Raw genomic sequence first — 72,089 nt, forward strand, 5'->3', positions numbered from 1 at the left:
TTCTCTAACACCTACAACCAATTATATCAATATAAATCACATTACTACTAGTCTGATGCAACCTATAAGAAACAATTATGAAAGAAAAATAAATAAAGTTTTAAAGGATATATCAAGCGGTTACATTTTCATTATAATAATTAAATATATTACATATACATAATCCAATGATTCAAACTTAGGTATTTTTCAGTAGTTTCCTTTTCATATACAAAATACGCTGCATATAATATCATTGCAATGTTTCGACTCCAATAATATGTTATGGGTAAGACTTCCTCAAAAATAACAAAAGCCTTGCACTTCCAAAAAAATTCTTGACTTCACAAAAAATACAAGGCATGAGATTTTAAACAGCTCCATGCTCAGAAATGAACAAAGTCTTTCAATTTTCTAGTTCATGCAGTCCTAAGTAAAGATTGTAGAGAATGAATTAGATATATAGTTGTGCAAAATCTGATTGCTTCAATAGTGTGCCTATTGTTTAGTAGTGAAATAAAAGGAGTGTTAAACCATTTTTACTAGAGCTTTACAAGCAAATCAATTAACTCCAAAGTGCTGATTGATTGATTTACTGATTTACTGATTGTTTAGTAGTGATTATTCACGCCGAAGAGTAATTGCATAATCAGTTTAAACTCCAAAGTTTAATTTGGGTATCCAAATAAGATCAACCGAAGGAAAACTGTAACATTTACTTAACTCTTGCTTCATCTCTACAATTTTTGTTATAACAAGTTTGCTATGATAATTCTAAGATGATTCAAGAGTTGCAATTCAGCTTGAATGAGGAAAGGAGGAAAGACTAAAAAGAGGAAGGATAGTTCAATCATACAGAACCGCAAAACAGAGCCACAAAAGTGACAAAACCAAGATTCACAGTTAAGGTTAAGCAAAATTATCACCATTTACACCAAATCAGACTAAGATAAAACAGCTCACACTCATACATTCTATAGAATCTTAACATTTTCTACCTACATTTTATTCCTACATAATGTTAAATGCTAATTTTTAAACACAATGCAAAACAAATCTATCAACTATTAATTAGTAGCATATCTCAAATGACAGCAAATTATAGAATGTCTCAATATTAAAATGATAAAGGGTGTGAATATACCTTGAGAATCTTGCTGCAAGTAACAATCTTAATCTACCAATTAGATATACCTTCTTCCAAAACTTAAGTAGTTTTCTCCACATAACCACAAATTTATTTACAAAAAAAAAGTCAAACATACCCAAAAAACATGCATGAATACATCAGGGGTTTTGTGAAATTTAAATTACAGAAGAAAGTGATTTAAACCATTCTTAACATTACAACTAAAGTGATTAAAACCATTGAAATTTGATGTTAAGAGGACAAAGGGACATACCAAAAAAATTCATTGACACAAGATCCCTTCTTGAAGCAGAGCACCATGAACAACATATGGTAGAAAACGACAATGTTAACTAATTAGCACTAATTATGTAAAAGAGCATAAATATATAGAATAAACACTTAAAAAAATTAAAAAAACTTACAATTTCCAAAACAAAACATATTTTCTCCTCTGGGTTCACTGTCAGAAATAAATCAATAACACAAAATGTAACAACAAGAAACAAAACTCAGTTTCTACCAATGCATCAAACAAAAGAAATAATAAAGTTTAGAATTTGATGTTGAGATATCAAAGGGGCTTACCAAAAAGAGGGTCATTAATGCAAAAAGCGCTTCTTACTTTCTAAGTCTTCGTCATCAATCAATTGAGGCACAACCTCCCTAACAACATCCAAATTGGAATCATCTATAGGTTCATCATAACCCTTTATCCAACTTTGAGTTGTTATCAAAACCTCAACATTTCTACTTAACAACCTTGACCTGAACTTGGACAAAATTTTGCCTCCCATACTAAAGGTAGATTCTGAGGCGACAGAAGTAATTGGAATGGCTAAGACATCCCTGGCCATACGAGCAAGAATGGGATACACAGAGGATTGACCTTTCCAATAATCAAGAACATCAAACTTTTGCCCATCTATGACTGGCACAAGAGGGGAATTGAGATATGAATCAATATCAAATTTGACCCCCCTGCTTGCGCCCATACTTGCAACATATCTCTGTTTTAAAAAAATTTAAAAATACAACATAGCAAACACGCACACACAGTCACAAACACAAAACAAATTAAGAACCTCCAGAATAATAAACTTTCAAATAACATAAATAGAATCACCTTTCTAGTGTTAGTCTTCTTATAGGGCCGAGAAAGAACACTTGAAGCACTTATAGTAGAAGATAAATCACTTTGATCAGAAAACGTAGAAGTAGTACTAACACCAGAATACGAGGTATAAAGCTCAGTAAAAGCATAATATGCCTCATCCACCTTTTTAGCACTCTCATCATGATGATACAATGTGTCATACATATCCTTCACAATTTGAGCTTTATAACGCGGATCAAGCATAACAGCGATAACAAGTATGGAAGTATAATTTTCCCAATACTTAGAAAATTTATCCAACATAGGAGCAACCATTTTTTTAATGCAATCATCAGGGTCAGCATGAGCAGAAACCAACAAGCTTTCAATATAAGCAATGTTTTCAAAATACAAATTAGATGTAGGGTACTCAGAACCAGAAAACAGAAATGTAACATCATAAAATACTTCAAGAAAATCACACACATTTTGTATGGTTTGCCATTCAGCAGCAGTTAGACAATATGGAAAACCAGATTCTAAAACACAAAACCTATCAATACCAACTTTAGCTTCCAAACACTTTCTGAGCATCAAATATGTCGAGTTCCATCGAGTTTTCACATCAAGTTTCAGCCTACCAGAAAAACCAGACTTTGATGACTTACATGCTTCTTCAAATCGAGTAAGTCTTGCATGAGACCAATCAATGTACTTTGCAATTGAGCGCAATTTAACAACACTTTCATCAACTATGTCAAGACCATCCCTTACAATTAAATTCAAAATATGAGCTGCACATCTAACATGAAGAAACTTGCCATCACATGGTAGAGAATGAGATTCTAGCAAATCTTTCCTAAGCTCATCAACCATAACATCATTTGCCGATGCATTATCAATAGTAATAGAAAAGACTTTCCCTTTAAGATTCCACTCATCAATCAATTTGACAGTAATATTATAAATATCCTTGCCATTATGTGGAGGAAGGAAATATCTAAAAGACAAGACTTTGGACCGAAGTGTCCAATTCTCATCAATAAAATGAGCAGTGAGGAAAATATATCCACGAGATGTGCAAGCAGACCAAACATCACAAGTAAAGCATATTCGGCCAGGTATTTTAGACAATTCATTAGACAATATAGCTTTGTGCGTGTCAAATAGATGGGTCATTGGTGCATTGGGGTAAGCAAGAGACAATTGATAGACCTTATAGTGCAGACCTTACTGAGCTAATATTCTAGTTCATCTTTCATCATTATTTGATTTTTTAAAAAAAATAAAAATAATATAGCAACGTTCCCATACATAAATATAGTGCAGACCTTAAATAAGGAAAATAAATTCCATAAAACAGAGGAAAAAGCAAAGAACAAACAAAAACAAAGCAACACCCAGAAACAAAAACAAATAAAAAACAAACTAAGCCAAGCTACTCCTGCTACCAAACTGAGGGGGAACCAGACGTGGTAGATCTACCCCTCTAGAATCCTCTTGTAAATCATAAATCATATATCAAAAACTTGCAATTAGTACAGAACTTATTAAATAATAAATCATAAATCAAAAACTTGCAATTAGTTTTATATCTTTGCAATTTAGTATAGATGTTGACCGTTTACAAATTTATTTTAATCTAATGAGCATACGATCCCCATGTATATTAAAATACTCGTATTAGTTGTATATAATAAGGGCATCTTTAAGGGTGAACTATTTAATTGTTCACAATGAATAAACAAATAAAGTGGTGGCTTAATGGCAAACCTTTAATGGTTCATGTTGAGTGGTCATGGGTTCGATTGCAGGAGCAAGCATTTCCATGAATTAATTCGCTGTGGGCCCCACCAATATTTTGGACTGGTATTATAGCAAAACGACGTCGTTTTGCTGTTTCATGGTGCAAAACGACGTCGTTTTGCTGTTGAAGCTCAGAAAAAAAAAATAGAAATCAGCGGCTGGGAGCGCGCCACTTGGCCCAGCCGCTGCTTGACACGTGTGCACTGTTTTAAATATATCCGTTGTAATTTTGCAACGGATATATTTTACAAAATACAAATCAAAAAAAAAATTACCAACAACTCTATTTTTTTCCCCTCTATAAATAGACACCCATATTGATATATTTTTTTCAACTTTCAAAATTCATTTTTTTCTACTATATTTTTCTCTTCAAAAATCCCCTCTATAATTACCAATATTATTATTATTATTTATACCAATATTAATATTATTATTGTTATTATTATTTTTAATTATTATCATTAATATTATTATTAATATTATTATTATTATTATTATTGTTTTTATTATTATCGTTATTATTATTATTATTATTTTTATTATTATCGTTATTATTATTATTATTATCGTTATTATTATTATTATTATCGTTGTTATTATTATTATTATTATCATTATTATTATCGTTATTATTATCGTTATTATTATTATTTCTATTATTATTATTGTTATTATTATTATTATTATTAAATTTTTATTATTATTGTTATTATTACTATTATTAAATTTTTATTATTATTGTTATTATTATTATTATTATTATTATTATTATTAAATTTTTAGTACGGGTGTGCTTCAGACGCTTGTGATGAGTATGTCCGTATAAGTGAGGCTACTTCACGATTGGCACTCCAAAAGTTTACAGAAGGTGTCATCAACCTGTTCGGTGATCAATACCTACGCCGTCCAAACATCGCAGATATGGAAAGATTGCTACGTATTGGGGAAGAACGTGGATTTCCTGGCATGATAGGTAGCATTGATTGTATGCACTGGGAGTGGAAGAACTGTCCACACGCATGGAAGGGGCAGTATCAAGGAAGAGAAGGAGTTGCAACTCTCATACTGGAGGCAGTTGCGGACAGAGATCTATGGATATGGCATTCGTTTTTTGGGATGCCAGGTAGCTACAACGATATTAATGTGCTTCATCGATCCCCTGTGTTCGAAGACGTCTTAGAGGGTCGGACACCTCCTGTCAACTTCGTAGTCAATGGTCATCATTATACGAATGGGTATTATCTTACTGATGGAATCTACCCTAGATGGGCTTCTTTTGTGAAATCCATTACGAGTCCACAAACTCATAAGGATCGTTTATTCGCAAAACACCAGGAAGCTGCAAGAAAAGACGTTGAACGTGCATTTGGGGTCCTTCAAGCTCGTTTTGCCATTATTAAAAAGCCGTCTTTGGCGTGGGATACCGACATACTCCACAATATCATGCTCGCCTGCATCATAATACATAATATGATCGTTGAAGATGAACGAGAGACGTATCAAAATAACGTTAATACCAATGAGTTTATGAATGCTGAAGGGAACGCTAATGAGGACACTACCGAGTACCGTACTGATCGTATTGTGGATATCGGCTTATACTTGTCTCGTAGAACAGAGATTGAGGATCAACAGACTCATTTGCAGCTAAAAAACGACTTGGTCGAACATATATGGAATAAATTTGGTAACAACGAAAACTTAGGCAACTAGGTTTACAACAAATGGTTATCCCTAAGGACATCTTACAAAACGATGTGTAGTTGTGTTTTTTTTTTAAAATAAAATGTACTAGATTATAGTTGTAGAACTGTAATCACGATTTGTACCTCCTTTTTTTTATGTTAATTAAAATTAGCTGCGTTGTTGTTTAAAAAATATTAATCACAAGAATTAATTTTTTAAAAAGCTGATAAAAAAACGCGATAATTTCTTAATTAGTAATCACGATTAAAATATTAAATACGTCAATTAATTACATTGACATCGGTTAATAAATTATAATTATGAAACAAAAAGATTATATTTACAAAAATAAAATAAGGTGGGGTAGGGAGTATTGATGATGAACCATTGTTTAGTGTTTATTGTTAAGAGTGAATATTGTAAATGGTTTGTTGGGTTGATGTGGATGAGAGAGAAATGGTGATAGTGACCCATGAACCATTTTTTTTTTGTTCACCAATAATGGTGCTCCAACAATTCATCTGAATAAAATAATTTGGGTAGCCTAAAAAGTCAGATCTATATGTATACTTTACTAATTTAAAAACAAAAAAAAATATCTAGCAATAACAAGATAATTTAGTTTTATATAATGGTGGGACTATTAGAAATTAAGATAGGGAGGTAAATTACATACCTACAAATGAAATGGAATTGCCAACGAATTGAAATATACGTATGAAACAGAGAAGTTACCCAGAATTTCGATGCTTGCCTTCAAATAAAATAAAATAAAAAAGGAAAGAGAATGAAGAGGAGGAAGGAGCAGCTATAGAGAGAACTAGGGTTAGGTTAGAGTTCATAATGGGGTTTTTATACTACCTTTTCTTTTTTCTTTTTTTAACTTTTTACCGTTTATTTTTTTTTACATAATTCTTTTTATTACTTCATTTTTAGTAGAATTTTTTTCCCACAAGATCATTATTATTACTCCCTCCATCATAGCCACTATTAGGGGTGTACACCGGTCCAAAACCGGACCGGACCTGTTTGGACCGGGGACCTGAATTGGGTAATTATGAGGACCGGGGACCGGACCTGAATTAACAGGTCCGGTCCGGGTTTGGACCTGAATGGACCTGTTTTGTGTCTTTTTCGTTTTTTTTTTTTTTAATACAAAACCTGTTGGACCTGCATATGGACCTGCATATGGACCTGTTTTGTAATTTTTAGACCTGTTGCATAATTTAATAATTACATACAAACCAAAATTATCAATTACAAAACTACATAAAGTCTATAAAGTCCCGATTCTCAAACACCAAAAATACAAATGAGTCCACCGAAAATACAAATAAGTCCACGAAAACTCAGTTTCAATTTTTCAGAGTTTGGTTTTCTTCTTTTTTTTTTTTTTTTTTAATTACGATTTTCCCGGGTTTCAGGTCCGGACCTGAAAACCCCGGGTTTGGACCGGGTCCGGACCGGGAACCTGGATTTTTAAGAACCGGGACCGGACCTGAATCAACAGGTCCGGGTCAGGTCCGGTCCGGTTTCAGGTCCGGGCCAATTTTTGTACACCCCTAGTCACTATTGGTAGAAAATTATGGGAATTGATAAACATAAATAAGAGGTAGAAAAAGTATTATTATTACCAATTAAAAAAAAATCTGTAATTACACTCCCTATTTTTTCACTATCAACATAGATTGTATATTTGTGCTTTACTTTCGTGCCAACTGAACTCGTGATAAAGTTTCATTTCATATACTACATATTTTGTATATATATTGTCATAACTTAGGGTCTATTTTGTTCACCTTATTTTCACTTACGATTTCAGGTGTGATAAGTTCAAATAAGTTCACTTCATATTTAATAAGTTCTAATAAGGTTATCCAAGTACAAATTAAGACTTAAATAATAAGTTTTAATAAGGTCTAGTAAGTTCATATAAGTTCAGGTAAGTTAAGATAAGTCAGGTTAGTGAAAATCAGATGAATAGAACACACCCTTATAGACTTAATTATTGTATATTATAGATTATTTAATGTTTAGTTTGATAACTCATATGATTCGTAATATACTAATTAATATTACTTTAAACTTGTTGGAAATATGTTATATTGATAAAACTGAAGTTATTGGTTAAAAGTGCGGAGTACAATTGTGTGTTATTGTAGAATTATAGGCGTTATACATCGCACGGTTATATACTCACTACATACATATGCAATAATTTATGCTTAAATAAAAAGAATTTACATAGTAACAATTAACTATCAATATGTATAATGTCAAGTTTTTAATATACAAATTGAATTAGTAATAAAGTAATTCTAACAACTCTAACAAATATCTTTCAAAAATTGAATTAGTAATAAACTAAACTAATAGTACAAAACTCATAGCCTCATATGATTGTACAATTGATGAAGAGTTGTAAACTTGTAATAACCTAAAAAAATGACTTACTTTTTTTGTATATATCACCATATGTAACTATTTTTCGTCAATATATCACTAGCTCGGTCTCACTTCTCACTTATATAGGTATGATAAGTCATCGATAATTATTCAATCTCAATATTCCTCAAAGATAAAAATTACACATAACTTGATCAAATGAGAAAACTAAAACTTCGTGCTTCGTAATTAATAATCATATTGACCCAATAATAAGGTAAAAACTAAACAATATCTCTAGTTTAAAAATAACCTTATTTGGATATGAATTTGGTCAACTCGACCAAAATCCAGCCAAACACAAAAAGGAATTGAACCGAAATTGACCGAAACGAAATCAACACGACCCAAATTCATCCGACCCGAAGTTACCTGGCTAAACCCGTTTTAAACCCGATCCAAATATATCCAAACCGAAAGTGAATCAATCTTAAGTTAACCCGACCCGTATCCGACTCAAACTCGATAGACCATGACCCGAATTTGACCTGATCCGAGTTAAAAAGATAATTTTGATCCGAACAGACCCGACCCGAATAGACCTGACCCAAACTCCATCTGTTTATCCGAATTGACACCTCTACTTGTGATTAGTGGAGAATGGAAAGCTCTAAAAATAGTGCACTTGGTGGATACTATCAACGTGTTTAAAAAACCTTGGAAAACCACAGCGATAACAAAATACCTCGACAATATGCATTGATAACTTGGGGAACCGTGTGCAATTCAACAAGAAACATTAAAATTTAAACAAAAAGAGACGCACCATTTTAGATTTAGTAAGCATCATATACTATTAACAAAAAACGCATGTCTATAAATTTATAACATTACTAACCAAAACCAAAATAAAAGTCATACAATTAGCTTAACAAATTAAGTTCTTATTGATTCTAAATAACAACATCAAAAATCAGCACTCAATTGCAAATAAACATAAAAAAATAATATGATTGCCTCGACTAAGCTTGAACACAACACCTTCATCTATTTGCACATCATACTCATTGATCAATTCATGAACTTCTTTCTTAATAAAAAAACACTTCACAATTTTATTTCCAGAAGTGTGTATCTTCAATTCGGATTCAAATTCTGAATCATAAAGGCGCAACAGTATTTTCGTTGTTTCTCCAAGGTTTTGAAAATGGTCTCGAGAATAATCTACTGGAACATTCTACATCCAACAAAAGAAAAAACAGAAAAAAAAAAAAAAAGGAAACCATACATGTATAAACACCACAATATCCAATATAATATGACTTTAAAAATATCAACATTATAGACATAAATAAACCAAAACAAAAACACATACTATAATTCCTTGTGAATGATACGATTTAGAAAACACAAATTGGAAATAACGACCCCTTTAATCTAGTTGACATACTATTTGCCCAACTATTTGCCTAAATCATCCTAGATGAACATCCTTGAATCAAAAGCTTACAACCACGCTTGTTAGCACCATTACCACCTATATTTGCCATTTGTATAAAAATAATTTTAAAAACAAGGACAAAAAAATCACAATAATGATGCTTTTATAGGGCAAAAAATAAAACAACTGAAATATGCAGTCCACACTTAAGTGAAACAAATACTTAATAGTAATAAGTTTCACATTAATCTTTAACTTTAATATGCATGAAACTGATTCCCTACAAAAATCAAGCAACATAATGTAATTACATTCACAACTTACAATTGCAAATTCCAACTCCACACCTAAGTCAAACATATACTTAATAATATATATAATGACACCTTCCACATAAATATCGCACTTTAATATTCATAAAAGTACCTCAATTAGAAAAAGTATGATTAAATGAACCTATACATTATTATGGTATATATCATTACCACATAAATCAAAACATAATAGGCTAATAAGAACTAAGAAAAAAATTAAGTTGAATAAAGTAAAAAGCAGTTTTGATTAGTAAAAATCAAGTTACTCGATAAAAACTTTGACAAATAGAAAATTAGATTTAACAAAAAAATAATTCTTAATATTTTGTGTTTGGGTCCAATTTAGTCCAATTGGGCCTGGTCACTGAATGATCCAATTAAAAGCCCAAGGTTAAGGTTCAACTCTCCAAATGTGCTAAAGTCAAAAATCAAACATCCTCAAAGCCATGTCAAGGTCAGTCAACGGCCCAATCAGCTTGGCCCAGCCCAACTGACTTCCGGGCCCAATCCGCCTCCTTCATTAGCCAAGGTATAAAAGCCAACAATTTGGTCAATTCTTGGTAAGACAACAAAGCCTCAAGCAACTAAACTCTTGCACAGCTTTCTCTCTCTAATATACTGACTTAAGCATCGGAGGGGCCTTCCTCGGCGTCCCCCCCGAGGCTAGTTTACGTGTATTTGTTGTGCAGGAAACCCTCGGCTCCTGCGTTGTTCGGACCGAGACCAAGTTCCCTCAAGATAAAAGGATCTTCCGAGATTCGATTATTTTCATCCGAAACAATTTGGCGCCGTCTGTGGGGAACGCTACTAAATTTCGCGTCAGTCATCAAACACTCCGGCAGTCGCCATGACTAAGAGTGGAAAGAGTTCCAAGAAGGCTAAGAAGGGAGGAGGCCGGATTACGGTGAGGGAACGCCAGCCGGTTTATCCCTCCCCGGAGCAAGCCTCTTCCGAATCGGAGGCCCCCATTTCTCCGGAAAGGGAAGCCTCAAGAGGTCCTAGCCTCCAGGAGGAGAACACCTCGCACCACACTCGGCAGCCGGGGCCATCCCCGAGACCGAGTGGCTCAGGTGCGAGGAACTCCCCGCCGCGCCATAGCGTGCAATCCAGGTCACATCCGCGGGAGACTCCTCCCTCCGGACCCTCCACCGAGGAAGTGGCCAGAGCAGTGGCCATCTGCATGGAGTTCCTTAAAGCTCAAGGGGCTCCAATCCAGATGCCTGATGATCACCAGCCGAGAAACCTGAAAAGGAGGATCGGTCAGGATGATGGTGGACAAGTTCCACCACATAGACAGCTCGGCCAGAGGTGGCGAGGGGACACCCGAAACTCCAGTAAGGAGAGGAGGAGGAACCCTCAACCCTCTGACCACTCTGAAGCTCAGAATTCCATGGGGCCCTCCAAGGACCCGGAATTCGCCCGCCAAAGCGTTCACGAATGCTTGGGTTCGAGGGAGGTGAGTGTGCATAGCCGCCTCACCTTCCCAGAGGATACCGGACCCCACCCAACCTTGTCTCAGCCGGGGACGAAAACCACTTCCACCTCTGAGAGAGGAGGGAGCGAGGTCCCTGAGGCCGGGTACAAGGGGAAGGCGGTCATGGTTCCATCGAACTCGCCCTTCCAGAAGTGGATTCTGGAAGAGCATGTGCCAACGGTCAAAATCCCGGCACATATTACTTACGATGGTACCTCAGATCCTAAGGATCACATTGCCTCTTACGAGGGGCACATGTATCTGAACCCGAGGTCTGAGGCTACCTGGTGTAAATACTTTCCTACGACCCTCAAAGGTGTTGCCCAGTCCTGGATCACCAAAGGGCTCAAGGAAGGCTCCATAACCGGTTGGAACGACCTCTCCAACAAGTTCAAGAGCAAATTCTCTACGGCCAACCGCCGAGAGAAGACCACTGCAGAGCTAATGAGTCTGCAGCAGGCGGAGGACGAGAGCCTCCGCGACTATCTGACTCGCTTCAGCAACGAGTCATCCGGAATCACAAGCCTGGATCAAGGCCTGGCCGTGTTCGCGCTACGGAACGGCCTCCAAGCTGGAAAGTTCCTGGACTTCATGGTCATGCATCCCCCGCAGACCCTGGAGGAAGCCTTGGAAGCATCGGATAGGTTCATCCGAGCCGAGGAGTGGAACAGATCCAGGTCTTAGTCTCGTCCGAGAATTGACAAGCCGAAAGGGCAGCAGCCCGAAGTCTCGGCGCAGAGGAAAGGGAAGGCTAAGGCCTCAGAACCGTCCTCTGCTGCCGAGCCGAAGAAGGAAAGACACTTTCCCTACACGGGAAGGTACGATTCATACACTCCACTCTCCCTTCCCCGTGCTAAGATTTTCAGCACGACGAAGGACGAGGGGAGATTCAAAAAACCTCGTCCGTTGCCTCCCTGGCATCAGACGAGGGGAAAGGACCAGTGGTGCGAGTTCCATGACTCACCCGGACATCGCACCGAGGACTGCGTCCAGCTGAAGGACCAGATTGAGGATCTGGTCCGCAAGGGGTACCTGAGCCAATACCTCGCGGACAGGCGCGAGGAGAAAAAAGCTGAAAAAGATTCTCGGCAGGACCTCAACTTCGCTCGGAAGAAGGATAAGGGACCTCAGGGCAAGGAGTCCCTCGACATCCTAGTTATTTCCGGGGGAATCTCGCGAGGCACAGCCAAACGCCAACTGAGGGGTCTAACCCATCAGATTCATCAGGCTGAGCTTCGGCAGTCCCAGTCACCGGCGCCGAACATCCTGTTCACAGCCGAAGACTGTGAGGGGGTGGTATACCCCCACGATGACCCACTAGTAATCATTCTGGGCATCGCCAACCGCAACGTCTGGCGGACCCTCGTCGACGGCGGTAGCGGGGCGAACATCCTCTTCCGAGGAGCGTTCGACCAGCTGAGGATGGGAGCCGAGCACCTGGCCCCCGCACCCTACCCGGTGTCTGGATTCAACGGCTCTTCCTCGTATCCTGACGGGAAGATTACACTTCCTGTCACCATCGGCGAAGGCCGAGCAGCTAGGAATATCATGGCCGAATTTTTGGTCGTAGATGCTCCATCTGCATACAACGTGATCATGGGGAGACCCCTCATTCACGGCATTCAAGGAGTCGTCTCCACGTATCATCAAATCATGATATACGTTTCAGACGAGGGACGCTCCGAGAAAATAAAGGGCAGTCAAAAAGAAGCCCGCCGATGCAATCACCTCAAGCCATCCACGTCTCGCCGAGGCGACCGTGGCGATGGGGAGGAAAAGCACCGGGACCGAAACGCCAAAAAGCCGAGAGGCTCAGACGTTTCGGCTAATGAAGCCCCAGACAACGAGAAATCTGATGGGGGCCAAAAGGCTGACTCCGCCTCAGAGCCGAACGACTCTGATGGCCAGCCGCGGTCAGGAAAGTCTGCTAATATTGATAGCAGGCCGGAATTCGAGGAATCCAACTCTAAGAGCATGGAGACGGATGACCTGACCGAGTCAATAGAACTGACCGTAGGAGATCCGAACAGATGTGTTAGCATCGGGTCGTCACTGGAGCCAAACACCCGTGCGGCACTCGTCCAACTCCTACGGGCCAGTGGAGACGTGTTCGCCTTCTCAGCCGCAGAAATGCCCGGGATTGATCCGGACTTCGTCTCCCATAGGCTTAATGTCGACCCCTCCAGTCGACCCATTAAGCAGAAAAAGCGGAACTACTCCGCCGAAAAGAACCAGAACATCGCAGCTGAGGTCGATAAGCTCCTAGATGCTGGGTTCATTGAACCCTGTCAGTATCCGGAGTGGCTGGCCAATGTTGTAATGGTTCAGAAGGCAAATGGTAACTGGAGGATGTGCGTTGACTTCACGGACCTGAATAGGGCATGTCCCAAGGACTCCTATCCGCTGCCGAGGATCGACCAACTGGTCGACTCGACAAGCGGGCATGCTCTGCTCAGTTTCATGGACGCATTCTCGGGATACCATCAGATCTTCATGCACCCCGAGGACCGAGCTAAAACAGCGTTCATAACAAGTTCCGGGTTGTACAATTACAGAATGATGCCCTTCGGATTGAAAAATGCGGGGGCAACATATCAGAGGTTGGTTGATCAGGTTTTCGCCGAGCAAAAAGGCCGAAACATGGAGGTTTATGTTGACGACTCAATCGTCAAAAGCATAAAAGAAAAAGATCATGTCACGGACCTAGCCGAAACCTTCGCCACCCTCAGAAAATACAAAATGAAGCTGAATCCGAAGAAATGTGTCTTCGGCGTGAAGTCAGGCAAGTTCCTCGGCTTCATGGTCAGCAAGAGGGGGATTGATGCAAACCCCGCCAAAGTACAAGCTGCTTTAGACCTCCCCGAGCCGAAGACAAAAAGAGATATTCAGCGTCTAGCCGGGAGAATGGCTGCCTTGTCCAGGTTCATCTCACGAGCCTCAGACAAAGGGCTCCCTTTCTTCAAGGCGCTGAAGCTCCAAAATTCAAAAGGCATTGAATGGGGAGACGAACAAAAGTCAGCCTTTCAGCAGCTCCGTGAACACCTGGCTCAACTCCCAACACTGGCAAGGCCAGTCGTAGGAGACATCCTATACTTATACGTGGCGGTCAGTCCAGCCACGGTAAGCGCGGTGCTGCTAAGGGAAGAAGAAAAAGTTCAACAGCCGATCTATTTCGTCAGCCACACCCTGACGGATGCCGAGACGCGCTACCCATTGTTAGAAAAAGTGGCTTATGCAGTGGTGGTGGCTGCTCGGAAGTTGCGACCCTATTTTGATTCTCATCAAATAGCGGTTCTAACTGATCAGCCGTTAGAGAAAGTCCTCGGCAAGGTTGAAAAATCCGGTAGACTAGCAAAGTGGGCTTTCGAGCTCACCGAGTTCAGTATCGGTTATCAGCCGAGAACAGCCATCAAGGCGCAAGCCTTGGCAGACTTCTTGGCCGAGTGCTCCTATCAGGAGACTCTGGATGCAAGGAGGAAAATCTGGACCGTCTTCACGGATGGGTCCTCCACCGTGAACGGTTCGGGGGCAGGGGTCGTCATTACCTCTCCCGAAGGCAAAACCTTCGAGTATGCACTAAAATTTTCATTCAAAGCCTCTAACAACGAGGCCGAATATGAAGCAGCCATTGCTGGCTTAGACCTGTGCATATCGTTGGAAGCCGAGCATGTCTACCTCAAGACAGATTCTCAGCTGGTCGCCAATCAGATCCGGGGGGAGTATGAGGCTAAAGAGCCTTCAATGGCAGCTTACCTCACAAGGATCAAATCGACAATTGCGAAGCTGAGATCTTTCGAAGTAGAGCTGATCCCAAGGGGTCAAAATGCTCAAGCGGACGCACTCTCCAAACTTGCAAGCTCAACTCTGACTGAGTTAAGCCGTTCTGTCTATGTGGAGGTGCGCCGAGAAAAGAGTGTAGCCGAAGCAATACCAATCTGCTGCGCTGCACTCGAGCCGAGCTGGATGGATGACATCCTGGCTTATAAACTCAGGGACGAGCTCCCCGAGGATAGGAATTCGGCCTCCAAGATAAAGCGGATCAGTTCACGATTCCTCGTCTTCGGCGGCCAACTCCTCAGAAAATCCTTCTCCGCTCCATTGTTGAAATGCGTGGGTCCAACGGATGCCGACTATATTCTCCGAGAGATTCACCTCGGCATCTGCGGAAACCACATAGGAGGGAGAACCTTAGCCCACAAAGCTCTCAGGGCAGGGTATTTTTGGCCTACAATGATCTCGGATGCAAAGAACATGGTCAGAAAATGCGAGAAATGCCAAAAATTTGCACCGGTAATCCATCGGCCATGCCTAGATCTCCAGCCGATTCTTAATCCTCTTCCATTTGCACAATGGGGGTTGGATATTCTGGGACCCTTTCCCGAGGCCCCATACAAAAGAAAGTGGCTGATAGTCGGAATCGACTATTTCAGCAAATGGATTGAAGCGGAAGCTGCTTCAAGCATATCTGAGCAAACTGTCAGACAGTTCATCTGGCAGAACATAATAACTCGGTTCGGCATCCCAAAAGTTTTTGTGTTCGACCACGGCAGACAGTTTGACAACCTGCCCTTGCGCCGATACACTGATCAATTCGGGATAAAATTGGCTTACTCCGCGGTTTGCCACCCTCAGAGTAATGGCCAAGCCGAAGCCGCAAATAAACAGATCCTTAACGCTCTCAGAAAAAGAGTAGAGGATCAAAAGTCCAAGTGGGTAGAGGAACTTCCGGGAACCCTCTGGTCACTCCGGACAACCGAGAAGGAGGCAACGGGGCATTCACCTTTTCAGCTGGTGTATGGATCCGAAGCAGTGCTTCCAGTGGAAGTGGGCTCAGAAAGCCTACGAGTGAATCTCTTCTCAGCCGAGGAAAATGAGCAGCTCATGAAAGAGTCCCTCGACTTCCTTGACGAGATTAGAGATCTAGCCCGAGAAAGGATGGCTGCACACAAGCTCAGAATGAGCAAGTCCTACAACCGAAGAGTCTATCAACGACCTCTCAGAGTTGGGGATTTAGTTTTGAGGAATGCTGCAGCTGTTCAAAAAAGTCGCATTCATGGCAAACTCTCAGCATCTTGGGAGGGACCTTATGAAATTTATCAAGAGCTTCAGCCCGGTACCTTCAGACTCAAACAAATGGATGGCACCGAGCTGAAAAACCATTGGAATGCCGATGTGCTCAAAAAATACTATGTGTAAATCCTTCGGATAGTACAATCTATGTAAGTACACTGATTTTGTTTATAAAAAGGCCATCGAGCCAGTATTCATTCAGATTGCTTTCTACGGTTTTTCAAAAATTCAAGGTTTCATTCGGCGCTGTCCGGGGTATTGCATAATGATGCCTTGTACCTCGGCAAGCCGTAAAACCTGCCAAAAAAGGATACAAGCCCGAAGTATTGCATAGTGATGCCTTGTACTTCGGAGAAGCTGTTCCTTTGGGCAAAAAGGCCATAGACTTATCCGAAACATAGCCTAAAAAATAGGAACTGATAAAGCCCCGAAGTATTGCATAGTGATGCCTTGTACTTCGGATGAATCAGTTCCGGGTGGTAGTTGCAACTCTGAAGTATTGCATGATGATGCCTCGTACTTCAGATAAACTGCTGCCCCGGCATGGTGTTTCGGATAGTTGTTCCCTTGGATGAATTGAAGAAAGTGTCACAAGAGTACCATCTCTAGAGTGAAAACTCTCAGGTGGGAAATCAGTACTTTAAAAACAGATGTAGAAAATAAAGCAAAGTGTTAAAAGATCCTCGGCTTAGCCGAGAAAAATTATCAGCCATTCCAGAATTCAGAAGACCTCATCTTCAGATTTCTGGGGGGGCAGAGGGAAATAGAGAAATGGCACAAATGATCTAATACCCTTCAGCTCAGCCGAAGTTTGATACTTATGTCAGTTTTTTCACAAGTTGAAAACATCCGAGTACAAACGGCAAAAAGAAGTCTCAGCAGAAATGATTCTCGCTAGCCGAAGTTCTGCACTTAGCAAATATTTGAAAGATCATTCAAAGAAAGCAGTAAAGTGCGAAGACTGGTAAAGCGAAGAAAAAAAAAATACACAAGAAAGCTGAGAAAGTGAACTTCTTTGAAATAAAAATGTTGAATTACAAAAATAGTCGGCAGCCGCCCACAAGCGGAAAGTAACAGCTGCCGAAATACGTACAGGCAAAATAAAAATATAATAAGCTGTTGTACGATAAGGCAAGCTGAAGCAAAAAAAAAAACAAAAGGCAAAAATTCAGAAAGCGGCAAGTCTAAAGTTGAGCGCATGATGAACCGCAAGATTCTGAAGACGACTGCCCGAGTTCCTATGCTTCAGCCTGAGGATCAGACTGATCAGCTTCATTGGGCCCAATGGTGGTCTCAGCTCCAGCAGCAGAAGAGGCGGGCTTTGCACTTTGCCGAGCCTCCCTTTCCCTCTGCTCAGCTTCCAACTCCAGTCTTTCAGCTTCCTCTTCGGCTTCCTCAGCCTTAAGAATTTCAGCTTCAGCTGGAGTTGCATACTTCATGTGAGGGTCTTCGGGATTCTGGACCCACTCAGCACATTTAGACCAGTCAAGCTTCGGCTCAGCATGAAGGCAGAGTCTTCGGCATACTCGGAATCCGTTTCTGAAACCCATCTCATATTCCTCTTGGGTGTAAACACGGACTTTGAGTAAAGCCTCAGCATCAGCCAGCTTCTTCTGGGTCTCCTCCAAGTCTTCCTTGGATTTCTTCAGCTGTTCAGCGACTTTGGAGGAGGACCCCTTCAGCTCATTCAGCTCTTGCTGAATTTGGAAAGCCTTTGTCTGAGCTTGGGCCACTTCAACTTTCTGGATCAGCAGTTGATCCTCAGCCTCTTGGAATTTAGCCCTTTGAGCTTCAGCAGCAGCAGCAGCCTCTGAGAGTTGGACGTCTTTGGCCAAGAGCAACTCTTCAGCAGCCATTCGGCTGGCTTCAAGAGCCTCTAGACGCTGCTGCACTTCAGCTTGTGCAGCAGTTCCTTCTTGAATTCGGCTCTCAATAGCAGCCTTGAATTTGGAGACGTCCACTCCCATATGCTCCTGGAGGAATTTTTCCCCTTCCATCAGTGGGGGAAAAACCTCCATCTCCATAGCATCACAGAAGGTTTTCAGAGCTTCGGCAGCTTTTTTACCGTACTCCTCAACCTCCTGCTGCTTCTCTTCAGCTGCTGCTTGCTTCAGCTTAGCAAGCTTAACTTCCTCTTCAGCCACCTTCCTTTCGTGCACAGCAGCGTCTACCCTATCTTGTAGGGTATCAATCAGCTCTACAGTGAGAGTCTGATTGTGCACGAACTGAAAACAGGGGCACAAGTTAAAAAAGTAAAAAATAATAGCTGAAAGGTTGAGTTCAGAAAGAAATCAAGGCAAGGAGAATTACCTGCATCATCAGCAGTTGGTTGGACCTGGCAGGGTCAGGAACTGATCTGCTGGATTCGCCCATCCCAGCAGTGGCCTTCAGCGACCAAATCCTTGCCCTATCTACTTCGGACAGGCCAGCAAAATCGCCGAAGTAGGCTGCAGCACCTTCTCGGTTCTGACCCCATATGAGGTCCCAGATGTGGTCTGGGACTGGAATTCGGGGGGCCGAGAAACCCATTTCTCCAGACTGCAGCGTCTGGAAGGAAGGGAAGGATGACGATGGAGCCTCTTTAGCTTTGGGTGGCTCAACGTCCTCCTCCTTCTCAGAAGAGTCAATTATTGTGACCTCTTCTTCTTCAGGTGTGAGGACGAAGGCCCCAACCTCTCTGGCAATGTCCGCCGTGAAACCCTCAGCACTGGGCATCACGGCGTCTCCATCCTTGTCCTCGGCGGCACTCTCTCGAGCTTCTTCCAGAACCTCTCCCTTAGGTTTGGGAGTTCTCTGATCCACCTCCATCTCGGGGGGTGGCGGAGAGGCCCTTGGGGGTGATTGAGGCGGTGGCCGGGGAACCCTCGGCGATCCATTGCCTTCCTCAGGTTCCCTTATTGCGACGCCGATGGTCATCGGCCTCTGCTGAAAGTCATGAGGGCCGATGATGGCCATCCTTCGGCGCCTTTTCAGAAGAGGCTGCTCGTCCATATCTGAGTCTGAAGACTCTTGTATTTGATCTTCGGGACGAACAGGAGCTTTGCCTTCTCTGTGTCTGTTACTCTCTTCAGACTGTAACAGACAGGGGGGAAGAAGAGTGTGAGTAAAAAAAAAAAAAAAAAAAGAAGAAAGACAAAGTTAAGTCTAAAGGCTCACCGAGGTCTTCAGCAAAGCCTCGTCTTCTTCATCTGCCCTAGCCGCAGCTTCTTCAGCAACTCTGGAGGACCCTTCTCCACCTTCACAAGCTTCAATAACCCGTGCAACCTCTTCGGCTGTACGGGCAGCTTCAGCTTCTTCTTCCAGCAGCTGAAACAAGGGATCCCTCTTCTTCCACCAAGGCTTCTGCCTCTGATACAGAGCAACAGCCTCAATTTGGAAGTGGGAAGAGTCTAGGTGAACCTCTCGGCGCCTTGGTTCAGTGATAGGGGGAGCCCGATCAGTTACGACTCGTTCTCGGTTGACGCCAAGGCGAGCGTAATCAATGCCGACGTTGGTCTCGTCCCGTTCTGAAAAAGAAAAGGGGAGAAGTCAATTCAGTTAGTTCGGCACATCACAAGAAAGCAAAATGAAAGAAGAAAAGAGATAATTAAAAGGCCTCGGCCCCAGCCGAAGAAGATTACCATCCCTAAACTTTCGGCTGAGGCCGACAGCTGCCAGCATATTCTCTTGGAAAACATAGTGCGTATCGGGGAGCCAAGTCTCCGGGATATGCTGCATTCGGCCGCTGCCTCCCCGGTTCGGCAGCTTGCCGAAGATGTTCTGCTGATTAAGGTTCGGGTCTGGCCCGCTATCTTCGGGAGGACCTAAACTTCCCATATCAGGATCCGGCTCGGCAAGATACCGGGGAGCGCTGAAAACGTAAGGGTGGCTCGGCTCCGTGGGTGCCCTAACCCAAATCCATTGACCTCTCCAGTCCTTGTCTGAAGAGTCGTTCGGCCACATGGTTAGGAACGGGGGCCGAGACTCAATCCGATACCACCCAGAGCCATGGCATCCGTGCCCACTTTGAATGTTTGGCACTAGCCGATGGAGCCTTTTGAAGCAATGCAGGTTCGGCACGTACCTGAAGAATTTGCAGACCCATAAGTACGTCATTACCCTTCGGATGCTGGTGGGGGTCAGCTGGCACAGGGAAATGTTGTAATGGATCAGCAAGTCTCGGACGAAAACGTCCAAAGGGAACCTCAGCCCATACTGAAGCTGTCTCGTGTACACCCCCACATACCCCGGGGGTGGACGATGGATTCTATCGGATGCTGAGGGCATTCGGCACCAATATCCATCAGCTTCAAAAATGCCGTAGTGCAACTCAATTTGCTCGGCAAATCGATATTGATCGGCGTTCTCTACCCACCATGAGTAGGGGCGGTTCTTTATCATGGCCGAAGCGACTTCGGCATCCTCCCACTCTGAAAACCCTGGGAGGATATCCCAAAGGACAGCGGGAATTTCATCGTCCCGTCCAGAAGCACTCGGCTCATCCGTTCTCTGAGGAGGAGCCGAAGAAATGGGAGTCGCCCTAACCCCTTCAGTAGGGTCAGACTCTGTCCTTCGTCCATTCCAGGTCCCAATCCTGTCCCTGGGATCGGGGATTAGCCTTGCTCTTCTTGGAGCACGGGCTCCACCTCTAACTCCCCTCACCATTGACGAATTTCGAAGGAAAAAGTCGAAAAAGGGGAAAGAGTGCAAAGTCGAAGAAAGATGAAATAAAATCAAAGGAATTTACCTTGATCTGAAGCAAAAGCCGCCGATTTACGAATTGGTAGTGACAAGTCTCAGCTTCTAAGCTTAATGCTCGGGGAATTTGCGAAGTTTTGATGCGGGCTCTTGAGCGTTCTTGAGAATTCTGGGTTTGTGTTGATGAATGAGTGGGGAGAGAAGACGCGCCTCTATTTATATCTCCAGAAATGGGAATTCAAGGAGTCTGCGTTTCAATTTCTCTCAAGCACCCCACTAAGTAACCGTTAAACACACGACCTTGCAGTTAAATCGCCCACTACCCATCCAACTTCCGCAATTATCCACATTAACTGTTGTTATCTCATTAATCATGGGTTAATTACGGTTTAAATTCACATTTTTGGATTAACAAATCATTCACTTCCCTCCTTTTCTGATTAAATCAAACCCGACCCGTCATCCTTCCAAATCGGGTCTGGGGGGCAAGTTGTTTGGGTCCAATTTAGTCCAATTGGGCCTGGTCACTGAATGATCCAATTAAAAGCCCAAGGTTAAGGTTCAACTCTCCAAATGTGCTAAAGTCAAAATCAAACATCCTCAAAGCCATGTCAAGGTCAGTCAACGGCCCAATCAGCTTGGCCCAGCCCAACTGACTTCCGGGCCCAATCCGCCTCCTTCATTAGCCAAGGTATAAAAGCCAACAATTTGGTCAATTCTTGGTAAGACAACAAAGCCTCAAGCAACTAAACTCTTGCACAGCTTTCTCTCTCTAATATACTGACTTAAGCATCGGAGGGGCCTTCCTCGGCGTCCCCCCCGAGGCTAGTTTACGTGTATTTGTTGTGCAGGAAACCCTCGGCTCCTGCGTTGTTCGGACCGAGACCAAGTTCCCTCAAGATAAAAGGATCTTCCGAGATTCGATTGTTTTCATCCGAAACATTTTGTATTATTACTCCGTAGTTGATTACTTGATTGGGGATGGGGTATGATGTATGTAATATTGTAATGACTATATGAGTACACTCACTATTCAGTACATGCTTTAAAAATTGTTACTCCAGTAGTATAGTTTTGACAAACATCCTGATTCTCTTTGGGATTGGGCTTCTTTTGTTTCGGGCCCAAAATCACTCCTTTTAGTCTATAATCCATTTTTAAATATCTTTTTAAAAGTCTGATATTTAAAATAAATAAATTTTCTTGTTTGAACACTTTCTTATTTTCAGTCTATTTCATAATTTCTTTTTTCCGTTTCCATTCATGATCATCAATAAACCTCTTAAAATATTACGCTCCATTCTACATAGTACATATGACATTGTATGTCAACATTTGTGCAAGAAACATACAACACTTTATATTAATAAATTAAGGAATGCATATATTTAATCAACATATACAATTTTGCGTATTCCCTCCTAACTAAACCCGTTGATGAACATACAAACACCCATAAAACAATAGCTTAAAGCTAATATCAACTTGGGGAACCGCGCGCGGTCAACTAGTGTAGATAAATATGTCTAACATATGTTAGCTAGAATATTGGGTAATCAACTAGAATGTAGTACTCATATAGATTTCCTATATTTAAGACGGGTGTTATGCTAGCTATGTATACAATTGTAGTATGATCTCAATTAATGGAAATCAAGGAAGAATTTTATTCCTTTATATAGATATATACATTTGTTCTACAACACTTAATAAAAAGATACAAATTGAAAAATTATGATATCTATTGCAAATTAATATGGAGTACATTATTGCTTTAAAAATGAATCATGATATAACTACTAAATAAGTTTATATATGATGTTTTACAACCTTAGGGTTCGTTTGACATCGCTGTGGTTTTCTGTTTTTTTTTTTTGTTTTTTGTTTTTTAAAAGTATATTATATATGTCACATAATGAATCAAAAATTATTTAGACTTATTAAAATCATGATAATTTTAAAAACCGACAACATAAAAGTGGAAACACCTTTTTCTTATTTCCTGTTTTTGGTTTTTAGTTTTCTGTAACAAAAAATGATGCAAAATAAGCCATTAGCTTTTTGTTTATTTTCCTTTTTGATACACTTGTTTTTAAGGTAGCATGTAGGTCTTCATATATATACTATAAAAATTTAATATATTAATAATTTGGTTTTCATACTAGATGGCTTCATCTCGTAAATAGGAGGCAACTTAAAACATTTTTAAATGGAATGATAAAAACATGATGATATTGTGTGACGTATGCCTTCAATTTATTAAAGACAATGGCTGTTTACAATTTTTTAAGTGGGAAGGAAATTCAAGCGGAAGTCGAAAAAAGAATTGGATGGGTATTTATAAATACAGATAGCTGCAAGCATAAGTGTGATAAAATGAGAAAATATTGGCGTCATTGGAAAGCTTTGAAATCAAAAGAAACTGGTTTAGGATGGAATCCCAAATTTGATAGAATTGATGTCACGAATGAATCGTGGACACAAAATTAAGGTGTGTACACATTAATTTTAAATAGGATTTTCTTATTCATTAAAATAAAATTATATGATATATTTAAATTTAATTTTTTTTAAAAAAAAAAAATATGTAGGAGAATCCATACTTCAAAAAATTTCGTCATAAGGGTATTAATGCAAAGCTTGTAAACAAATGGGATAGTTTATTTGGAGATTCATATGCTACATGGGAATATTGTGTATGCACCTTCAATAGACTATGTTATTAATATTAAAGAGCATAACATAGAACATGAGAATTATGATGAAGAGTATGAAGAAACTCCGAAAAATGGTAACAATTTTCAAAGTGACCAATTTACATCTGATTTAACGAATGATAATTTTTTCCAAAATTTTATGGAATAAGTTGAAAATTCAGTGTTACCAAATTTTGTTGCTGCTTTACAAGTGACTAATAAAGGTGCAAATTCTAGTACTCATGCTTATAAGAAGTCCCAAAATCTACATATAACAAAGAATAATGTTGTCCAAATGAAGTGTAAGAGAAGACAATCAGCAGGATCAACAATGTTGTCTCATAAAATTGGTGAAATGACAGAGTGTTAAGCTTATGGCTCAAAGTAGTACACCTACCGCAAGTACCCAACCATCCTCATCCACAATTACTACATCCACGCAAGTTCTCAATCTTATGGTACAAAACCATATTTTAGAGAAATATTGTGATGTTTGGTTTTATGTTATTTCTGTGATTGAAGATAAACTAAGAGAGAGGTGATTTTGAATATGGATGATGATGAGAGTAGGCTTAGATGGTTGCAATACTTGTATTTGAATAAAGACAATTAGATAAGATCTTTTTAGGTAGTTTTGTTTTTTATCATTCAATATGTTTAAAATAAGCAACTTAATTAGTTATTTGTTGCTAAATTGTATTTGGAGTTATTTGCTCCTAAACTAGTAGTGTTGATAATTGTAATTCGTTTAATTTTCTAATATTTATAAATTTAGTTAATATAATTTTATTTATTTATTTATGTATTTTTTTTCATCACTTGTTATTGAAATGTAAATTACAGATATGGACATCATTGATGACAATAGAAAGTGCAAATTTTGGATTGCAATAGCATATGCTATATCTTTTATATATACTTATTATTGTAAGTATATCCTACTCGATGTGTCAATGCATTTAGAATGAAGCTAAGGTTAATATTGAGATTATGTAACAACTTATCTTCAAAATATGGATTGAAAGCTAGTGGTAACATGTCTATTGTAGAGAAAGTTTGCATTTACACTGGCTCAAGGGGTCTCAAACAGAGTTTTGTGTGAGCGTTTTTAACGAACCGTCAATATTAAGTAGAGGTATTCATGAAGTTCTCTAGTCAATCTCTAGTAGAAAGGTAAAGGGGCTTGCACATGATATTATAAAATCCTATAATCCTAGTTTCAAAGGCGTTGAGACTGGAACGCCTTTGAAACTAGGATTATAGGAACTTATAATATCATGTGCAAGCCTCTTTAGTTAAACGAGTTAGTGTTGAGGGTTTTCGACCCGTTTAGTTAAACGGGTTGACGCGACACGACACGAATACTTAAATGGGTCGCGTTAGTGTTGAAAATTGTAACACGACCCAACCCGCTTAATAAACAGGTCGTGTTCGTGTTTACCCGTTTACCGTTTACCTGTTTATATATATAAAAAAAACGAATATAATAAAATGGCCCAAAAACATAAAATAAACCTAACTTCATTTCTCCTTACATCCGTCATACATCAATGAAATTAACCTAACTATTTTCACATTTCATTCTATGGTCTCTCTCTCTTCACAGCCGTCACACTCACTCTCTCTCAACTTCTCAAGGTAAGTTCCTCACTTCATCTCCTTATGAGTTCATCGTCATTTCATCACCTTCAATTCATTTATTTTTATTTTTGTTCTTCATTTGAGACGTTTCATTGTTTATATATTATTGTATTATTTTTTTGATTTTTCATCTAATTTATTTTAATATTTGTTTTGTAGATCATTCGGATAATATGTCATACTTCATATTCTTAAGGTAATTTCTCATTTTCTAGTATGATTTTTAATTTATTTTGTGTTTATTTGTTTCATGCATGTAGATCTATATAATTTAACTTTTTAAGTTTTATGTTCATGTATTAGTTTCTACATCTTTTCCTAATTAGCTTCCTTAATTCGTGTTTTGTAGATGGATTCTGGACCAAAATCCACTCAAATTGATGGGGAAGAAGGTGACCTAGAGCTTGAATTTGTTAAGGAAACACGAGCTAAATCGGTTAAACAACAAAAGGGAAAGAAAATCGGCCACACTTACAAGCCTGATAAGAATTTTAAGCGATGTAGAAAGCTTACCTCTAGTGTGTGGGTGAATTTTACCATTTTAGAACCTGACCCTGATGGTAATTTGTGGTGTAAGTGTAAGAATTGTGGCCAGATTTATAGTGCTGATAGTAAGTATGGTACTGGTAATTTGCTTCGACATTCTACTAGTTGTAAGAAGAAATCCTACCTTTAATACTGAAGTTTTTCGTAATTTTCTTGCTGTTGCTATTGTTAAGCATGGGTTGCCCTTTCAATTTGTTGAATATGAAGGGATTAGGAATGTATTCTCTTACTTGCAACCTGACGTGAAATTGTTCTCTAGAAACACCACAAAAAATGATATAATTAAACTTTACAATATGGAGAAAGTAAGACTTGGTGCTGCCTTGCATGAAGTTTCTGGGAGAATTTCTTTAACACCTGATTGTTGGTCATCTCTTACCACTGATGGATATATATCACTTATTGCACACTATATTGATGAGTCTTGGACTTTACAAAAAAGGATTTTGAACTTCTCTTTAATGCCCCCACCCCATACTAGTGTTGCTATGTCTGAAAAAATTTACACATTGCTAAAAGAGTGGAGAATTGAGAAAAAAATAATGTCAATGAATTTGGATAATGCTTCTGCAAATGATGTGTTTGTTGATTGTTTGAAAGGAAATCTTGATTTGTTGTGTGATGGGACATATTTTCATATTCGTTGTTGCTGTCATATTCTGAATTTGGTAGTCCAAGAGGGACTTAAGGAGGTTGATGAGGCTGTTTGTAAGGTTAGAGAAACTGTGAAATATTGTAAGGGTTCAGAGTCTAGGAAACAAAGATTTCTTGATTGCGTTGCTTAACTCGATGGAACTCTACTTATATGATGTTAGAGAGTGCTATATTTTACAGAAAGGATTTTGTTCATCTTCATAAAACTGGTACTAACTATGTGCATTGTCCAACAAATGAGGAGTGGTCTAGGCTTGAGAAAATTTTCAAGTTTTTGAAAGTTTTTTATGATTTTACTTGTGCTTTTTCAGGTTCAAAATACCTTACTGCGAATCTCTACTTTCCTAATGTTATGAAGGTAAGATTGTTGTTGAAAGATGAAATGGAAAGTGTTGATTCTTTTGTTAGAAAGATGGCCCTGAGAATGTGGGGTAAGTTTGAGAAATATTGGTCTGATTTCTCTCCCATTATGGCTATTGCTGCGGTTATGGATCATCGATAAAAATTTCAGTTGATGAGTTTTGTATATGCCAAATTATATGATTCAAATGCCTCTTTTGAGGTGTCATGCTTGAAAGACAAGTTATTTGAGTTGTTTAATTCATATGTTACTTCTTCAACTCAATCAAATGGTGGATCATCCACACCTTTTAAAACTAATGATGGTGGTGTGAACTTTGTTCCTGCTGATGGCTTCATGAAGGTATATTGCCTATTTACTTTTTTGTTTATTATTAATTATTATTACTATGATTATTATTTATTAGAATTATTTTTTTTACTTATTGTAAATATGATTAATTAGGACTTTGATGATTTCTCCGGAGGGGAATTTGCTAGTACTCCAAAATCTGAACTTGAAGTATGTTAAATTGTGACTCAAAATCTAGTAGGGCTGACTTTGAACGCTTATATCTCTAAAACTACAACTGATTTTGAGATGATTCAAGTTGGAGGTGATAGCTTGGTTCAAGAGCTTTCCAACGATAGGTCATATGCCCAATTCTAATAAGAAACGAGAAAGTTATGACCGTTTTACAAAAACCTGACGAAGCTAAAAATTTGCAACGAGGCTGCGAGCTATAGCTCTATGCGAGTGAGCTATAGCTCGGCCCTATGAGGACTTGCGGCAGGCATGAGCTAGCTTCCGAGCTATAGCTCGGTAGTTAGGTTATTCCAGGATAATTTATGGAATATTTCCTAAAATTATATCTTTTCTATGACGGTTATTTGAGTATACTTGGGGAACAATCTTAGTGTTTTATTAGGGTTTCCTTGTGTTATAAAAGAACCCTTTAGTTGATCAATTAGATCATACCTTATTGAGCCATTAGATTTAAGACTCCTTGTATTATTCTCTTGTTTCTTTCTCCATTATAGTGAAGAAGCTCTCTAATCCCCCACCCGTGGATGTAGGTCTATTTTGACCGAACCACGTAAATCCATGTGTTGTTTGTTTATCTTCTTTATTGTTTTTCTGAATTCTTATTTTTAATTGATTTGTTCCGCATTAATCAAACCCAATTACACCATTATTTCCTAACAAAGTATTCTTGGAGGAGTCTTTAATTGCTCGTGTCAATGAATTGGACATCCTTGATTTTTGGAAATTAATTCAATTTCGCTTCCCCATTCTTTCTCTTATGGCTAGAGATATCCTATGTATGCCTATTTCAACTGTCGCTTCAGAATCTTCATTCAGTATTGGTGGGAGGGTTTTAGACCCTGTTAGACCATCATCACTCATGGTGTAAAAATTTATACCACCCTTCTCTCTCTACCACTTTCTCACTCCTCCACATCATCTATACCACAATACAATATATTTTCTCCAAAAATCACCCCACCCATGGTATAAAAAAAGTTTACTATTTTGTTTTATGTTTAAAATAACTAATTACTATTTATAAAGTTAATTAAATAAAATAAGCAATTTATGTAGAAAAAAGTGAATTTCAAAAATATATAAAACTACATCAATATGGGTGTCTATGTGTATGTCTTGAAAAATTATGAACAATGGTAATTTTTTCTTAAAATGCAATTGAAAAAAATAAATAAAGATGTATGACAACCAGGCCACATGGCATGACCTGGTTGGTTCATGTTTCACGTGGAACGAAATAAAAGTTTACCATGGGATGGTATATACCATTTGATGGTATAGTTTTATGCCACCAAGGTAGTAAAAATTTGCAACTTTTGGATTAATATTTACACCGTGGTATAAAATTATACCACGAGTGTTGATGCTCTTAGGAGCTCTTTAAAGCCATCTGCTGTGGAAGCATTGATATGTCTAAGAGATTGGTTGTATGGGCAGCAAGGTGATTTTTTTAACTTGTTATTTATTTATATATAAAATTATTGCAGTATTAGTTATGATTCCAATAGCCTTATTCTTGTTTATTCTTCTATTTAGCTGATGAGATTGTTGGGGTGGAGGATATATGTGACAACATCATGAATTTAAAGCTTGATATTGATGACACTTCATGTCCAAGCACTACACCAAGTCCTGTTTCGGGTAGTGCTGGAAGTGGGAGCACTCCTTGTTCAACTTCCAAACCTGCCGTTAATGTTCTTGATTAGGTGATCAATCTCATACCTTTTTTTGTTATTATTTATAAATCATGTTCATTACTTGCTGTTTTTTCATTCTTTATTTATTATTTTTTAACTTGGAATTTTGTTTTGTTAGGTACCCTTGCAAGAGGAGGTGGCTTGAATTGGTGGCATATGAAATTTGGAATTCAAGTGGAAGTTGTCAATCTTGTCGTCACAAATCAGCTTATGGAATGAACATTTTGGTTTTTTTTTGAACAATTAAGTGACATGTAATATTTTGAACAATTAATATTTTGGGCAAACTTTAATTTCTGGTTTGTAATATTTTGGCCTTTTGGGCAAACATGGCTACTATGGTTTGTTTGGCAATGTTGAAAATATTTGGGCCAAGTGAGCCTATTTTTGTGGGTTAATTGAGATAATCAATTTGTTTTTTTTTTTTATAATCAGGTTATATTTACTTAACAGGTCATTTATTATACAGGTTAAAATTTTTAACACGAACACGACCCGTTTATCTAAACGGGTTACACGTGTTAAATTCGTGTTACCCGTTTAATAAACAGGTTGTGTTTGTGTCTAGCCTATATGACCCGTTTAGTAAACAAGTCGTGTCAGAGTTTGGGGTTCTTCAACCCGTTTATGATGGACCCGAACATGAACACGACACGACCCGTTTGCCAGGTCTAAATTCATAAGTCACAATTTGAGAATGTACCTCTGCAAAATAAACAAGAAATTTTTAATCGTTGGCACTCATCCCTTCGAAGTTGTATCGAAAGATCTTTTGGAGTTTTGAAGCAGAGATGGAAGATACTTGTCAAAATGTCAAAATATAGTGTTGAGACACAAATACAAATCCTGGTTGCTACATTTTCCCTACACAATTTTATTATAATTAATTCACCAACTGATCCCCTTTTACGAGTATTGGAGGATTATCCACATTTAATTCCATCATTCGAGCTGCCAGATATTAATCATGCTGGATCAAATTAGTTTAATAGAGAAGGTGATGGTATTGAAATGAAAGCTATTCGTGACCATATAGCTGATAGTTTATGGAAAGCTAGACTCCGTAATTATATATTGTAATAAAACGATTTGGGTATTTTTTCATTAGAGAAACTTTTAGCTTATTAAGCAAATAAAAGTTCTTACTTAAAGGTTTGTATACACTCATTTATTTTAATTTATTTATTAATTTTATAGATTGTACACTTTCCTTTCGGATGTATTTGATAGTAATCAAGAAATTGTGTACTTTATTTTATAAACCAAACCTTAAATTTTTGGTTTTAAAATTTGACTAATAATATAAATATAATTTATGCAATAACATTTAGAAACTCAACAACTAATTTACCAAACATTACTATTTAAAATTAAAACATTCTAAGCTAATAGTTAGTTGTCAGCTTACAGCTAGGTGTACAGCTGACAGCTAACACAACTACTTTTGCCGAATACGCCCATATTTGTACAACAAATTATCTAAAAATTCGTTTAGTGAAAAATAAATTAGATGTTATAGATTGAAATTTGGCTATACATTTTGGTATGTTCTTCAAATTATTGTTGATCATCCTATAAATTCATATGCTCAAATGTTGCGGGTGCATTAGGAACTGAAATTTTTCACATCAAAACTCTAAAAAAAATTTGGATGATCAACCCATAGAAAGATATATATATCAAAACTCTAAAAAATTCAAACTCTAACCGATTTTTCATAAATAAATAAGCGCATTATAAAAAAAAAAAAAAAAAAAACTAGGATCAGATGATTATAGGGAATATTTCAAGCATTATCCCAAACTTGAACCCCACTGTGATCATACACTTAAGTATGGTGGCGTCCAAAGGGAAGGACGCTACAGCAAAAGAGTTGCCAACAAGTTTTAGGAACTTGTAAACCGTTCATAGGGTGAGGGTTACACCCCTTAACGATCCAGGAGATTGTTAACTCCAATAGGTCTGGAACCAAGACAAGAAGTTCGGGGATGAAGGTACAAATCCAAACTAAAAGAGAAAGGATCTGCCCTAATGATAGGCCTCTACTTTATTCTGCTCGTATTCATGTGCGCTTTCTGACTAACATGCAATCAATAGGTTAACCCTAAACCTGTTTAATCTATGTTGGTTGAATATTAATGCACAAATAAATCTATTATTGGCGATCACTTGAATTATAATCATATTAACCCTAAACAAGATTATTAATTATCTTATTAAGCGTGATTACAAGTACAAATTCCCTTTAAACATGCATAAAAGGCGTGATCAAGCAATAACAATAATAAGAATCAAGCAACATGATAATAATCATAATAATTATAACAACAATTATAAAAATAATCATAATAATAATATAAATAACCATGTTAAAAATAAAGCATAATAATAGCAAGACCCTAGGCATGATACTAACAAGATTAATAACAAACCCTGCATGTCACTAAACATCAAAGATCAAAGCTTTAGCCCTAACATGATATTAGGAAAGAAAATAGGAAGCAACATAGAAATCATAATTGATATTAAAAACTTATTCTTTACCTTAAACATGATACTAAGAAAAGCATCCTAACATAATACTAGGAAAAGCATCCGAACATGATACTAAGAAAAACATCCTAACATAATAATAGGAATCAAAATAACAATCTAGGCATGATTTCTGTATCATAATATCAATTAAACAATTAAAGAACTTACTTGGATGCCTCGTATCTCTTATTAATAACAAAATACACGCATTAGTAACTTCAAGGAAAATATAAAATCAAAGAATTAAATTAGATAATTGAAATAGAGATTTGGGACCAAACCCTCAGAAATATCAAACCTTTCATATCTAGGGCGAAGGCAACTTCGAACTTGGTTAGGTGTGTTTAGAGCTAGTATATGAGGAATTTTGTTTGTAAAAGGCTAGGCTAGAAAGAGGGAGATAGAGAATAAGCTTTAGCTTAGAGAGAGAGAGAGAGAGAGAGAATTAGAGAATACAGGTTGAGAGTTGTTGAAAAACGGAGGTTCAGGGACCCTATTTATAAGAAAATAGTCCGGAATCGATAAAAACGAATCAGAGTTCGAAAAGGAATAAAACATCCTCTTGTCGCCAACGATAGGGTCTTGTCTCCAGGCAACGATTTTGTCGCCAGGTGACAGGCTTTGTCGCTAAGCGACAAACCTGTCGTTTGGCGATGCATGACATTTTTTGCGGATTTTGTTTTTATCATATCGTTTGATCCAGAATTCCAAATAAGTTATATAATATGTCGTTATAAATATCTTAAAGTCTACTTTCTAACCAATTGGAATTAGATTAAAATCTTTTGTAGATAAAAAGATATGGACGAAATAGTGGAAGGGTGTTAGTTTTGGATAGAGTTTTGTATCTCATTCATATCTTTTTCGTTATAGCTCGGAATTAATATTATAATATATCATTGGAAATATAATTTCAATATCTATCCAACCATATAAGATTTGAATAAATATTATGAGGCAAAAAGATAATATCTGAATATATTCCATTTCGTACAAAACAAGGATTCTCAAAAGGAGTAGTTTTATTCAATTTCAAACTCTTTGAAACATTATTATCAATCCTAACTCCATTAGGATTTAAGAGAATATTCTAGAGTATTCTAGAAGACTATAAAAAATCTTAATAGCTTTAGGAATGATAATTAATAATAGGCCCTCCTCTAGATCATTGGGTCGTATGTAAGAACCAAACCGGACCCAGTTTAGTTTTTTTTGCCATAACTTCCTCATTATGCATCGGAATTGGGCTTATAATATATCGTTGGAAAGCTCTTTTTGAGCTCTATCTAACTACACTATTATTGGACCCTTATCATAGACCAAACTAACTGGAATTCACGTTTTTCATAAATAGGGTAAGAAAAGAAATATTTTCAAAAACAGAAAGAAGAGATATTTTAATAAAAACATCCTCATCACTAAATTTTTCACACTTTCACCTCGTTTGATAATCAAATGACATGAAATGTATTCATCACTGGGTTTGGTTTTGGGGAGACACATTTGGGTGTCTACAATGATTCTCCAAATTCTCACCCAATCATAACATACAATGGAGATCGTGTGTTTTTTTCTTTAATTTTGAAGATGAAAAGTAGTGTTCAATAATAGTCTTTTTTTATTCCTTGAAGTAACCCACTTTTCAAAGTCTTCTAGAGTATGAGTAAAGTAAAAGTCCCTAACCTTTTTTGTTATCAGTGATATTACCAAGTCAACCTTGTAGTCCCTAAACTATTCTCTTTAATCAATTAATTTGATAAGTCCCTAAAGTACTGTATTCAAATAATAATTAAACTTTGTCATATAATTTTAAATGGTCCCTTACCTATTAATGACAAGGAAAGTTCCCTAAACTATTTGGCCGGAATTAATACTCCTTGGTGGCTAAGGGATCAATTTGCCTCACTCAATAGTTAAGGGACTAAAATACTACAAATACGTTTGTTTTAGGACCGCGTTTCACATCAACTCAAGTATTTTCAATAATCCACAATTCAAGCTGCTATGCAATGGTATATGGTAGCCAACAAAGACCTATAAACCTAAATTATACATCTTAAATTTCTCACCAATTTCATGGGAGCTCATCTTCACAAAATGTCCCATTATTTCCCATGTCCCAACATTTTACTTAACCATGAATCAATCTCCTGGAGTAAATGTTAGTAGTACTGTTTCTCCAATAGAAGATGTATGAGAAGCTCAACATCTAGAAGATCTCGATGATGATAAGACATTACAAGAGAAGACCCCAATGATAAAAAAAAAAAAGCTAGCTCATGGATTATATATGAAAATAAGACACTTGTTTTAGGCTACATCAATGCAGGAGGGAACGTTATCGTAAATACAAAATGAACTTAAACCGGTTTTATGGGCTGCATGTAATACCCTGTATTTTCATACGTATTTTCTAATTAATTAATTAGAAATTATTTTATAAAAAGGGTATTTTAGTAAAATTATTATTTGGAACCAAAATAATATTTGAATTTTGGCGCCAAAAGTATTTTGAAAACTAATCATTATTTTGGACAAGATTTATTATCTATTTATCTTTTTTTAAAAACCAAAATATTTACATATTTGGGATATTTTAATTAAAGTAAAATAATATTTTATTAATTATTTTAGATGGCTGAAAATTCCCAATAATTAGCTATGATTTCAAATTTTCCATGTATGGAAAATCTGATTTTTTTTCTTGGTTATTTACTGGTGAATAATTGGTATTTAACTAATTAAATAAATATTTATTCTATATTATTTTACTCCTTAAAATCGCACAAAATCTTCCTAAATAATCCTAGAGAAATCTGAAAATCTGAGCTATGGGAAGCTCAAGATTTTCGGCCCTGTCTAATTATTTTATGGGAATTTATTTTGGTAAAGTTGTATTTTTAATTATCTCCCTAAATCTCTTACTTTCCTTAATTCTATTTCTCCATCTTTTTAATATTTGATCATCAAATTCTCTTTCCTTTTATTCTTCTTAATCATTCCCCAAGTAATTCCAATTTTCTTATTATTTTTAATGAAAAACATACATTCCATATTTAATTATACACAATCACCTTAATATCAAAACCTTCCTTAATTCTTTTACTCACTTCTCTAAGTAATCGCTTAAACCCTACTTACTATAATTCTTCCTACATTTTCCTACCATGATTCATGCTTACACTAGCCTATAAATACCAGGGGTGTTCAAAAAACCCGACCCGATTGTCCCGACCTGATTTCCTGATGACCCGGTAAATACCCGATGGAAAATTTGGGAAAAAAACTATTTTTTCGGGATGGGTATCCGGGTCGGGACATGGGCCGCATTTTTTATTACCCGGGTACCCAATTTCCCGAAAATAAATTAATACAAATATCTTTTCTAAAAAAAAAAACACTCTCTCAAACCGAGTCCAGCCCACTTAAAGTTTAGATATTCAGTTAGTGACTTAGGGTTTCTCTCTCTCTTCTGTCAGTTAGCACTGCTTTCTCCCTCTCTCTTCCTTGAACTTTTCTGATTCTCTTTGACTCTCTCTCTTCCTGCCTTCCTTCTTCAAGCCTTCTGAGTTCCTTCAATTCACAGATCCTATCTTCAAGCGACTCAATTCTCACTTCATGCGAAATCAAGTGACTTCAAGCGACTCAACCCTTCAGTTTGCCTTCGTTAATTTTGATGCCATTTATTCTCCTTTGTAATTTGGAGATTTTGTCTACTTTTCAATTTTTCATGTTTTGTTCTTTTATGTTATGGGTCTTCAATTGTACTATATTTTGTTCACTGGTTGTTTTTCATTCTCTTTATTTTGGGATTCCTAAATATTTTGGATCTATTTCATTGGATATTGTTCTACCCCTTTCGCTTGTATGCTGATACTATTTCGGATTCACGTATAAATACATAAATTTTTTACAAGTATAATGTTATTTAAAAAAAAAAAAAAGAAATCCGGGTACCCTATGTCCCGATGTGAATAATTCGGGTACCCGGAACCCGGGTACCCGAGATATTCGGGTCGGGGCATGGGACAAAGGGACAACTACCCGAAACTGTACCCGAAAACCCAGGTACCCGGATTTGAACACCCCTAATAAATACCCCTTCAATTCATGATCAAACCCTCACTCAAATTCTCATAATTCTCTCTTATTTCTCTCTCAAATTCTTTTTTTATTTTCTTTGCTCCTCCTTGCGCACCACCACCTCCTCTCCGACAGCCACTACCGCCGTCCTCCACCTTCCGGCACCATTTGCTGCCGCTAGCAACCCTTGTAGCTCCCTTCTCATCTTCTGCTTGGTTTCTTATCTTTTCTTCTTATTTTCTCTTATTCAATTAATTATAATTATTATGGGGAATTTATAAAAAAAATAAATTATTATGAGTTGTTTTAATTATATAAAATCATATTTTTAATGGTGGTTATGATAAATTAATTTAAAAGGTTCATGTACATATAGTTGAGAGGTTTTTAGTTTAATTATTTGTGATTATTTGTTAACCTTGTATTAATTAAGGTTATATTTATTTGTAGGGTGTGTTCGATCAAGATTCTTGAGGTTCCTTTTGTGTGGTTTTGCTAAGAAAGGATCAAGGTATGGTAAGTGGTTAGATACCTTGAAAGAGATTAGTTTGAATAAGCATGTTTGAATGATTTCTTATGATGATTGAATTGAATTAAATTATGATTATGAAATAAAAGTACGTTTAATTAAATTGGTTTTAATAAATAAATTGGAGTATTGATTTTATATCGTGTTTTAAATAAATTAATGTTTAAAAAGGTTTAATATTGAAAGCAAGTGGAATTTAATAAAAAGGAGTTTGAATTATTATTACTATTAAAAGTTGGAAGTATTGGGTTTAAAGAGGATTTATTGAATTATTATTATTAAAGTTTTATAAGCATGTTAGTAATCCCACTATGCGGATTTGGTTTATTTGATAAGACTTTGGACTTTGTATGACCGAGTCTTTCCTCAAGAATAGCCTTGTAATATAAGGAGACTAGATTTGGGGGTGTGCACACTTGGGAGAGGAATTAGTTTTAAGTAATTGGAATTGGATTTACTGGATATTAATATTGGTTATTGAAATTGGTTTTGGAATTTTGAGTTGGAATTATTGATTTAATTATTGGAATGGATGGAATTGATTTCAAAAGCATGTTTGCTAATTAAATTGAGTTAAATTATCTCACACTTATCGTACTTAGCATATTTTGCTAATTTGTATTTCTTATTTTGTTTTGGTTCGCCCTGTTTACCTTAATGGTAAGAAGTGTTGACTAATTTCAGGTGGAGTCAATAATTGAGCATTTGGAGTCCCGGGAATGGTTTCACCTAGATTAGGATTTGTAGGTCCTTGTATTTATTTTTGAGTACTCATGACAATGGTTACTATTTTTAGTTTATTATTAAATAAAGAAGAGTTTTGAAGTTTCCGTTGCAAAGTATTGGTTTATTTAGTAAGTTTGATTGGCCTTGCGTAATCACGCGGCGGTAATACACCTAAGTCTATCTCTACGGTGTAATTATATGTATTATACTAGTATTTCCGTAGAGGGATATTTGGGGGTGTTACAAATTGGTATCAGTTTTCAAGGTCCTAAAAAGATTAAAATTGGAATAAAAAAATGGTAGGAAGACTTAAGAAGGGCATATAGGATAGATAGAGTTTCACATTTGTGTGAGAGTCAAAAGCTTTATTTTTATATAAAACTATTTTCCTATTTGTGGAAAGATGAATGAGAAAAGTATGCTCGAGTTTTCTACAGAGGCCTATAATGGGTACGAATCTCTGTCTAGGAAAGGCTCGCCTCAACGTTGAGACGCTGGCTCGACCGTCCTATAATCATGATTCAAGTACGTATCTATTATTTTCGAAAATAAAAATAATTGAAATTATTTGAAACTTGAGTATGCGATTATGTGTGCATTAAAGTTGGTGTTAAAACACCTTAGGGAATGGTCAAGAGGTCCGAAATTCTTGGAGTTATTACCCATGGTTGGGTGATCTTGAGTTATGCTTGGTTGCTTGAGTTATGAATTTCTTATTGCAAATGGATTTTGAATTGAATTTTTTGTGTGATTTGAAATTTAATTAATTGTTTTGCATGTGTGTGTGAAACAGATGGAAAAGATGGATGAAATGAGACACCATTATTTTGAAATTCATTACTTGAAAGAGAGTGGAGTCTCAGTTAGTGATTTCATGACTGGAATTTGTACTTTAGCCTTGACCCTTAATGAGAAGTTTCGTGAGGAAGTCTTGACCCAACAACCTTGGATGGCTCTTTTGGCCTTGGCCCATTTGCCTAGAATTGAGAGATATCAACCTCTTTTTGATAAATATGGGGACGTGATCAAGGAAAATGGGATGTAGAATGAGAAGCATCATCATGAAGGGAAATGGTTGGCAAGCATGTCTAGCCTTAAGAGGGACTTGCACTGTGTGGAGCGCAAGTATGAACCTAGGAGAAAAGCTGTGAAAATTCCCAAGCCCCCAAAGAATTGCACCTATGGAGAAAATGACCAAATGTACTACCTAATTACCCAAATGTTTTTCTCTTACCCAAGGAAGCGTTATAAATATATGGAATCTAGTGATGAATCCATACCACCTCTTAGTAGGGGCAAGCATTACCGTTCTCCTACCCAAACTCCAAGCTACAAATCTTCAAAACGGCCTAGCCCAAAAGTCCATTTCCATGTTACAAAAAGGCCTAGAACTCGTTCTCGAATTGCAAAAGAAAGAGCCCAAAGCCCCAACGCTTCTTCAAGCTAACCTCATGGTGATGTAAGCCCAATAAAAAGCCTAAGTTACACTCCTAGCCCGGACAGAAATATAAGTAAATCTGTGTCAAGCTCATCAGGCCTTATTCTAAGCTATAGTGGTTACAACCCAACTCTCATGGCCGAACCAAGTAATAGAAGTGATGATCCAGATTATGATCCTATTGAAGATGGTTATGCTCGTAGTGTTGCTTGATTTAATGATTTTGAACTATGGTTTTTGTTTAATGTTTCAATAATTGTCCTAAATGACAAAGTTGTATTTTCATTTATTATTAATGAAATAAAATGAATTATTTGAAATTTCTCTATGTTATTAAGTGAATTAAATGCTTATATGATATAACTTGTTTTAATTTTTAAAGTATGATAATTAAACCCAGGAAGTATGTCTGCAAGAATGAGAGACCAAGTGAGAAATAAGCGCACTGGTTCCAAAGTTGGGAAGGTCCTTAGAAAGCTAACCCATATTACTGGGAACATCACGAAAGTGGTGAACAAAGGAAACCAAATCTTTGACCTTGACTCTTATAGTGAGGTTTTTAAGAGATTTGTTGCAGCCAAACCACCTGTTTACTTGGGAAAGAAGGACCCTGCCAGTCTTGAAAACTTGATTAGGGAGTTTGATAAGTTGTTTGATGCTATCAATTACCCAAGTGAGTTGAGGATGAATAATGGGGTTTACTACTTAAGGGAGGAAGCTACTTTATGGTGGGTCCAAAGAAAAGATGAGCTGTTGAAAAAGCCAAACTTTGGGTGGGATGAGTTTAAGGAAGCCTTGAGAAAAAAGTTTTACCCTTTCTACCTAAGAAAGCAAAAGTGCATGGATTTTACCAACTTAAGAATGGGGAACATGTCAATCAATGAGTACTACAACAATTTCAATGAGTTAGTTAATGAGGTTTGCCCCGGAAGTAGTCCCTACTGAAACCATCAAAGCTCAGAGATTTGAGCAAGGCCTAACCTTGACCCTCCAAGGGAAGCTAGGGGGAGTGACTTTTGAGACCTTGGATGAAGTGTATGGCCATGAAGCCCACCTGTAAGGAATCAAGGGAAGGGAAATGGAGCATGCTAGAGAGAAAAGGAAGAACCTGAACTCTTCTCACGGGGGTGAAAAGAGGCATAAGCCTAATGGGAGCTACCAAGGGAATTCTGGGGATAGGAGAGACAACAAGGGGAACTTTGGGAAAGGGAATGGAGGCCATTCGTCCAACCATAAGGGGAATGGGAACCAAAGGGGTGAGAGACCCAAGAGGAAGTATTTCTACAAGAGGTGTGAAAAAGACCAACCAGGGAAGGACTGTGAGGGGAACCTGATAACTTGTCGTTACTGTCGGAAGTTGGGACACCGTGAGTACGAGTGTTTCAAGACGGAAGCTGATGTTAAGTCTGGGAAAGTGAAAGAGTCTAGTGCACCTAGTAAACCACCTATTATAGAAGACCTACACCCAAGGCTGGAACTAGTAGCAGTGCGGGAGGTACCCCAAAAGGTCGTGTGTTCGTGATGAATAGCCGTCGGGCTGAGTCTGCTAATGATGTGGTAATTGGGGTTTTCATTATAAGCTCTTCTCCTGTGAAAGTCTTGTTTGATTCAGGAGCGTCTCATTCGTTTGTTTATAAGAAAGTAGTTGGGAGTCTCGGGTTAGAAAGTCCTGAGTCAGTTTCTCTAGATGTGTCTATTCCATTTGGGGAAGTGAGGAGTTGTTCGAGATTGTTTTTGAGTGTGCCTATTTCCATCTCTGGGGTAGAATTTCTGGCAGATTTGATCGAGTTTGATTTGAATGACTTCGATGTGATTCTGGGTATGGATTGGTTGGGAAAGTATGAGGCAAAGATTGATTGTCGGCTGAAAAGGTCACTTTGACTAGCCTAAGTAAGACCAAAGTAGTATATAAAAAGGGAGAAAAGTTCAAGATTGAGAATCGTGTCTACAATTCAACTACAGAAGCTGTTTAAGAAGGGTTTTCCTTTATTTCTGTGTAGTGTTCAAGAGATTGAAAGTGAGGAAAAGAAAGGTAAGGAGAGTATTTCTGTGGTAGAAGAATTTCTAGATGTGTTTTCAGATGAGATTCTGGGTATGCCACTAGTAAGGGATGTTGAGTTCACTATCGATCTAGTTCCTGGAACTAGACCTATTTCTAAGGCTCCATTAGGATGGCTCCAGCCAAGTTGAGGGATTTGAAGAGTCAGTTGGATGATTTATTGGAGAAAGGTTACGTTAGACCTAGTTCATCACCCTGGGAAGCCCCAATATTGTTTGTGAAGAAGAAGGATGGAAGTATGAGGTTGTGTATTGATTATCAGGAGTTGAACAAGGTGACAGTGAAGAATAAGTATCCATTACCAAGGATCGATGATTTGTTTGATCAGTTGAAAGGAGCATGGGTATTCTCAAATATAGATTTGAGATTGGGTTATCACCAGCTGAGAATTGCGGAGCAAGATATTGCAAAGAATGCTTTCGGGACCCGTTACGGTCACTATGAGTTCACAGTTATGCCATTTGGTTTGACCAATGCACCTGCAGTGTTCATGGATTTGATGCATAGGATTTTCAGGCCATACTTGGACAAGTTTGTAGTGGCGTTTATTGATGATATTTTGATTTATATAAATGATGAAGAAGAACATAAGGAGCATTTGAGACAAGTGTTATCATGTTTAAGGGAGCACCAGTTGTATGCCAAGTTATCTAAGTGTGAATTTTTGTTAGAGAAAGTAGCATTTTTGGGCCATGTGATTTCCAAGGGCGGAGTTGCAGTGGACCCAAGAAAGATTCGAGCTATGAGTGATTGGCCAACACCAAAGAATGTGTCAGATGTAAGGAGTTTCTTGGGTTTGGCAGACTACTACAGAAGTTTTGTGAAAGATTTTTCAAGGATTTCAAAGCCCATGACAAGTTTGATGAAAAAGGAGCATAAGTTCTTATGGAATCCAGAGTGTGAGGAGGCGTTTAAGATCTCGAAAGAAAGGTTAAGCACATCACTTGTGCTGGCTTTGCCGATTGGAAGTGATCTATATGATGTGTATAGTGATGCATCGAGATTTTGATTGGGATGTGTGTTGATGCAAAATCAAAGAGTGATTGCGTATGCTTCGAGGCAGTTGAAGATTCACAAAGGGAATTACCCAACCCATGATTTGGAGTTAGCTGTAATAGTGTTTTCCTTGAAGATTTGGAGACGTTACTTGTATGGGGTGACTTGTAGGATTTTCACGGATCATAAGAGTTTGAAGTACATTTTCACCCAGACAAATTTGAATGGGAGGCAGAGACGATGGTTGGAGTATATGAGTGATTAAACATTAGATATTCAGTATCATGAGGGAAAGGCGGAAGATGCTTTAAGCAGGAAGTCAAAACATTTGATGAATGTCATGGTAGTGCCAGACCAGTTGTGTGTGAAGGAGTTATGTCTTCGATAAGTGCAGATACTAGATATATCAAGGATCACTATTATGGAGATAATAAGTTTGTTCTTTGGATTGTCATTATCTGTTGCTAGACTATGATCAATGATCTTTGGACTAGTCAAATAGTCTAAAGCCCATTAGAATGGATCCTATGAGGTCACACACAAGGGTATTAGGTTAAGAAAGTTAGAGGCCCATTTATGAGCCTCATGAGTAAGTAACTAATCATGAATTGGATTGGGCTAGCATAGTTAGATTAGAGCTAGGTTTTGGGATTTATCATGGACTCTTATTTAGAGATGATATCTATAAATAAGATTCATGCCTAGGGTTGTATGAGACAACACAATTAACAATTAATTGTGAATCAATCAACCAGAAATCCCAAAACCCTCACACTCTCTCTCGAACCTCGCAACCCTATTTTTTGAAAATTTCGAAACCCTAAACCCTAATTTGAGAAATATGTGTTTTGGTTTTGATTTGATTTGATAGTTATGTGTTTAAAGAATTTAATCTATTTGATTTCATGCTGAATTATGAATTTTCATGAACAAATTATTTAATTTAAGAGTTAAATTAAATTGGGGATTAATTTCATGATGAACCCTAATTTCAAGATTGAATATGATTAAAATTTGAAATTATTTGGACCATATTAAGATTAATTTAATTTTAACAAAATATGTTTTGTTTTATTTAAATAAAAAAAAAGATTTTTAGCAGCAGCAACCGCGGCTAGGTGGCGCAACCACGGTGGCTGCCGCTGCAGGTGGCTTGGAGGGAGGTCTGGGATGGGGCAACAGTTGGGTCAGGGAAGTGCAGCAACAGTAGCACTGTGCTAGGGTTGCACTGCACTGCTGCTGCTGCTATGCACCACTGCAGAGCAGCGTACACCTCACAGTGTACGACCACCGTGGCTAGCTTTGGCTGGCCACACCACGGTGACTGGTGCACGGATTTCAAAAAAATAAAAATTATTTTATTTTAATAAAAAATCAGATTTTGAAATTAAAATTTAAAAGATAAGTTTTGATTTTGAAAAGATAATTAACAAAGTTAAAGTGGTTAATTTTGTTAAGTTTGGATAATAATGGAGCAAAAGATTCTATTTGGATAATAATTGATTTAATGAGATTATCCCCTAATTAATTTGGATAATAATTGATTTAAAATTATGTGATTGGCTAGGTAATCAATTAGGATAGAATCTCCTAAATTAGTTAGGATAATCATGAAAAATAAATATGATTTATCTTCCATAATTAAAATATGATTTGATTTTATCTCTTACTTAAAATAAAATATATGATATTTTATAGTTGGTTAGAAATAATATATGATATTATCTAATTGCAGTGATAAATTAAAATATGAGATATTTTTAGCCATGTTTCCTTAATTGTGAACATTCGATGTTGTAGTTTAGGAACGCATGATGAGTGATTTATTATGTGGCACTTTATAATATATGATATTATTTATTGTTATATATAGACTTGTATGGCCCATAGATTCTAAATACGATATGCGCATCATTTTGTATTTTTGTAATCTAAATACGGTCTGCGTACCGTTAAGTATTTTTGTAATTTATTTTATTTTATTTAAGTAGTAGATAGAATAGAATAATATTAAAGGTTATAGTTGATCCAAGAAGCCTATGGAGTGGAGGCCCAAAGGAATAAGATGGATGAGATCCATGAAGATTCAAGTGGGAGCATTTTCTACTTTATTAGTTTTCTTAGGATTAAGGGGCCATACTATGTCATGTTTTATTTATGCATTAGTAGATAATGCATGTTAGACTTATTTTAGGAAATTTTAATAAATACCACCATCTATTGTTGGCAAAATTGGAAATACCACCTCAAGTTTTTTTTTTTTGTATTTTACCACCTAGTTTTTTCCTAAACTTTTGAAACTCCCACCATGACGTCATTGTGGGTCCCACAATTGCGTTTTCCCTCTCTTTCCCTCTCTCTTCCCTCGATTTCCCTTGTTCCTCATCTTCTTCTTCCCTCTCTTCCAATTTGTTTCTTGAATTTGATGGCGTGTACAAAAATTTGCACAAATTAGGTTATAATTTATGCAATCTAACCTAAAACGAAGTGTATTGATTAGATTAATTAGGGTTTGGGTAATTAATTTGGGGGTTTTGCTAAATTGGATAAATTAGGGTTTATGAAGTTAAAATTGAATGAATAAGTGGACAATTAAATAAGTAATTACCACGAAAACACAATTAAACATGCAATTGGGGGCGAAAACACTAACATTGTAGTGGTGATCATTTCGATGATCATGTTTAAATCCAAAAAAAAACACCATTACAGCCCATAAAAACCAAAGTATCAGTGGTCAAATGACATTACAAACATCCCAAAAAATTATGCATCCAATTGTTTATACATTAGTGAATGACAGTACTAATAAAGACTCAATAGTCTTAAATTTGCCCTTCTTAAGTGGAAGCTTCTCTCTGGCCCTGCTAGGAGTTTGTTGCTGCTGGTTCTGACTTTGTTGTGTTGGTGGGTCTAGGACAGTTGATTGAGAGGGTTGTGATGAAGGTTGTAGTATCTTATCAGCTTTAACCTTATTTGTAGCCCTGAGTTCTCTTTTTTTCCTTTCATTGTTCACCCATGAAGTGTCCACAGGGGGTCTGCCACCCTTACCCACTGCAGGGGCTTCAGTCACAGGGGCATTCTTGCAAGTAGTTTTGTTATGCCCTACCTGCCTGCAGTTGCCACATAGCTTCTGTTTCTTCTCAGGATTTTGCTGCTCCTCCTCTCCCTTCTCTTTCTTCCTCTTTTTTGATTTTGGTTTTCCAGGTAACACCCTAATTGGAGGTGGTTTTGGCTTCCTCCAACCTAACTTATCCCAGTGCTTTGACCCTGGCATTGGGTGTATAGGATTCCCATATGCCTTCATGTATGTCTCCTTGCTGTATGCCTCATCCACATACATATGGGGGTCTTCCCTCTTATCCATAAGACATGCATATGCATGCACACAGGGTCTTCTATTACCCTATCTCCTCAAAACTCCACCTCATACTTATCATCCCTTGAAGCTTGGACAATACAAGACCTTGAAACATACTCTATGCCCTTTAAGGTCTTCTTGATGTATGGCATGTTCCTGTCAGTCACTTTCTTTGCAGCTTCCCATTTGTCATTGCATCTCCTCATCATGTATCTTCTAAGCCACTCCATTTGTGTGAGAATTGGCTTGTCTCTTGCTCCCCTTATGAATGAGTTGAAGGTTCCACAAATGTTGTTCAATAGCATGTTTTATTTGCATTGAGTTGAGAAAGCATGCCTACGCCAATGCTTTGTTGGAATATTTGCAAGATATTCAAAGGCATCTTCATCCGAAACCCTTATACTCTCCATTGCAATGTCACGATCAACCTAGGAGAAAAATTAGATCATTGCATTGGGTTTTAATGTTAAGTACAAAGAACATAGATTGAACACAAAATGATTTACCTGAGTTGTGGCCCTTGCAGCTTGCCAGAACAGTTCTTTAAACAAGCTTCCCTTGAATTGAAGCTTGAAGTTTGCCCAAATGTGTCTAACACAATACCTGATCTCAGCTTTTGGGACAACTGTGTTGAATGCCTCAATCAACCCCTGTCAAAGTCACACAAAAAAAGTAGATTATATTGCTGACTTGTGCATACAATAGAGTAACATTCAATATTAAGTTACAAGATTTTACCTTTTGTCTATCTGACATAAAGGTCCACCCTTCTCCTTCTTCGTCAGCCAACTCTTTCATGAGCTCTTGCAGGAACCAAATCCAAGTCTCTGTGTTCTCCACCTCCACAGTAGCCCATGCAAATGGGAAATGTTGTTATTCCCATCTTTCCCTACAGCAACTAAGATCTGCCCTGGGTATGCACCTTTCAAATGGCAGCCATCAACTCCAATAATGGACCTACACCCTTGAGTAAATCCATCAAATAACCCATTGAGCCCTACAAACATTCTTAGAAACAAAGGGGGCTCAGGCCCATTATCCACATCAACAACCACCCCAACTCTTGTTCCTGGATTGTACTTCATTAAAGCCTTCCCATACTCAAAAAATTTCTCATACTCCTCCTCTGCTGACCCATATATCAAAAAAATTTCCCTAGCTCTAGTCATCCATGACTTGGAGTAAGTAATCTTAACTCCAGTGTCTAATAAAACCCTATGCCTAAATGCCTTGAGCTTCCAATGAGGATCAGCCCTCCATTCCTCTAAATACTTCTCAGCTAAGTACTCTGAACTTAACTTGGTGTTCATGGTTTTTCTGACACAAGTATGCTCTAACCTCAGTGATTTAATCACCCAAAAATCCTGCCTATTGTAACACCTAGAATAAATCTGGAAATGACACTAATTTTCACACACACACATTGGTTTCCTTGATGTCTTAGGATTCCAAGGACAACTACATTTGTACTTGTAATACACAGTAATTCTAGATTTGTCATTATGCAAGTAGTAGTAGTCATACCTGTTATCTACTGCATGCTTCCTCAAAGCTTGCCTTAACACTTTGCTTGTAGTAAATCTCAACCCTATCTTCAATTGAATAGGCTTGTTCAAATCAATGAGTGCATTAAAGTAGGTATGAACTTCAACATCAGAGTCAGACCCAGACCCATTGAGGCTCCTTAGTTCATCTAAATCTGACTCAGGTTCTTCTTCAACCCTGACTTCCCCCTTTGCCACAAATTCAGTCTTGTCTTGTGTTTTCTCCCTGTCATTCAAACTCTGCTGAACCTCTCTTAAGATCCTAATACTAGCATGCTTCAGCCAGAACTGCTCTTCCTTATCTTCTGGTTCACCCTCTTTATCACCAATCTCCCAATCTAGATCTGTTGTATCACCATCAGAACTAGAAGATCCACTACCTTCAGCATCCTTAGGAAACAATCTCTTCTTAGCCTTAGGCTTACTAGAGCTCTTGCCTTCCTTGCTGACTTTCTTACTCAGTTTCTTGCTGCCTTTCTTTGTACCTTTCTTGCTACCTTTCTTCCCTTTCCTTTTTGTTGCAACATGCTTCACTTTAGGAGTAGATCTGTTAGGGGTGTTCTGCTGCTTTTTCAAACCCTCATAAAACTCATCTTCAGTCACAACAAATGCTGCTTGTGAGCTAGTTTCCCCAACACTACCCCTAGTTTTTCTAAAAGGTTGCAACTTCTAAACCCTATTTTCCTTTTGGGCTGGGCCTGTATCTTGAGAGTAAGTTGGGCCTGGAAGATTGGGCTCAGGTTCATTTATGGTTATGCCAGGCAACTTAGTTCTGTATTTTAACCTATGCAAACTGCCTTCATCTTGTGTTGGTTCCAAAACAGGCTCAACTGTAACATACATATCCAGAATTCCCATCTTATCTATTGTCTCAAGAAATCTGTCAATATCCAAATCATCCTTGAATTCCTTCCTACCTGTCCCAAGTGTTCTCCCCTTCTGCCCGTACCACACCTTAAACCTCTCAGGCACACACACTTCACCTATCCTAAAACCCTCAGCTGCAGCATGCCTCAACTCTGACACTCTCATGCTTTTCACACTCACTTGTGTTTTTAAATACAACCAACCACCCTCATATTCAACAATCTTCCTACCCTTATGTACCTTTGTCACAAACCCACCTCCTACTTTAATCTTAATGTCAACAAATCTACCATATTCATTGTTGTCCATTCTGCATGCAGTCAAAACAAGTATAATTTAATCACATTTTGTCAACAAGGCACAAAAAAAGAACAACATTCACAAAAACAAAGGATTACTTAATTTGCCTAACTTCATTTTTTAATTAGCCAACACATAACCCACTACTAACAACAACATCAAAGTACTAAACTTTATCAATCCACAAAGTAATTTAACAATAATAAAACCCTAATAAACAACTAATTGCATTGAAAAGCAGCATTTATGCACAGTTAACAACTAATTGCATGTGTTTACTGAGTACGAATTCTAGGGTTTACCACTGTCATTTAAAAAAACAAAAATGAACAAAAAATTACCTCGATTTTGTTTGTTTCCTCACTGACTTTCAACACCAGCATCAATTTCCAGGTCCCCCCTCTACAATGCAGTTGATTTGGCTTGTCAATTGGTCCCCCCTGTTCTTTTGCTCTGAGAAAGTATCGAAAAAATGATTCTTTCAGATAGAAAAGGAGAGAGAGTGAAAAATGAGTGTTGAATGTTAGGGTTTAACAAGAAATTTGGGTGGGTGAGAGTATAGTAATGGGTATTGAAGAGGAGAGAGATGAAATTGAAAGAAGGAACTTGAGGAACAGGAGAAATCGAGGGAAGAGAGTGGGAAAGAGAGGGAAAATGCAAATGTGGGACCCACAGTGATGTCATCTAAGAAAAGAGGTGGGAGTTTCAAAAGTTTAGGAAAAAACTAGGTGGTAATTTACAAAAAAAAAAAAAATTGAGGTGGTATTTCCAATTTTGGCAACAATAGATGGTGGTATTTGATGCGCTAGAGTTCACTAAATAATCGCAACATAATAAATCTAGGTCCCAGTAATATTGAGGTTGCTTTTCCAATTGAATACCCAACAATCCTTAGATCATGAGTGATAGGTCGGCCTCAGCAGAGTGTCACTTGTTATCATAGGTAATTGTGGGGTAGATCACATTCTACACATTTAATTGGTTATACTCAACAAGGTTACCTAAAGAGTTTAGAACCTTGAAGCTAAGGGTAATACTTAAACATGTGATGATTAATTATTCAGCCAAGAATTATAAAGAGTTGTAATCAATAAAGAGTTTACTCACCTTGAAAATGTAATGCTTGATGGTAGTGCCTCAGTCCGGTCAACTATTACATAAATAAAGGGTCTTGGAATCATTTAATTCAGTAGGGATCAATTTAATATTGAATAAATGCTTTAAAGTTACCAATTTAAATCATTTATGGTACTTTAAATTTTATTAAACATAATTGAATTTTGCGTTTACTTACAAGTAACATGTCATTCTAATTTTATTATTACATATAATCTCCTCTATTGAAAATAAAGTTGAGAAACGTTCTCAAAAAGGTTAAAAGATAATCCATAAACATATATTCCAATTTTGCTATGATGGTTCTAAAAAGCAAGTTTAAGAAACCCATGTCACATGTCTAAGGTTGGTATTATTCAAAATGTTTGAGTAAAATTCCAACACATCTTCATTTTAAAAAGTGTTTCAAGGGATATAATGAGATGGGAGGTACAAACCCTTTAAAAGACAAGTATAGAAGTCCAATAAAATATCTTATCTTCAATATGATTGAATATAAGAAAGTGATTGGAAATTTCTATAATCAAAAGTTGATCAAATGACATTATTCTTCATCCATTTCATATAGAGTTAAATGGTTGATTAAACTCTAATATGAATAGTGATTTAATCTAATTAGCAAAATCATAAAAAGTGCTTAAAGTAGTTAAGCAAATCATCATTTTGAACCTAAGAGAAGTGTTCTAAGTGGCTCAAATGGGAAAGGTTTAGGAATATATGAGGATTGCATTAAGAAGTTATAGGCTAAGAAATGCTAACAAGTTGCTACTTCTCAAACCTAAAACTACTTACATGCTAAAAGTTGTTATAAAAAACAAATGTTTCAAATTAAATGGACCAATTCCAATTGATTAGAAACTACCTCATAAAGTTGGAAGGTAAAAGAATGGAAATATTCCAATTTAAGAAGTATATTATAGAAATTGATTTAGCATTTTGCTACTTCTTAGACATACGATGTCTTGTTTAGTTCCCTCATTAAACAATGTGGTTGAACTAAAGGAAGAAGTTATGGCTAAGGATCTAAAAGTTTACAAGCAAATGTTGCTACTTCACAAGTAGAATCTACAAGTTTAGAAGCAAAAGTTGCAACTTTACAAGTAGAACTTATATTTCATCTTACCTAGCTATTGACTAGAATTAAATAAATGTTATTCATTCTTTTCATATCAAAACATACCCATTCAATGTTAGTAATGACTAAGAATTGAAGATTCAAAAACATGGACTAAATGTTATTCTATGCTTCATTGAGTCATAATATGTTTTGAATTGCTGAATAGGTTTAAAGTTCTATATGATATAAATTAGTAAACCGTTTTTATATATAAATTGCCTCTAATATGTCAATTAATTCGAATGAAAAATGAACATTGCATGCGAAAGATCCAAAGGTATGGACTTTCAATATCATTAGATTGTGAATCTATTGATATATGTAGTTATCATTCTAATTTGAAACTTTGACAAAGTCCCCATTTAGAGAAATGATGATGTGAACTCGAGGTCAAATACATATCGATGTAAGAGAACCTAAGGTTCAAAAGCAAGAGACAGACAATGAAACTTCATTTGTGATAAGATCACTTATGCTTAGTTGAAGCTAAAGTGTGAAAGTTTTGAAAAGTTCAAAAATCCAATATGAAGTTCAAAATCAACTTGACAAGATAATAAATACACTACGATATGATTGTAATGATGAAAGTTTGAGTCAAGACATTAACTTGGAAACACATTCAAAATATTGCTATATGATCATAATAATGAGAATTAAGCCAAGACCTTGATGAACATCCAAGAGTTGTGAAATCGTTTTACAACAAACTCTGAAAGAAAACCTTATGAAGTGTTTATGAAGGGAGCTATCAATCTATATGAGACATATTTTGATAATGGATGAAAATTACCTATATTTCAACCATTGTTCAAGGGATATACTTTTAAGATAATCTACAAAACTAAACATACGATATATGTTAAATCAAATGTAGCAAAGACTCCATATATCATGATATGGATAAGAAGAGTTCTTATAAAGTCTTTCTACAAAGCAAGGAATAAAAGTTGTATTAAATCGTTTAATGCGCGATCCATTCCTATACAAAGCATAGGGTACTACTACACAAATCATACTAAGCACAAAATGTTTGTTGCTCAAGCAGGTGCCCTTATGGAAATTGTTCCAAAAGGTCAAGTGGGAGTAGTATTAATCTCGAAAAAGTTCGGGAAAAGAAACAAGCAAACGTGGTTCAAACCATGATTGGTTCACCCTATGATAAATATGCCTCCTCAAAAGGCAAGTGGGAGTATAAGAGTCTCGAAAAGTTTGAGAGCCTTGAAAGTTGAAAGAGTTCAAGAAAAGTGATTTCGAAAATCTTGAAGAAATTTGAGAAGTAATCGAATTAAAGAAACAATATGAGCATGATTCACCTCATGTTACAAGTGACAACGCGTGGTCTCATTAAGTGTAATGGGAATAATAACCATGTGTCGAAGGTAGGACATTCCAAGTGCACATCCTCTATTGTCGTTTCTCATTGAAACTAAACAAAGTTGTTGTATAAGTTTCAATTGTTACATCAAAACCCACTATGATGACTAGCATGTGTAAAACTTAGCCAAAGAAATATGCTTTTATATTAACTAAGAGTTTCAAATTATTAATTTTGGAACATCATGATTATGCAAGTAATAAAGATGATTTGACAAGTTATAACTCCAGGAAATCTGAAATAGATTTTAAGTCTATAAGCAAGTGTATGACACTTGAATAATTTGCCTAATTGGGTGAGACCCATTATAAGAAAAACAGACAAGAAAGAAAAATGTTTTCTAACTAAGAAAAGACTTGTTAAAGGGTTCAACTAATTCATAGTATGACTATGACTATGATAAAAACTTTACATTAGTCATGTTGCAAAGATATATTAAAGATATTTTAGTGATTTATACCTTATGAGATTTGGTAGATGGATTTCAAAGCGCTTTCTTAAAATGGTTCATGAAAGAAGATTTGTATATGATACAATCAGAATGTTTTTGAAAATCCAATAATCTTAAGGATGCATAAAAAATCCTTAAATGGATTGAAGTTAGCATCATGGAGTTGATTAATGTTCTTAATATTATGAGTTAATCAAATCGTTTGATGTTTTTATAAAATGAAGAAAAGGTCTTGTGTATACAAGATGTTTAGTGGGAGTCATACAGTCTTCTTGGTCTAGTATAAAGAGCCATTATTCATTGCTTGAAGAGTCAAGTGGAGGGTAATGCATTTTGTATGAAAACCTGGAAGAGGAAGATGAGTACAGTTGGGACTCAAGATCTATAAAGATAGGTTTTGAAATATGTTTGAGCTTGGTTAAGAAACTTTTATTGATAAGATTCTTATAAGGTTCAACATTAAATTGAAAGGAGTTTCAATCTCATGTAACATGAAACATTGATTAAAGATTCAATGCTTTGAGAAAGGTTGATGAAATTAATGTTTTGAGTGATGCTCCTTATGTAGTTTGCGAAGGATGAATCATGCATATCATGGATTATACTCGTCTGTTTGATTCACGTGCTTGACAAGTGATGATAGATTTCAAATTCGTGTTTATGAGAATGTCTCATGAACTCTACTTAATAAACCCCTTTCATGATCAAGGTATGAGAGTCATACTAAGGATTCTTAAATTGAAGCAAGTTATGTAATTTAAGTTGTATATGTTTTGAGAAAGCATATTACATAAGTAATACATCAATTTGCATAATTATGTTTATCAATTGAAACAAATTTTCAATCTTATTTAATTATGGTTTTTGATATTAAATAAAATGTCCAAAATAATTATGGATTGATGGGCTCATCAAGTTGATGACCTGGTGAATGAAACCCCACAGGTGAACAAAATTCATATATTATTCAAGTTCCTAGTTCGGAATCATTAAAGAAAACATAATGATTTCTTTAAATGGACTAGCATGTATGATTGATTGGATAGCGCAGTTTCATGGGCTATAGGAGCGTAGTAAAGCTCGGTCAATCACATGGATATGCATGAATGATTCATGATCGAACTATAGACCTACTTTGAAGCTCAAGTATGGAGCTTTCGGATATATTACTGGATTCCTTTGACATGAGTGGAATATTGATTCCATTCAATGATTGATGTAACTGTGTACATTCAAACGCGCGTCTTCCCGTAACTGGAGATTATAAAGGGTGTTTCCTGGTAACTCATGATTTGAGTGGGATCCTTGGTTGCCATAAGATTGGATTGAGTCTACCTATTGAATTAGGAATGTGTGTTGGCCCCTTGAAGAGGGAGAATTCAGAAAATGCATGGACGTGCTCAAATGGATTACATTGTAATCATTTGATTTGTAATTCTAACTCAATTTTTCAAGAAACGATTTGTAGATTAATATGATCTAGACCTGGCAAACAGGTCATTCAGGTTGGGTTCGGGTCGGGTCAAGTTCGGGTCAGAAAATGTTCGGGTCGGGTTCGGGTCGAGTCAGGTCAATTCGGGTTTCGAGTCAAAATCGGGTCAGCACTTCGAATCAAGTTCGGGTCGGGTCAAGTTCAGGTCAGGTCAAGTTCGGGTCGTGTCAATTCGGGTCGGTTCTGTTCGGGTTAGGTTAATTTTTAAGATCAATTTTCGGGTTAATTTTGGGTCAGGTCAAAATCGGATCGAGTTAATTCGAGTCGGGTCAAGTTTATGTCGAGTCGCCAAAATAAATTCACTTTAAAAAAATAATTGGAAAAATAAAGTAAAATCGTTAAAAAAAAAATCATGAGTATCTATTACGTAGGAAATAAAGAAGCCCCAAACTAAGTAATTCACTATTTCACCCTATTCACTTAGGATTCGGGTCAATTCGGGTCGGGTCACTACGGGTCGGGTAAATCAATTTAGGTTAAAATCCGGGTCGGATCACTTTGGGTCGAGTCAAGTTTGGGTCAAGTCACTTCAGGTCGTCAGGTAATCTTTGGTCAACTCTATTTTGGGTCGGGTTTGGGTTAGTTTGGGTTCGGGTCATTTTCGTGTCAATGATTTCGGGTCAACTTTCGGGTTACGGGTCGGGTCATTCAGGTCGGGTCAGGATTGCCAGGTCTAATATGATCACGACATGAGATGCAATTATATTATCACATCGACACACATTGACTTAAGGAATTTGAATATTGTGCACTTGTCTCAGAAAAGTGAGAGATTGAAGGAGTTTTGTCTTCGATAAGTGCAATTACTAGATATATCAAGGATCACTATTATGGAGATAATAAGTTCGTCCTTTTGGGTCGTCATTATCTGTTTCTAGACTATGATCAATGATCTTTGGGCTAGTCAAATAGTCCAAAGCCCACTAGAATGGATCCTATGAGGTCACACACAAGTGTATTGGGTTAAGCAAGTTAAAGGCCCATTTATGGGCCTCATGAGTAAGTAACTAATCATGAATTGGATTGGGCTAGCATAGTTAGATTAGAGTTAGGTTTTGGGCTTTGTCATGGACTCTTATTTAGAGATGAGATCTATAAATAAGATCTATGCCTAGGGTTGTATGAGACAACACAATTTAACAGTTAATTGTGAATCAAGCAACCAGAAATCCCAAAACCCTCACACTCTCTCTCTAACCCATGGCTTTCTCTCCTCCCCCTTGGACTCATGGTCGGCCACCCCTAGTGGCGCGTGTGGTGGTTCGTGATTGGTTCATTGCTCATTATTCTCCTTAGAAGGTCAATTAAAGGGTTCAATTGCAACTAAATATAATTAGTGGAGGTCTTAATCCGTGCCCGTGGACCAAGTAGAGGAATCACGTTTGAGGTTGTTTGTCTCCCTTGTTCTTGTTCGATCACACGTGGAATCACGCTAAAAAGGTATTTATTCTAATACTTTATGTGCTATGCATGATCTTAGGTGCTATATGAATATGATTCATGTTTTTCCGCATTCGTACCTATAAACTCCTACAATGTGTGGAATTTCAGAAATTGAACTTGGAAGTAATGGAGCATGGTGAAGTGACTAGGATGTTGAATGCTTTGGTGATTAAACCATCCATTTATGATGAGATAAGGGAAATTCAATTGGAAGATGAGAAACTAAAGGTAATTAAGAAGAAAATTGATGAAGGAAAAGTGTTGGATTTCACCATTAGTGATGAGGAAAGTATTCGTTTTAAGGGAAGATGGTGCGTACCGCAGAATCGTGGAGATCTGAAACAAAGATTGATGGAAGAAGCCCATAACTCTCCTTATTCAATGCATTCTGGAGGGGATAAGTTGTATAAGGACATGAAGAAGACTTTTTGGTGGCCCAATATGAAGAGAGAAGTGGTTGAATTTGTGGCTAAATGTTTGACATGTCAGAAGGTGAAGATTGAGCACCGCAGGCCTCAAGGAAAGGTTCAATCCTTGGAGGTGCCCAAGTGGAAATGGGATTCGATTTCTATGGATTTTGTGGGAGCTTTGCCAAAGACCAAGGCAGGGAATGACACTATTTGGGTAATAGTGGACAGGTTGACGAAGTCAGCAACGTTCATACCCATGAGAAGTATTTGTTCTATAGATCACTTGGGAAGAGCTTATGTGAAGTTTGTGGTGAAGTACCATGGGGTACCCACAGATTTCATTTTGGATAGAGATTCAAGTTTTTTGTCTAACTTTGGGAAAAGTTTTCAAAAGGCAATAGGAACGAAGTTGTTAATGAGCATAGCATTTCATTGGTCAGACAGAAAGAACGATTTGGACATTGGAAGACATGTTGAGAGCTTGTGTGATGGAGTATCAAGGGTCTTGGGAAGACCATTTGGATTTGATAGAGTTCTCTTAAAATAACAGTTACCATGCAAGCATTAGAATGACAGTGTTTAAAGCATTATATGGTCGGAAATGTAGAAGCCCAATGTGTTGGAATGATATAAGTGAGACTATGGCTCTTGGACAAGAGATGATTGAAGACATGGTGAAACAGGTTAAGTTGATTCAGGAAAAGATTAAAGCAGCCCAAGATCAACAGAAAAGCTATGCTGATTTGAAAAGGAAGGATGAAGAATATGAAGTAGGAGAGAAGGTTTTGTTAAAGATTTCACCCATGAACGGTGTGATCGATGAGGTTTCGAAAGAAGGGGAAACCGAGCCCAAAGTACATAGGGCGTTATGAGATCATCCAGAAAGTGGGAAAAGTGGCTTATAAGTTGGATTTTCCTAATGAGCTAGAAAGGGTTCACAATGTGTTCCATGCGAGCCAAAATCGAAAGTATATTCCTAACGTGACACATGTATTACAACCAGAAACCATTGAGATGGATGAGAATTTGACTTACGAGGAAAGACCAGTACAGATTCTTGACTCTAAAGTCAGGAGCACAAGGAAGAAGGATGTGAGTATTGGGAAAGTGTTGTGGTCAAATCAGAAAACTAAGGAGGCTACATGGGAAGCTGAAGCTGATATGAGGAAACGTTACCCAGAGTTGTTTGCCTAAGGTTAGTGATCGAGTTATGGGGGCGTAACTCCTTTAAGGGGGGTAGAGGGCGATAGTGTTTCGCACGTCTATATTTCAAGTCATTTTTGAGTGATTTCGAGTCTTACTTGAGTTCAGTTGGAGTCTTGAGTCAAGTTAGGATGTGCATGAACCAATAATTTCAAAATGATTTTTGTTTCTTTTGGCTAAGTTTCGGGTTTAAACTTATTTTAAGGGGGGTAGACTGTAATACCCCGTATTTTCATACGTATTTTCTAATTAATTAATTGGGAATTATTTTATAAAAAGGGTATTTTAGTAAAATTATTATTTGGAGCCAAAATAATATTTTAATTTTGGCGCCAAAATTATTTTGAAAACTACTCATTACTTTGGATAAGATTTATTATCCATTTATCTTATTTTAAAAACCGGATTATTTACATATTTGGGATATTTTAACTAAAGTAAAAAAATATTTTATTAATTATTTAAGATGGCCGAAAATTCCCAATAATTAGCTAGGAATTTCGGATTTTACATGTAGGAAAATCTGATTTTTTTTTACTTGGTTATATATTGGTGAATAATTGGTATTTAATTAATTAATTATTTTACTTCGTATATTATTTATACAATTATTTTATTCCTTAAAACTGAGCAAAATCTTCCTAAATAGTCCTAGAGAAATCTGAAAACCTGAGCTATGGAAGCTCAAGATTTTCTGCCCTCTCTAATTATTTTAGGGGAATTTATTTTAGTAAAATTGTATTTTTAGTTATCTACCAAAATCTCTTACTTTCCTTAATTCTATTTCTCCATCTTTTTAATATTTGATCATCAAATTCTCTTGCCTTTTATTCTTATTAATTATTCCCCAAGTAATTCCAATTTCCTTATTATTTTTCATGACAAACGTACATTCCATATTTAATCATACACAATCACCTTAATATTAAAACCTTCATTGATTCTTTTACTCACTTCTCCAAGTAATCCTTTAAACCCTACTTACCATAATTATTCCTGCATTTTCTTACCATAATTTATGCTTACACTAGCCTATAAATACCCCTTCAATTCATGATCAAACCCTCACTCAAATTCTCATAATTCTCTCTAATTTCACTCTCAAATTATTTTCTTATTTTCTTTGCTCCTCCTTGCGCACCACCACCTCCACCGTGCACCACCTCCTCTCCGGCTGCCACTACCATCGCCCTCCACCTTCCGGCACCACCTGTTTTCGCCAGCAACCCTTTTCGCCACCTCATCCCTTCTCTTCTCCTTAGTTTCTTATCTTTTCTTCTTCTTTTCTCTTATTCAATTAATTATAATTATTAAGGGGAATTTCTAAAAAAATTATTATGAGTAGTTTTAATTATAGGAAAATGTTATACATAGCTCTTAGGGCTACATATAAACATTATATTTACACTTGAAAATCGTAAAAAGTTAAGAAATCATCAAAATATAAACACTAATTACACTGAATTACACGTGTTTTTGTCATGAATTCCTAATTTTATACAATTTCCAAGAGTGTATTTAATGATTATATATAGCCCTTAGGGCTACATATAGAATTACCCTTAATTATATAAAATCAAATTATTAATGGTGGTTATGATAATTAATTTAAAAGGTTCATGTACATATAGTTGGGAGGTTTTTAGTTTAATTATTTGTGATTATTTGTTAACCTTATATTAATTAAGGTTATATTTATTTGTAGGATATGTTCAATCAAGATTCTTGAGATTCCTTTTGTGTGATATTGCTAAGAAAGGGTCAAGGTATGTTAGGTGGTTAGATACTGTAGACACCCAAATGGGTCTCCCCAAAACAAAACCCAGTAATGAATAACTTTCGCGTGGAATCATAATCGAATGAAGTGAAAGTGTGAAAAGTCTAGTGTTGCGGTTAGTTTTTATAAAAAAATCTTTCTTTCTGTTTTCGAAAACCTGCTTTATATTGTGAAAATAGCCAGTCTCGTTTAGTTTAGTCCATGACAAGGGTCCATAATGGTGTAGTTGGATGGGGCTCGAAAAGAGCTTTCCAACGATATATTATAAGCCCAATTCCGATGAATAATGAGGAAGTTATGACCAAAATACTAAACTGGGCCCGGTTTGGTTCTCATACGCGGCCCAATGATTAGAGGAGAGCCTATTATTAATTATCATCCCTAAAGCTACTATGATTGATTATAGTCTTCTAGAATCATCTAGAAGGTTCTTTTTTAATCTAGTAGGATTATGATTGATAATTATGTTTTAGAGTTTTACTTGGAACAAAATAAGTGTTTTATATGAAAATATGATTTTAGCCTTCGTACGGATTTTACGACTAAATTTTATCGAGAAGTGGATTTCGCGTTGAAAACGCGTTGAAAATCACTGCATCCCCTGACGACAGGTTCCTCGCTTGGCGCTGTAGTGCAGCGCCTAGCGCCAAGTTCGTCGCCTGGCGGCGAGCTCTGTCGTTGGCGACAGGGTGTAGTTTTATTCCTTTTTGAACTCTAACTCTTTTCTATCAATTCCGGACTATTTTGTTATAAATAGGGTCCTTGGACCTCCGTTTTTCAATAACCAGAATCCTCTAATTCTTTTCTCTCTTTAAGCTAAAGCTTATTCTCTCACCCTCTTTCTAGCCTAACCTTTTACAAACACAATTTCGCACTCATTAGCACTAGAAACACCTAACCAAGTTCGAAATTGCCTTCGCCCTAGACGTGAAAGGTTGATAATTTCTGAGGGTTTGGTCCCGAATCCAGTCTAAACTTTTTAACTCTTTCTTTTTATTTAATTTAATTCTTTAATTTTATTATTTACCTTGAAGTTACTAACGTGTGTATTATGTTATTAGAAAGTGGTACGAGGCATCGAAGTAAGTACTTTAATCGTTTAATTGGTCTTTTGATATAGAAATTATGCTTAGATTGTTATTTTGATTCCTAGTATCATGTTAGGATGTTTTATTGCTTCCTAGTATCATGTTTAGGGTAATAATTAAGTTTCTAATATCAATTATGATTTCTATGATGCTTCCTATTATCTTTCCTTATATCATGTTAATATCGTGTTAGGGCCAAAGCTTTGATCTTTGATTGTTTAGTGACATGCTAGGGTTTGTTATTAATCATGTTATTATCGTGCCTAGGATCTTGCTATTATTATTATGATTTAACATGATTATTATGCTTATGATGATTACGATTTGTTATGTTGCTCGATGATTATTTATTGTTATTGCTTGATCACGCCTTTTATGCATGTTTAATGAGAATTTGTACTTGTAATCACGCTTAATAAGATAATTAATAATCTTGTTTAGGATAATATGATTATAATTCAAGTAATCGCCAATAATAGATTTGTTTGTGCATTAATATTCAACCAACATAGATAAGCAGGTTTAGGGTAAACCTATTGATTGCATGTTAGTCAGATTGCGCACATGAATACGAGTAGAATAAAGTAGAGGCCTATTATTAGGGCAGGTTTAATCTCTTTTAGGTCGGATTTATACCTTCATTCCCGAACACCAGTCATGGTTCCAGACCTTTTGGAGTTAACGATCTCCTGGATCGTTAAGGGGTGTAACCTTCACCCTGTGAACGGTTTAAAAGTTCCTAAAACTTGTTTGCGACTCTTTTGCTCTATCTTTCTTCTCTTTAGACGCCATCATACTTAAGTGTATGATCACAGTGGGGCTCAAGTGTGGGATGACTTAAAATATTCCCTATAGATAGCTTGAAAGAGATTGGTTTGAATAAGCATGTTTGAATGATTTCTTATGATGATTGAATTGAATTAAATTATGATTATGAAATAAAAGTACGTTTAATTAAATTGGTTTTAATAAATAAATTGGAGTATTGATTTTATATTGTGTTTTAAATAAATAAATGTTTAAAAAGGTTTAATATTGAAAGCAAGTGGAATTTAATAAAAAGGAGTTTGAATTATTATTATTATTATTAAAAGTTGGAAGTATTGGGTTTAAAGAGGATTTATTGAATTATTATTATTATTAAAGCTTTATAATCATGTTAGTAATCCCACTATGTGGATTTGGTTTATTTGATAAGACTTTGGACTTTGTACGACCGAGTCTTTCCTCAAGAATAGCCTTGTAACATAAGGATACTAGATTTGGGGGTGTGCACACTTGGGAGAGGAAATGGTTTTAAGTAATTGGAATTGGATTTATTGGATATTAATATTGGTTATTGAAATTGGTTTTGGAATTTTGGGTTGGAATTATTGATTTAATTATTGGAATGGATGGAATTGATTTCAAAAGCATGTTTGCAAATTAAATTGAGTTAAATTATCTCACACTAATCGTACTTAGCATATTTTGTTAATCCGTATTTCTTATTTTGTTTTGGTTCGCCTGTTTACCTTAATGGTAAGCAGTGTTGACTAATTTCAGGTGGAGTCAATAATTGAGCATTTGGAGTCCCGGAAATGGTTTCACCTAGATTAGTATTTGTTGGTCCTTGTATTTATTTTTGAGTACTCATGACAATGATTACTATTTTCAGTCTACTATTAAATAAAGAAGAGTTTTGAAGTTTTCGCTGTAAAGTATTGGTTTATTTAGTAAGTTTGAGTAGCATTGCGTAATCACGCGGGGGTAATACGCCTAAGTCTATCTCTACGGTATAATTATACGTATTATACTAGTATTTCCGTAGAGGGAGATTTGGTACACTACAATTGGGAAGTTATACGAACATACATGACCAAAGAACCTTGAGGAGATTAAAGGACAGACGACCATTAAGCCCATGCAACAACGTTGGGATTTTATCAACAAATGGGTTTCAAAATGGGTTATGGCGTACAGTTATATCCTACGACACCCGAAAAGTGGAAACTCAGGTTGGGACGTTGTCCAATGTGCCCATGAGTATTATGCAAAACTCGATCATGGAAAACACTTTACTTTGATCCATTGTTTTGAAACAATGCAAAATTTCCCAAAATAGGACCCGCATATGTAGAGGTGTTCATAAATTGGTCCGGACCAAAAAAATGGAACAGACCACGCCGGATCGGGTCGGATCGGGTTTAGAAATTTATTTTTTCGATCTTTGGTCTGATCCGGTCCAGAATCTTATAAAAATGGTCTTGGACTAGATCGATTTTTTTATAAAAAATATGCGTGAAATCTTAAATAATGGTTAGATTATCCTTAATAAGTTTAGAAAACTTTAAATTTATGAGCTTTTTTGTTCTAAATATACAAAAAAAAAGACGTTAAAGTGTAGATTTTCCTTTACTTTTTTCGAGTTTTCCATAAAATTAATAAAAAAAATTAGAGTTCTTTTTTAAAAAATTCTTAAATCGGTCCAAAGCGGTCTGGTCTGTGTTTGGACCGATTCTTTTGGTCCGGTCCGGGTTTGGTCCTAGCCTAATCGGCCCGGTCTTTGGTTCTTAAAATTCTAATTTTTGGTCTTCGGTCCGGTCCGATCTTGGACTGATGAACATCCTTACGCATATGGTCCAACAACTTCCTTCTGAGAGCGAGGGGGGTGGAAAATGATCCAAACCAAAATTACTAAGTGTTGGTGCTGGAAGAAAGTGGCCTGTAGGTTTTTAAAAAATTAAAGAGTTTAGTTGCAGAATGTAGTAATTCTACTACACGATAAATCTTGAAACTTTCAATACAATTCTTAACGAATATAGTTATAAGAGGCTTCAGCAAGGATAATGAATGATTGACCTAATAAGCAAAAGGAGAGAAGATAAGAAAAATCAAAAGGAAGAGGAGATGAAATTCGGCATGTTACGTTCATTGGTGGCAAAACTCGTAGTCCTCGACAAATTTGAAGCCGAAATGTACAAGAAACTCAGAAAGGAGTATAGAAACAAGTTTTTTTTTAAATAAAAAGATATAACACTAGTAGAAAAACAAAAATCCGCATAGAGAGATGCCCACCAGTTTTCAAAAACCGGTAAAGAAAAAAATAGGCGGAATATGATGAAGGGGATTTCATCTTTTACTTTGTGAGTTTGTGTATCAAGAGTTTGTCTTTTAGCTAATTAATGACGTAGTACTTAAGATGTAATCGTACGTAGAATTTTTAATCGTTTATATTTTTGTTGGTATTAGGTGTTGTAATCTTATGTGTTGGAGTAATAATGTTATGTTTTCTACCTTAAAAAAATGTAATTTTATGTTAAGTAAAGCTTATATATATTCTTGATCACGGATCGGATATCCGATCCGAAAGTGGATTTCAGATCAGATATCCGGATCCGAAAATACAGATATTTGAAATTCGTATTCGATGCGAAAATTTAAGATACCCGAAAATCCGAATATCCGAAATTTTCGGATCAGATAGTTCGGATATCCTATATACGACAAATTTAAATACAAATTTTTTAAATGGCAAAATTGATATTTTTTTCCAATTTTTAACAGGCAAAAGTAGAACAACACTTGATTAACAGATAATAGTTCAAAAGGCAGAATTTATTAAGTTATTAACCTATAGCCATTATTTGTAAGAAAAATTTAAATAAGAACAACTATAAAACATTAAAACCCTAAAAATTTGTTTCTAAAATCCCATTAACTGATTCAAATTAGTGGTAATAACAAACGTGGAAAGAATAGCAGTGCAAGGGAAGCAGGGCAAGCCGTCGTTGGTGGAGCGAGGGAACGAACTCGAGTTGTCGCCGTTGGTGGCTGGAGTGAGAGAACTCAGGTTTCTGCCGATGGTGGAGGAGTGAGGGAAGTCGAAGTCGCGGTTGACTGGTGGAGGAGTGTGATGAGTGTCATTTATGGCACTCATTTAGTTCTTTTTAGGATGAATTTCATGCTATTCTTTAGCTCTTTTACTTAGCTTTTCCTTAGTTTTACTCTTTATTTCTTTTAGTTTGCATTTTCTTAGTTTGATTTCTTTCTTTATGCATTTCTTGGTTTATTTTGTTATTTTCTCTTTTATTTGCTTGTTTTCCTTTAATTTTCAGGTTAAGGCCGTTATCCAAGTTTCCCGAGGCCTCTTCCCAAGTTTGGCATTGATTAGGATGCCTAGTGATCTCCATTTGAAGCTCAAGCATGGAGAAGTGCAAGTTCCTAAAGACCTTGAGCTGTGCATTCAAGCTGTGGGGGCATGATTTCTAGTCTTGAACCTGCAAACATGGAGTTTAGAAACTGCAAGATTTCGTGTTTATCAAGAGCATTAAGTGGAACGCACGAGGAGCATCGGAATGATAGGGAAGATGGCTGCCCTGTTCCCAGGCGTGGGCGCGCGGCTTGGTGGCGCGAGCGCGCTTTTCTCAGGTACGGGCGCACCTGTTCAGGTCCCTTTTCCGTACCCAGTTTTGCGCGGCCGCTCTCTCTCTTGTAGTTGGTCGCGCCTGTTCGGGTTTATTTGGGGACGATCTAACTAATTTCTCTTAGTTAGTTTTACTATATATAGATTTTATTTCTATTTTTAGGGAGAGTTGAATTTTTCAGAAATTTAGAATAGAATTAGGTTAGATTTTTAGAGAGAGAAACTCTAGTGTGTAGAGAGAGAAGTTCTTGATTGATAATTGAAGATTGATGATTCTAAGTATTTTTCTCCATCGAATTGAAGCAAGTTTGTAAGGATTTCTTTTCTTCAATGCAATCTTTGTTTTGATCTCAATTTCTTTATTAATTGTTCAAGATTGATTGATTTTTGAAGTACATTTTTTATTAATATGATGATGATGAATTTGTTGCTTAGTTTAGTTTTGATAATGATTTCCATGATTAGGGAGTAGTATTCTTGCTATGGAAATGGTGAAGCATATATGAGTAATTGATGTATGCTAATTGGGGGAAACTAATGGAGTTGATGTTGTGATTAAATTGGTTGATTGATTAAGTGCATGTGTGTGTTCAATTTAGGAGTGATCAACCTAAGTTTCTCATACTAGATTGCATTGTAGGTTCACATTGATACGGAAAATTAATTTGTGACTTACATTTGTCGATTGAGTAGGTTTTCAAGTTTTCTAGCTAGAGTCTCTCGTAGTTGGCGCTAGTTTGACCTCTAGGAGATTAGCCTACCATATTCTCTTGATTGCTTAATCAATTTTCCTTCGTAACGCTTGACTTAGTCATCTCCAATCCCAATTAGTTGAGTTAATTACGAGTATATGTAGATCCATACCCTAGTGCTTGTTAAGTTTGATTTTCATTTCGATTGCTTGATTGGTAGAATAGACACACCTCATTTCATTGCTTCGAAATAGCTTAGCTTTGACTTTAGCATTCATTTCTCATTCCTAGTGGTTCGACCCTCGACTTACTCTATGCTTTGTGTAGGGGTGTGTTGAGAGATTATAAATTGTGTTTTGACCAAGGGTAGATCAGTTTTCAACGACCTAGTCTCGCCCTAGATAAAAAATGGCATCGTTGCCGGGGAATGGCGTAGATGATTGCTATTGTTGTTGAGTCTATTTCACAAAAAATTGAAAATACAAAAAGATTTTCTTATTTAGGCTACATTTGTAGACATGCTACTAATATTTTCCTTTGAGTTTGTGTGTGCAAGAGAGCATGGGAGAAGCTTAAAGGGTTACATTGAAGGAATTAGGTACTTCGGGTGCATACAATTTTGAGAACGGGATTGCTCCATTATAGATCCCGGATAGTGATTTTGAAATCAAGCCGGCAATGATTACCTTGATTGAGAGGCGACAATATAGTGGTGCATCGAATGAAAGTCCTCTCAACCACCTTAAGGAATTCGAGAAATATTGCAACACTATTAGGGTGAGTGGGGTTGCACAAGAGTTTATAAGGCTCAAATTGTTCCCTTTTTTCCCTCATAGGGCGAGCCTTGGAATGGTTGGACAAGGAGGTCAAGCCGAATTCTTTAAGAATATGGAACAATGTTACCAAAGGATTCTTATCCCGTTTCTACCCCCAAAAGAAAACGGTGGAGGCAAGGGCTTTGATCCAAAATTTCAAGTTAAGGCCTAATGAAAATCTCTATGAAGCATGGGAGAGGTACAAAGAATATCAAAGAGAGTGCCCTCACCACGAAATTCCAACTTACCAAATAATTCAAATTTTCTATGGTGGTTTGAGTCCTCAAGGTAAGTCAAGTTTAGATGCTGGAGCCGGAGGCCCAATCATGAACAAGACGATGGAAGAGGTTGTTGATGTGATAGATGATGTAGTGAGGAACTACATGAGTTGGCAAGAAATTGAGGAAGAGTCAACAACGAGTGTGCCTCGGTTGATCAAGTCAATGCCATCAACAAATTGTCTACTCTACTTTCGGACTTAGGGAAGGAGGTGGCTTCTATCAAAGCTAAGCTTGAAAATTAACCTTCACAAGCAAAAGATCTTCCCTCCCAATTTAAGGGGAGAGGTACATCTTCTTACTCTAATGCTCTTTTCGCTTCTTGTTGCATGATTAGAGAATTTTTGGCTTGTGATTTATGCGGAAGAAATGATCATGATGCTTCTAATTATCCAAATGTTCCTTGTGATGGATGTGATGAATACGATGAAAATGAAAATTTGCATGTGAATTATGTTGGAAATAGTGATTTTGGATCTAGAGTTAATGCTCAAAAGAATGTTGGAAATATGAACTATCACAACCATGGGAGCTACGATAATTATAACCAAAATAGTGGTTATAGGAACCAAGTAACCCAAGGGTTTAGTGGTAACCATAAAAACTTTGGTTGTAATGATCAAAGCTACGGCCAAGAATATGGGGATCATAACCAAGGTTATGGTAATCATAGTCAAAATTCCGGCCAAAATCATGATAAAGGTAATTGTAGTAACCAAAGTAGAGGAAATTTCAAAATGATGTTTAAAGGGGTTCCTCACCCAATTGTACTCCAAAAAATCAATGCCAAAGTGATGATTCCTATTATCAACAATCTCAATTTATGAGTAAGATAGCGAATTTCATGGTAGATCAAGCCAAGACGTTGGACAATTACATATCCTCTAGCGACAAAATGTTTCATGGCCTATTAGCTCATGGAAAGATGCTTGAGAACCACATCTATTAACTAGCTAACCCTTTGAAAGATTGTGATAGCCTATCTTCTTTACCCTCGCAAGAAATTGATCCTAAGGAACCGGTTTGTTCTATCACCACTAGGAGTGGTAAGGTCCTTGAAGAGAGTGTTCCTAGAAAAATAAGGAAGGTGAAGAGGAGAGTGATTCGAGCGAAGAGAGTAAGCATGAGGAGTCTAGCAAGATGAGTGAGAAATCTAATGAAGAGCCAAAGGAGAAAGAGAAGAAGAAAGATGAGGTTTACAAGCCCAAACTTCCATACCCCCAAAAGTTTAATAGGAACAAATTGGATGATCAATTTGGAAAATTCATTGAGATGCTTAAGAAAATTCATCTTTCTATTCCTTTCACCGAAGTCTTGGAACAAATGCCAAACTATGCTAGGTTTCTTAAGGATATTTTGAGCGGTAAAAGAGATTGCAATATGGTGGAACCGGTGAATTTGGGGGGAAGTGTTGTAGCGCCTTTATCCATAATGACTTACCCCAAAAGTTGAAAGACCCTGGGAATTTCTCCCTCCCTTGCAAAATCAAAGGAAAATTGTTCCAAAATGCCCTTTGTGATCTCGGTGCTAGTGTGAGTATCATGCCTTATTCCGTCTTCAAGAGACTTAAGATAGGTGAGCTCCTTCCATCTAATATGACCCTTTAATTAGCCGATAGATCCATAAAGTTCCCAAAGGGAAGAGTTGAGGATGTTCCCCTTAAGATAGGAGAATTCACAATTCCCGTTGATTTCATTGTGTTAGAGATTGCAGAAGATGACCATATTCCTATCATTCTAGAGAGACCTTCCTTAGCTACCTCGGGAGCTTTGATTGATGTTAAGGGAGGTCATATTACTTTGAGAGTTGGTAACAATGAGGAAAGTTTCAAGCTAAAACCGATGCATGAGTCTTTGTCTTTTGTGAAAGGAATCATGTGTGTTAATTCCCCTCGTTCTATTGATAATGTATGCATGATTGATACTTCAACTAACGATATTCTTGAGAATTGTGATGATGTGCTTTTGATTTTTGATTGCAAGAAGGTTAGTGAAGAGAAAAAGGAGTTTCCCAAGCTCATAGACGAGGAGGAAATTGACATTCCTCATTGGTTCGAGCTCAAGAGGAGGACGATGATCTTAAGAGTGTTGATGGTGAGAAACCCTCCACAAAGAGGAACAAGGGAAAGATAAAAGTACGAGCTTCTAGGAAAAAGAGAAAGAGAAGGAGTTTATGGAAAGAGAAGCTTGCTTTTGAGAAACCATCGAATAAAGGTTCATCGAGCAACAACGAGAAGTTGCTAAAAATTGAAGAGAAATTTGCTCCTTCTGCCACTTTGAAGAAGGTGGTGTTCTTTGACCTTCCGTGATTTGGAGGAAGGGTCGAGCTAAGGAACTTAAGCAAGCGCTTCCCAGGAGGCAACCCGGAGATTTCTAACATTTTCTTTTGATTTTAATTTTTCTTAATTTTCTTTCTTTTAGTTTCTTTTCTTTTTTTTCACTTGTTTTTATTTTGGATTTATAGGTTGAATTCTTAGAGTTAGATTACATCAAGTGGAATGAGCAATGGAATGGTGTTTTGCGGTTTTTGATGTGTTTATGTTCAATTTTGTTGAAATTTTGAGGTAAAAGGGGTAAGAATTTTTAGAAAGGTAAGTTAGGAAATTTGTGCTTAAGTTTGAAGAAATTGGAACTTGGTGAGTTCATCGTGGTGCTACCATAATTTGGGGTGTTGAACCCACATTTTTCACCTTTAGAAACTGATCGTTATGATGGGGTCAAAAAAAAAATCCCGGAATGATAGTTATCGATGTACCCACGCATGAACGCACCAAAGAGAAAGGCAAGAAGAGCAATAGCTGGCGCGGGCGCGCTGCCAGGCCGCGCGACAGCGCACCCCCTTCACCCTCTTTCTCACAAACACAAACCCCCTTCACCCTCATCAAAACCTCACCATATTCCTACACAAATTCATCAAATTTTCACTCAAACTCAACCAAATTTCCATCACAATTCATCAAATCCTTTTGCAATTCTTCCAATTTTAACAAATTCATACTACATTTCACCCATAACAACCACCATTCTCTCTCCTCCATTGTTGAAGCTTAATTGGGTTTTTTCTTGTGAGTGGAAATTGGTGGCTAAGGATTGCTCTAACTTGCTTCTTGTATGGTATAATCATCTACTCTTACTCTTAATTACTTTATTATACCATATAATTGCATGTTTTAATTAATTCATGGGCATGAATATTAGTAGTATGTATTGTGATGGTTTTGATGTTTGAAATTGGATTTTGGTTGGTTATTTGTGATGAATGATGGTTGTTAATTGCTTACATTGTGTTGTTTGTTATTTGTGTAGCAAAATTGATCGTTATTGTTGAGAATTGTTGTGATCGGATTTTGGTAGTGGTGCTTGGTTGATAATTTTGAGCCTTGGTTCTTGATTTCTTTGTGCTTGGTATATGATTTGAAAGCATTTGGTGGCTTGCATTGGTGGTAATTGTGTGTATTTGGGATTTCTCATCTTTGGCAGTGAATGATTGCTTGTCGGTTTTGGTTAAGGAGTTCGATTGAAGCATTCAAGATTGCTGGTTGGAGTTTCTTTGGGTGATTGTGGTGTTTTGAGTTGCTACATTTGAAAATCATCATGTCTAAACACATCAAAAGCCTCTTCAAGAAACGTAAAACCAATGAAGAACCCTCTCTTTCTCCATCTACCTCACAACAACATCAACCTACCTAGGGGTGAAACAAATTCGATTTAAAACCAAACCGAACCGAAAACCAAACCGAATAAGAAATATGGTTCGGTTTTTTTCCTAAAGTGGTTTGGTTTGGTTTGTTAAAAAAAAAATTCGGTTTTCGGTTCGGTTTTGGTCTGAGAAAATTAAAAACCGAAAAACCGAATAAAACCGAAAAAACTGAAATATTAGGCCCAATTTACCCTAAGTATATAAACCCAAAAAAAAACCTAATCTATTTGCGTTTTCCTCTGAAAGTCTGAATCCTCCACGCTCTCAGCCTCTTACCCTAAGTCTCAAACTCTCATCCATTCCGCCGTCCATTCCACCACCGTTCACCGTCCAGGCGTCCAGCATCCACCGTCCATTCCTCCACCATCCTGCCGTCCAAAGGTAATTTTTCATATTTGCGATTAAGCATTTACTTGGTTCAAATCTGGAAAATGAAAGTTAATTTCTTAAGGTTTTAATTATGAGTAGTGTTAATTACGAAAATGATTATTAAAGATGAGTTTGAATCATGATAAAATTACAATTTACATGTACAATTTAATAAAAAATTCAGATCTGTTCGGCTGTTCCTTCCCTTGAATTCTCTAGTATCTTTGGGTGAATATACACTCGATTGTTGATTGTGAACTTGTGAATTGTGATGTTATTTGTGAGGCAATGTTCGTTTATGTTTTATTTGCGAAATACTTTGTTACAGTCTACATGCTACACTAGGCCTAAGTAGTTGTAGATACACTCTGTATTAGTTTCATAGCTATTTACAGTGTACATTTTCAAAGAAATGTAACTGTATTTTCAAAGAAATGGTTAAGACTACATGAATGCATGTGTTGTGAATTGTGATGCTGTTCTTTTGCTGCTGTGTTGTGAACTTTTGCTGCTGTGTTGTGAACTTTTGCTGCTGTGTTGTTGTGAACTTGTGATGTTGTTCTGCTGTGTTGTGATGTTGTTCTGATGCATTGTGCTTTCTGCATTCTGCTCTATTAATTTGGTTTTATTTATGTCCTAGGCCAATGGCAACCAATGTGGGTGGTGCTCCTGACCAGCCTCAGTCTGAACATGAGACTGGCCAAGTCTCAGAAAATCAAAATAAAGAACAGGGAGCAAAAAGGAAGAGGATGAAAGAGCGCTCTGAAGTTTGGGAGCACTTTATTAAAGAAGATTTGGCTTCTGGAAGGCAGGCAATTTGCAAGTATTGTGGAATGAGTTACAAGTGTGGGGCAAAGAAAAACGGCACCAGTGTGTTATGGGCTCATATTTCGCGATGTCGTAAGTATCCCTTAAATACCCCTAAAGATTTAAAACAAAGTTTGCTTTCATTCAAAAGTGCTAAAGTACCAAGTGGTAGTACTAGTGGGTTGACATACCACAAATTTGATGCTGGTAGTATTAGAAAAGCTTTGTCATTTATGGTGATTGTTGATGAACTTCCATTTAAGTTTGTAGAAGGTATAGGTTTTAGACACTTTTGTGGTGTAATGGAATCTAGATTTAATGTTCCTTCTCGCATTACAGTAGCCAAAGATTGTTTTGAAACATATTTAACTGAAAAACGAAAGTTGAAAAATGTGTTAAAGAGGTGTAATTCAAGAGTTTCTTTAACCACTGATACATGGACCTCAATACAACAAATCAATTACATGTGCCTCACTGTCCACTTCATTGATAATGATTGGAAATTACACAAAAGAATTCTGAATTTTTGTCCTATTTCTAGTCATAAGGGTGATGATATTGGCAAAGAAATTGAAAAGTGTTTGCTTGATTGGGGGGTTGAAAATATCATGTGCATAACTATTGACAATGCTTGCTCAAATGATACTGCAATTGGGTATTTGAGAAGGAAAATAAATGGATGGAAAACTGGGGTTCTTAAGGGTCGTTTCATTCACATGCGTTGTGTTGCGCACATTGTCAATTTGGTTGTTTCTGATGGTTTGAAAATTGTTAATGATTCGGTTCAACGTGTTAGGCAAGCTGTTAGGTTTATCAAACAATCTCCTGCTAGGTTGCAAAGGTTTAAAAAATGTGTCTTAGATGAAAAAATCAACACAAAAAAGGGATTGTGCCTTGATGTGCCTATTAGGTGGAACTCCACCTATTTGATGTTGAATGCTGCTATTGAACTTGAGGATGCTTTTGAGAGGTATTCTGAGGAAGACCCCCACTATGTAGTTGATTTGAATGAGAGGGATGGTAAGGGTAGCCCTGATTCTGATGATTGGAATAATGTGAGAAGATTTTCTGAATTTCTACAAGCCTTTTATGATCTGACCTTGCATGTCTCTGGCTCTTTATATGTCACTTCCAATTTGTTTTTTCATGAATTGGTGAGTGTTGTTGTACTTTTGAAAGATTTGGTTTCAAGTGATGATCCGGATATGTGTCTTATGGCTTGTAGAATGAAAGAAAAATATGAAAAGTATTGGGGTGATCCAGAAAAAATAAACCTCTTGATTTTTATTGTCGTTGTCCTTGATCCTCGTTATAAGCTTGATTATGTTCAGTGGATGATAACTGAAATTTATGATCCTATTGTTGCATCAAAGTTGGTTGATAATGTGAAGGTAACTTTGAATGCTTTGTATGAGGAGTATCGTGTTTCTCATCTAATGATGTGAATAGGGAGGAAGTGTCTTCAAGTAAGGATGACAAAACTCCATTGTCTCCCAAACATAAAAAGATTGAAGTCTTAAAGAGTAAGTATAAGAAACACAAGTGTGAGAAATATGGAGATGCAAAAATAGAGTTGGACAAATATTTGGAGGAGGATACGGCAGATGATATAGGTGAATTTGATATTTTGAGCTGGTGGAAGTTCAATTGTTCAAGGTTTCCTACCGTGGGGAGAATTGCCCGTGATGTTCTAGCTGTCCCTATTTCGACAGTAGCTTCTGAGAGTGCATTCAGCACTTGTGGCAGAGTTCTAGATCAGTTTAGGAGCTCATTAACTCCCCGAGTTGTAGAAGGTCTTGTTTGTGCTCAAAATTGGTTACGTGCTTCACCATTTCCAAGTATTGAAGAATGCTTAGAGGAAGTTGAGCTGCTTGAAGAAGGTAATATATAAGAATATCTAATCAAAATTTACATATTTTCATTTATGTATATAT

General features: G+C 36.9%; 1 protein-coding gene and 2 long non-coding RNA genes across 9 annotated transcripts; all 3 read left to right on the forward strand.

Annotated features, from left to right (window-relative positions):
• Positions 1-4,934: 4,934 nt before the first annotated feature.
• Positions 4,935-5,726, forward strand: LOC110693948 (putative nuclease HARBI1). Its single transcript, XM_021871132.1, has one exon. The coding sequence runs from the start codon at positions 4,935-4,937 to the stop codon at positions 5,724-5,726; it is 792 nt and encodes a 263-aa protein (XP_021726824.1).
• A 19,420-nt stretch (positions 5,727-25,146) lies between these two features.
• On the forward strand, positions 25,147-29,578 carry LOC110693826. Of its 6 annotated transcripts, none has more exons than XR_002505687.1 (5): positions 25,148-25,394; positions 25,557-25,593; positions 25,747-28,924; positions 29,020-29,189; positions 29,299-29,578. It is a non-coding gene; the product is annotated as an uncharacterized LOC110693826 (long non-coding RNA). The 6 variants fall into 6 exon arrangements; XR_002505686.1 differs by having other exon boundaries at positions 25,747-27,300; positions 27,403-29,189; XR_002505688.1 differs by having other exon boundaries at positions 25,149-25,394; positions 25,747-26,050; positions 26,909-29,189.
• Positions 29,579-34,525: 4,947 nt separating this feature from the next.
• Positions 34,526-38,815, forward strand: LOC110693828. 2 transcript variants are annotated; one of them, XR_002505691.1, is made up of 3 exons: positions 34,526-35,987; positions 36,249-36,314; positions 37,847-38,815. It is a non-coding gene; the product is annotated as an uncharacterized LOC110693828 (long non-coding RNA). The 2 variants fall into 2 exon arrangements; XR_002505692.1 differs by having other exon boundaries at positions 36,249-36,309.
• The last annotated feature ends 33,274 nt before the right edge of the window (positions 38,816-72,089 follow it).

The sequence above is a fragment of the Chenopodium quinoa genome, unplaced genomic scaffold (genome assembly GCF_001683475.1).
Source record: "Chenopodium quinoa cultivar QQ74 unplaced genomic scaffold, ASM168347v1, whole genome shotgun sequence".
NCBI lineage: Eukaryota > Viridiplantae > Streptophyta > Magnoliopsida > Caryophyllales > Amaranthaceae > Chenopodium > Chenopodium quinoa.

What these genes read in the sequence shown, in the direction of transcription:
- LOC110693948 (XM_021871132.1), top strand. Translation starts at nt 4,935, where the DNA reads ATGGAAAGATTGCTACGTATTGGGGAAGAACGTGGATTTCCTGGCATG.